This window comes from Glycine soja, chromosome 15 (genome assembly GCF_004193775.1).
Source record: "Glycine soja cultivar W05 chromosome 15, ASM419377v2, whole genome shotgun sequence".
Taxonomy (NCBI): domain Eukaryota; kingdom Viridiplantae; phylum Streptophyta; class Magnoliopsida; order Fabales; family Fabaceae; genus Glycine; species Glycine soja.
Window position 1 is genome coordinate 8,843,410 of NC_041016.1, and position 64,526 is coordinate 8,907,935.

The window sequence follows — 64,526 nt, forward strand, 5'->3', positions numbered from 1 at the left end:
TGAACAAGAAACAAAGTACGACATAAACCATTGGGTATATACGTGGTCATTTATTTTACAATCCTGCTTCCACATGTGGTTTGTGATCATCTCCCTGCAACTATACATAAAATCTGCGTAATCCAAGTTAATTAAAGGCGTTAAATCTATGCCGAGTCCATATATTATTAGTTTGATTTAGACATGAAATGACACCATACATCATGCATATATGATTTCATTCTCATTGGAATTAGTTGGAAAGAGGTTTATGATGATTACCTGATTCAAGATTTTAATATTAGAGCATATTTAGATAAAAATTTCAAGAAACACAACGAAGAAAATGAAAAATAAACTAATTTTAGCTTGTAGCTAGAGTTTTTTTTCTTCTTATTTTCTTTGTCTACAAATACAAATGTTTATGGTAAATTTATCCAAACAAACTCATAATAGATGTTGGAGACATATCTAGTGATATGGTATTTTTTTTGAGAGAGAGCAAAGAAAATCTATATCAACCATATAATTATATAAAAATAGTTAAAATTTAATGTCATATAACTATATAAGAAAATCATGTCTTTTTTAAAAGTCATTTAACTAGATTGTTTTTAATCTCAACTACTGATAATAAAATTTAATAGTCATTAGTTATTTTCTTGTTCTCACATATATAAGACAGACTCTTTCATCAGATACATTCATAAACAAATATGAAATGTAGTTGTTGAGACAAAAATGTTGATATACTGGGACTTCAAACATTAAGTACACTAGCTGTTATTTAAAATCACTATAAATTATATTATAGTAAATTAAACATTATTTGATGGTAGTATAAACCTAGAATGTGAAATATTAAATAATTTTTTCTAATACAATTTTAAAATTCAATATACAAGGATAATAGTAACATGAAAATATAAACGAGAAAGCGAATTAAACTATTAATATTAGAAATATAAATCCATTTTTATACTATTTGAACACTAAATTTTAAATAAATTTTACAAATTATAGATATAGTTGTCAAGCTTGTTACAATTGGCTGGTCATTTTCGATGGCTTGTTTGTATTCACTAGCACTTCACATTTGGAAAGACATTTACCTGTTCAACGAACGATGACTAAAGAATGGAATAAGATCCTGTTAAATCTTTAAAATTTCTCGAGTACCATGATAGTCCAGTTCAACCTAAAACTTGGATGGTAATTGCAATGCTAGCGATGTGAGTTCTAATCAAAATTGATATGAAATGACCCTGCACCTATATATTCTTTCAAACTACTCAGTCCGAGTTACAATAATTAATCAATTATCCTTTCCTCTTTCCACTAATCAAACAAGATCGCTTTATAGGAATGGCATCAGAAAAGAAAGAAAGATTTGTGGGAGTTCAGGCGTGCTTAGCTTCGTGTTATTTTTCAACTTTTCTTTTTAGTACTCTAAATTATCTGCTAACTGTTTAAGCTCTCATGCTTTAACAAAAGACCCCTATGGAGATTCAATTTCCTATTGGTATTTTTGATCTTTTCTTTTATAGGTAAATATCAATTATTAGTTTTTGTTAATAAGAGTAATTCGAACACAAGATCTCTTCCTCACTTCTTCCTTCAAACATCAAATGATTTTATAATTTCTTTTGTATTTTTTTATGTTGTTCCATATTTTATTTTTAATGCTTTATTGGCTGAAAGTTAATTAATTATCCCTCCACAGTAGGAGACACAATCTGCCACTGCCATTATAGAAAGCAACGTTGCATGTGAATCAAGACCGAAAGTTGATAAATCCAATTCCCGTCACTCTGCAGCCCATGCCTTTGCATTGGCTAGTAGACAATATAATATGAGAAGGAAAAATGTAAAATTGAAAAATTTGAGAGAAAGTATATAATATAATGGAAAGAGATAGATGGAAAATAAAATGAATTATTAGGAAATTAATGTCTTAAAAAGATGTTTTAAAAATAAAATAACTCGCAAAAAATGAAAACATATCCCACTATTGTTTATTATATATATTTTCTGTAGTAGAGAGACGGATCATTTTTTTGGTCGAAAAGAAAAGATAGCACATTGTCTAGTAAAGCATGTAGAAAAGCAACACTAATTGTCAGTGACTACTATGCAGTAGCAGGTAAACTCAAGAGGTTCTTTGTTTGCTTGTATGCTCAAGTTGTCATGGAGGACGTTAGAATAGAAGTCCACTCGCTCTAAAAAGCATGAAACGCACGTATGAAAACAGTCACCAATTGTTTCCGTGAAACACTCCCAATGTTTGGTTAAATGGATTATCTTCGTCCTCAAGAAAAAATATACAGGATATATTCCCTTTATTTGGTTAAAAAAAAGGATAAAAAATGTTTATTTTAGATATCAAAATTAAAATTATTATTTTCTTTTCTTTCCTTTAAAACAAGAGACGGTCTAATTTATCCCAAATAGAAATGAGATTAGATAATATCATCTAAGTGGTTCAATAAAATTAAAACAATTGTATTATGAGTTTTTTTTATACACAATTTTTTTATTAGTTATATACTTTTCCTATTATTTTTTACTAATTACATATTTCCTCAATATTTATACCCTTTTAATTTGGCTTCTATGTGGTGTTTGTTTTTCATCACTCTCATCATCGCATAATCTCTCTTTCACCTTCTCAATAACACTTGTATTTACACTCTCTTCAATCGTACGCCAACACCTTAATGTAGTCTTGCACCATCGTGTCTAATTGTTTCCCCCCTAATTTTCTGCTACGCTCGGCATGTTCTACTAGTTTAGAGAAGTTTGAATATAACTGCAAATTGGAACTAAACAATTTCCACGTAAGTTGAAAAAATTACTCTGCATTATTATATCGTCTACCGTACCCCTTAACAGAGTAACCCATCGATTTTCATACACATATGAACCTGTGATATATATTATCCTACACACGTTCATTGCGTTTTTAAAGTGTGATTAAACATATTAAGGTAAGGTATATAAAAATCATAAATCATTTATGCTTGTTAAATTGGTGATGGAAGGTGAGTACTTTTATGGCAGTGCGTAAGCACTAGCCTGTGTTGTCATCATTTTCTTCCATGGATGCAACATTGGATGAAAAAATTAGGTTTCATCATTTTTTTGTATGAGATGGCATAAAAACAATTGCATACAAAAAAACCCTAAATTTAAATGTGGGCAGAATTTAAAATTAGTAAAATATAATGGGAGGAATATATAGTTACTCAAAATTTTATGTATAAAAAAATTTAAACAAGTGGGTTCACTTTTTAATATTATTATTCTAATTTTACTGATATGCAATCTTACCCCAAGAACATTAGATAGAAGACTCTAAGAAGATTGAGCTAGAAATGCAGGAGAAGGTCATAGGGTAGATTTTGAGCTTATGGGCTAAATGTGAGTCCACTTATCTTTATACATATTATATTAAGATTTCGTTATTTTTGAGTCTTGTATTTAGGATTCTATAGTGTAGAGAGGGTACCCTAGTAATATAAGATTTTTTAGCCTTTTTATTTTAGGACATCAAGACTAGTTTTTGTATTAGGGATAATTTTGTAATTTCATATGCATTAAGTGTACTATTTGGTGTGTGTTGTGAGAAAAAATTAATTGAATTGGAAGAAATCCAATCCAATTAAATTTTGGACCAACCTAAGGGGAAGTGAGTATTTGCTTGTTACACCCCATCGTCACATCATATAGTCACACTTTGTGTCTTTCATGATTTACATGCCTCATGACACCTAAGCACGCTTAGTGGAAAATCTTGAATTTGATATTGGATGAATAGGTTGAATCACAGTTGAAATTAACTAATCATAATTAATGAAATTTTGGCTCAAAATTTGGCTCCACAAATTCAAATTCAAATTCAAGTGAAATTTGAATAAAAATTTAATTTTTCCTCCAATTTTGTGTGACACTTGGGCTTTAAATAGAGACCTTGTGTGTGCATTTTTTTCAACTTTGATCATTTAAGAAATTAGATTTCAAAGTTTAGATCTTATTTGATACATAAATTTTGTGTCCTCCTCTCTCCCTTTCCCTCCACTTATCTTCTCCTATCTTCAGGCTCTTATCCATGGTTTGTTATAATGATAAACTTGTTCTTGACTCATATTCTCCTTAAAGAAGTAAATGACTTCATTAATAAAGAAGATCTAAGGCATACAAACTTTACATGGAACTATATCAACTAAGGCACACAACATGAGGTTATTTAACCCTAATTTTAGTTGGAGTTAATTAGACAAATCCTTAAAATAAGAAAAGGATAAAAGCTTTGAAAAAAAAAAAGAGAGAGGAGAAAACAATTATTATAGAATTGAAAAGCAAAGAAGACAAATGAGGATAGTTGAGGGGATATTTGATTTTTGTTAAACTTTTTGGCCGGCTTAGTTATGGTCTAAAAATTTATACGATAAATTATAGAGAGTATTATTTTTATTATTGTGTATGCATGATAACCTCGCGGTTAGGAAATGATCCATTACATATTATTATTCAATAATAGGATTTGACTGTCCTAAAGTGACGATAGTGCACTTTGGAAAATAAAGTGCAATAATAATTATTAATTCAAAACAGTTGTTAATATTATAATTAACTTTAGATTTTTCACATATATATTTTCGTGGTTAGAATATGAAGTGAATAACTCTTATTAGAGAATAAAGTAAGAAATCGTAGTTATTAAAAAGAAAATCAATATTGATGTTACATATGTATACATAACAAGCAATGTGTATTGGTATCAAAACAAATCACGTATATATGCTTTATTATATCAACCATAGCTTAATTTTTTTATTTATGGGCTGACATTACGTATTTTATCTTAATTGAGTCTACCTGTCATCTTATGTTTTCTTATCCTTTTTCTTCTACTATATGGAAACAGTGTTGTTATAGCTGGTTTGGAACTCTGGTAGTCACCTCAAGATTGTAGTAGGAACAATATTTTACAGCATGTGTATAGGGAAGGAATCTTAGAAGGTTTGGTGGATTGTGTGGTTTGCAGTAACATGGATTCTGGAGTATATGATGAATCATAAATAAATGTATACGGTAAGTTTATTAATTTTTATAAATATTATTTAAAAAGAAATACTAGTTTTAATTCGTGATTGTATAATAATATAAAATTGTTTTAAGTGTATCTCTACTAAACTCTCTCTCCTCTCTATATATCAGATGTGCAAACGCACATTCATATTTTTAGTATAAGTGTTTTAATAAATTACATTATATTTTAAGATATTTTTTAATTATAATTTGCTAACGCATACATACTAAAAAAATAAGTTTGGCAGGTTAGTAAATTCCACTAACATTTACTAATTACATCTCCTTAATTTTTAAGTATAAATATGTTAATAAGTTATATATTAATATATTTTAAGATGATTTTGAATTATAGTTTACCAACACATTTAACTAAAAATTAATGATGTCTACATTAACAAATCCATATATATATATATATATATATAAACCATTAATTTCCATTTTTTTTAAATAACAAAGTTGAGATCAATGTTATTATCAACTTCAAAAGTAAAAAATAATATAAGTCGACAATAACATTGTGAATTCCCACAAATTAAAAAAATACATTAATTAATAAGTTGATCGTGAAAAAATGGACCCCATTGACACAATCCAGTTATCAACTTACACAAATTTGAAAAATATTTTTTTAAGTTATAACATTTACTTTAAAATTTATAATACATCTACCGGTACCCCAGCTGGGTAAATTAGAAAGAGCCACACAAGTAATTTAGATCATCATCATTTAAGTGGAAAACATTTTCCGAAATCTCTCAATGCATGTCTTGTACTTCTTCATCACGAGTTGAGACACGTTAATTGATCCCTTTATCAATTATAGTGCCAGTCCTGGCCGGTCATACTTTTTACTTCACACGTTCGGTAACCCCCTTCAATGGCATGCCTTTTGCTTTTTGTTTTTCCGGGAGGTATGATATAATGTTGTTGCCTCTAACATAATTGAGAATAAAACATTACAAAAAAGGTGTTAAAAAGAGGTTAATAGAACATGATGCATCAATTACATATATAATATATTGTGTTATATTCGTTTTGCTAAATTAACTTTTCAAATACTGATAAAAAAATTACTTTTCTAATAGTGCTATTTCGATCTGATCCTTTGGATGGGAAGGTGTCAAGGAGATATAGTGTATAGTGTGGATGGCAGTCATGTTTATTTATACTTTTTTAGAAGGATAGTATCAATATTATTCCACTAAATTTAGGCCTTAGTTAAATAGCTTATATGCATGTTTATTTAAATATAAAATATAGACATCTGATCGATAAACATTTTTTCTCACAAAATTATAACATTTTTCTTTTGCTAACTTATTACTATTTCTTTAATTATAACATTTTTATATGCTTTTTTTATAAGTAAAATTTTATTAAAATAATTTTAGATGCTACAATCTTATAATGTTAATATAGGTATATTGCATTAAAAAATTGGATTAACTCGGTCTTGTCCCATAAATTTCAAATCTTGATCTAGTCGAGATCAAATTTAAATAAATGGTCCGATTAAAATTTCAAGTCAAAGTATGGATTAGAATAAACTCGTCTCTTACTTACCCCTATATTATGTATATTATAAAAAAGAAAAAAAAAAATCAACCAAACAATTTTTAACTAACTTTTCAACTTTAAATTAATTTACTAAACATAGTTGTTTATATCTGTAATGTGTATTGTATGTGTTTGCATGCTAAATTCATATCTTAACATATTAATTTAGGCTATTAGGCTATTTCTACATGTAATATATATATATATATATATATATATATATATATATATATATATATATATATATATATATATATATATATATATAAGTAGACATAAACAGATCATCAAGTCAATTGACGTACGTGCCAGAAAAACGTGTAGATATTAAGTTTTTTATTTTTCTATCGGCACGTGTAGATATTACGTATCAGTGTTGTCGTTAGAAGGACTGGGATAACATAACGTACAAAAGTTCATGTTTCCTATAATAACCGAAGGAAAAAAAGAAGGAAATAATTAATGTGAGTAGGCGTTTTATAATATTGCATTTCCAAAAATATAATTTAGGGCCGCCAAATTCATGCACGCTCGAGGGATGGCTTATGTTGTGTCATTTTTGGACCCTCTTGGTGGCTGCTGCCTAATCTTTATATTAGCGTGTCCATCATAATGAGGTCATTGGTCAATTTTTTCTTTGTATTTTAATTAATTATGATATTTAATTTTGCTTCTTGTTGTATGATCACTTTCAAATTCTATTTATCGCCATAAGTTTCTCTGGTTACCAAATAAGAATAATAAAACGAAAAAGCTAGCTTAAGTTTGCTCCTGTATACATGCATCGATCTAGCTCATGCAATGAACAATATTAAGGATGATGACATTTCCTTTTTCTATTTCGTCTATAAGTGACTTCTGCTTAACTAATTACCAAATACGAATAATAAAAAGAGAAAAAAAACTAGCGTAGGTGTGCTCATTTAATGCGTCAATCTCTTGCAATGAACGGTATTAAGGACGATGACATTTCCTTTTTCTAGCTATTTCATCGGATGATTATCGAACCATTATTCATTACCAAATTCTTGTTTTTTTTATGTGGTATCAACATATATAAATAATATGTTAACAAATTCGTAAACTAAATAGATAAATCCTTTAAGCATATATGTTTAAAATTTAATTCCTAACTGAGCCTATAGAAGAAACTAAAAATAAAAAATATTTTAGTAATTTCTATACTTTAAAAATAGTAGTTTCCGATGACTATTGCCTAAAAAACATCCTTTATATACACGTGCCAAAACATAATATTATAAATAATATCTTAGATAATTCAGATAGAAAAATTTATTAAACACTGTTAGTCAATATAAACTATTTACACCTTAGAAGTTATCATTCTGGATTCGAGGAGGTAGAGTACTCAACAACTAGCAAAATCTATTCAGCACATATCTAATTTGATTTAGATATCTCCATATTTGTTTGTTGACAACTGAGCTATCATAGATGATCGATAATCTTTTGACGAGGTAGAGATTGATGTTAATGCCATTAATGCATATGTAAATACTACTCTTGGCAAAAGAAAATTATCAATACACTGCAATTAGTGGGAAGTTAAGTTATTTGATTAGTATATATGTGATATCAAATAATGTTTTGCGTATGAAAAGCGCACCTATACATGTCTACGTGATTAGATTTGTTTAAATAACATAATTATTACGCGATTCTTCGTCATAATTTTGTCGAGTTAAAGAATAATCAATTGAGACGAGAGGGTAATCAATTATTACGCTTATTAGGTTGGTGTCTTTCCTTGATAGGATGTATACAAAGGAGAGGCTATGTAGATCTTTTCGTCATAGTTACATTAACGTGTCGATGCTTCCTGGTAAGAAAAAAGGCAAGAGGGTTACAATAGGAGAAAAGAAAAAAGAAAAGGCCGAATGAAAACGACAATGATCAGTTGCGCGCGTGTGAGAGGAAAGGTGGTGTAGCCACTTGTGGTTGTGGGGTTGGGTCAAATTAATTCAGATATGAAGCCCAAGGGTCCCATACCCTACCAAAACCGAAGATGACACAAACTCTTAACGAAGAACATGGTCACATTAATTTCAAGTGACAAAAGATGGTAGGGGTCCATCAATATGTGCACACATACATTCTCCACGAGATTTTCTGCTATGCCTTTTAAAACTAATTTGATAATTAAACTTCCCTTCCAATTATTTATCTGCTCTCCTTACATTTCCCGATATTAATGTTTCCCACCCAACCTGGCTTGCTTCTATATTCTTCAAGTGGCACAATTCATATGGTGAAAGCATTCTCCTCTCTCTCTCTCTGAACAAGTCATTCTCCCCTCTTTAGTTCTAAAAGCATTAGCAATTTCTTCAAAATTCAGATAAATTAATTATTTTAGCCCCTAACTTACCATTATATGCACTAAAACTCTTTATTTTTTTTAGAATGAATTTTCTCGTAGAATTGTTGTGTCTGTGACATTAAATAAGCAAGGTCTTAATTATTAATATTTATAAATATGTGTAAAGAGATACAGATAAATATGAAACTTTTACATGACAAAGTTATAAGCACATTTAAAATGGAGAAATTATTAGGTGCACTTGAACTACATGTTTCTCATTAAACTTTACTTGATATATATAATAAGTATTATTAGTTTTTTCTTATAAAATATATTTTTTAAATACATATCATATAGAAATTAAATGAGACCATATGAATAAATAGAGATTTTGAATTGCCTAATAATTTCTTTACAACAGAACAAGATTATATATCCTATTAATTTCAACTCAAAGTAGCATCAATGCTTCATTAACGAGAAAAGAAATTTTGTCTCTTCGGAAGTGAAGATGTGACATGCATCCTACACACTTAAAAAGTTAGTCATTTTAACTCAATATATTGGCTGCACACAGCACACCCCTCTGTTTATTAAATTGATAAAAATTTGTCCACTTAATTATAAAAAAGAAATGGACAGTTCATGTGAGCTAAAGTCCGTGATCAGCTTGTAAAGAAAGTGTAATTTTATCAGTTCATATCATATTCAAATTTTAATACGTGTTTTTTTTATGCAAAATTCATATTGTCATCCAATTACATTTTTTTTAATTTAATGCTTAAAATAGTTCTTATAAAATTTAACAATTTTATCATATATAAAAACATATAATTAAATGATATTGAAACTTTTACAGCGTCATAGTATTCAAATTAAGTTCTTTTATATATTATTGTGAATTTGAGAGTATAAATTCATTTTAATCTTTTAAACATAAAACATTGTTAATTCATTATTGACTGATTAATTTTATTGATTCAATATTCCTCGTATTTTAAATTTGTAATGTTTTAGCCTTTCCATTTAAAATGATGAAGTTGATTGATGTTTGAATCAAATTTAATGGTAGAGAAAAAAAATAGACTATTCTTAAAAAACAAGGGTAAGTGGTGAAATTCATTTATGAAAATGTGATGTAATAATAAATTGATTCTTAAAAGATAAAAAATATAAATTTAATTTTTAAATGTATAAAAATACGATAAATTAATCTTATTATTAAATTTATGAGATTATTTTATTATTAAATTATAATATTCAAAGATTTTGATAATAAATTATAATTTTTGAGAATTAATTTAATATTATTATAAAGTTTAGGATGAATTTATCATTAAATTATTTATATGATCGATTTGTTGTATTTTTTGTATATTAAGAAATTAAATTAAAAATTTTAATCTTTCAATGATCAAATGATCAGCATTTCTTATTTTCAGGAACCAATTTTACTATTTTTTTTTTAAGTAACGGGAGTTTTAGTTTAATAGCATATACTTTATTTATTGTTCAACTATATTCTTAAACTTTTTACGAGAGTTAGAGTTCCTTACTCTTCCTTTAATTTGATTTGATTTAGCTTATAACAAAATATGTAGAAAATATATATAAAAAAAAGTATTGTAGATAATAAGGCAACATGCGTCCGAAGAACTTTTTCTCGTTTCTTAATTAAATAAATTTCTTGCGTTCTTAGCCGCTCCATAAGTTGAGGCCTATAAATACATTATATTATTGCACCTCTGAGAACAACACTCCTCACAGCATATACTGATCATAAATCACATAGCTAGTTGTTTAAAGTGAGAGAAAAAGAAAGAAGAAAATGGCAAACTTTCCAGTTGTTGACATGGGGAAACTTAACACCGAAGAGAGAGCAGCAGCCATGGAGATTATAAAAGATGCCTGTGAGAACTGGGGTTTCTTTGAGGTACTAATTACTATGTCCCCCACCAAAGAGAATTTAATTTCTCTTGCATGTGTGTTTTTGTGAAAAAGGCTTATTAATTTTGTGGGTTTTGTTTTTCAAAGTTGGTGAACCATGGGATATCCATTGAGTTGATGGACACTGTGGAGAGGCTCACAAAAGAGCACTACAAGAAGACTATGGAGCAAAGGTTCAAAGAAATGGTGGCCAGCAAAGGGCTTGAGTCAGTTCAATCAGAAATCAATGACTTGGACTGGGAAAGCACCTTTTTCCTGCGCCATCTTCCAGTCTCCAACGTTTCAGACAACTCAGATCTTGATGAAGAATACAGGTCACATAAGTACATTAAAAACAAACATGTTTGGATAAAAGTTTACAAACTGAATTCATAAAAACAATTCCCCTTTTTTCTTCTTTTATATCAAACTTGATTTCAATGTAAAAATGAGGTAAAACTTAGATTACAATCAGACCTAACTAAAAATATAAAACAAAAGGTTTTTTTAGTCTCTAAACATGTGCCTATTTGGTTTACTAACTAACTACCTTCAATTTACGTTTCTCCAATAAACTCAGTTTGATGATATCTTGGTTTCTCTCAAGAGTATGTTCACATATTTATATTTGGTTTGAAACAAAAAAAGTAATATGATCAATCAAAGTTAGTTTTTCTTCTCAAACACAGTTTGCAAAAAATATGAAATCTTTCAGATTTATGTTTACAAACTTTATCACAACTCATGCACTAATTTGCTAAATCTATCTTTGTGCATATTTAAGTTCAATTTTTTTGTACAGGAAAAAGCCGTGTCTAACGGGGACACATGTACGTCCTATGTGTTTTGTTCTTCTTTCAGGAAGACAATGAAGAAATTTGCACTGGAATTGGAGAAACTTGCAGAGCAGCTTCTGGACTTGCTGTGCGAGAATCTCGGGCTGGAGAAAGGGTACCTGAAGAAGGTGTTCTATGGATCAAAGGGTCCAAATTTTGGGACTAAAGTGAGCAACTACCCTCCTTGTCCCACCCCTGATCTCATCAAGGGCCTAAGAGCTCACACTGATGCTGGTGGCATAATCCTACTGTTCCAAGATGACAAGGTTAGTGGATTGCAGCTTCTCAAGGATGATCAGTGGATCGATGTCCCACCAATGCGTCACTCCATTGTAATCAACCTTGGTGACCAACTTGAGGTACATACTTACTATATCTACATGCCGACATGCCCCACTATCCCTTTTTAATGTTCCTTACTAGTAACTTTTCACCATGCCAAAAAAAATGACAAAGGTTAATCAATGTCTTAGTTGAAAAAATTAAAGTAATTTTTTTTAATTGAAATAGGTAAAATTATGTGTTATACATGCATGATCTTTTTAATATATTTTTATGACTTTCATAATAAATATTTTTTTCTTTTAGTTTCTTAATTAGTGATATCCTAAAATACTGTTATCATCAAGATCCAAAAAAATATATCCCATATCATACATGCACGTTGCAATCAAAGATCATAGTGTGATATATATAGCTTTGGCATTCAGTGCATTATTAACTTTAAATTCTTCTACATAATTTTAATAGTGAGTTTTGTGCTTTTGTGGCCGTGACATTAACAGGTCATAACCAATGGCAAGTACAAGAGTGTCATGCACCGAGTGATTGCCCAAGCCGATGATACCAGAATGTCCATAGCTTCTTTCTACAACCCTGGTGATGATGCTGTCATTTCTCCTGCACCGGCTTTGGTGAAGGAATTAGATGAGACAAGCCAAGTGTACCCGAAATTTGTGTTTGATGATTACATGAAGCTCTATGCTGGTCTCAAGTTTCAGGCTAAAGAGCCAAGGTTTGAAGCTATGAAGGCCAATGCAAGCGTGGTTGATGTGGGGGCCATAGCCACAGTTTGAGTCTCAGGCTCTCAGCATGTGGAAGCAACATGGGAACGGTTATGTGTGTTTTCTGTTAATAATAAACAAAGGCTACTCAGAACATATTAGTGTTTGGTGTCCTTGGATAATTGGCATGGAAGCTTGAGCTTGTGCAGTATATTAAAACCTTAAAGTTTAAAATAAAAGTATTAATTAGGTTGATCTTAATTTGTGCGTATGATCCGTGATATATATGATATGTTGTCGCCTGTGATATGATGATTAAGTTAGTGTGATATGTAGTGATACACTGTTTAAGAAAGTAACTTGTCCATTTTACAAGGATCTGTCTCTCATAATTCTTCTTTGGCTTATGATTATGAACAATATAGAGTGATATATTCTTACTTTTTTTTTTCTTTCTATATATTGCTCCATCGTATCATTTTTTTTCTATATGATTAAAAAGAAAAAAAAATAAACTCACGTTAAAATTTTTCTTTCTTGTTATATATTATAACAAGTGGGGTGTGAGGAATGCTATAAAGAAATAGAATGTGAAAAAGATTTTTTTCTTGATTTATTTTTGCTTGTTATATAAGATCATGCATTGAAATAAAAAAATAAATAAAAATAGAGAGGGATTTCAATTAAAATTAACCCAAAATAAACACACTGGAAAAGTGAAGGCAGTTAAAGTTTGTGAAGTGGCCTAAGGGAATTGACGACTCCTAAGCACTAGTAATCTACTATTTCCCATCTTTTTCTAGCAAGTGGGGACACATCCACAGAAGAAATTGAAATAAATGAAAACGGAAAAAGGATTTTCTCTTGATTTTTTTTCCCCATGAAATGGAACGGCTCACATGTAATCTTAACTCATTTGGACAATTTTGTTTGATGACGTTACAAACAATGCTTATTTGGATTTATTTTGGGCAGTTAATTAGTTAATTGAACTTTAATGCCCACGTAAAATATTTACGCATGTAGCGACAGTAACCCAACCCTGTTGTCAGATCTTGTTCCAATCTCTGGATTGAGTTCCATGTCCCGTGGTTTTGGTTTTGCATAGGTGATGATGTGATGTAAAGGCAAAAGTGCAAACCATTAATCATTTTTTTTTTTTGAAGCAAGCATTAATCGTTATTTAGTAACTACTCCTTTGTTAACTTCAATTACGCCAATTGCAAACGTGCATTTCATATGGCATTGGCCTTATTCATGGTATATGTTAAAAGATTTAATCATTCACTTTACCTCAACTACTCTCTCCCCTTGCGTGCTTGTGCCTTTTTTTTTTTTTTTCCTTATTTGCTTGATAAAAAATAAAGTTCAATTGCATGTTGGGCTATTAAATTAATGTCATTCCAACCTCTCATAGCGGTTGATTACTTTTAAAAGGGGGGAAGGCCAGTCCTTCTGATTGGTAATTAATTAAGTTTCCATTTGAGGAACCGAAAGGTACAATAATGATATGTTATAAACTATTGGACAGCGACCAAACAAGAATTTTAATCATGTTAACAATCTAAAGTTGGTAAGAAAGCAGCTTGGATTTGAAACCCAACGCTGAATGGCTGCCAGTAGCATCTGGAAATTAATTAAAGAATTGGGGGGAAAGTAGGCCTGTGTGTATAATTGATAAGAAAACTAAATGGATTCTTGTTTTATACTGTTTCATTCTGATTTATCAAACCTCTGGGGAATTTCTACAAGTCATGATGCTATATTGGGACCACAAGCACCAATTCTCCAAATCTACCTTCTTCCCGGCCCAAAAAAAAAAACTTCAAATCTACTTGGGTTTGATTATGATTTGAAATGCTAGAACACGCTCTCTGACAAAAAAAAAACTTATATGATTTGCCAACTAATATATATACATATATATGCTTTTAGAGAGAGAAGCTTTGCTAGGAAACAATCTTTAGGGTTGTTACATAAAAATTTGAATATGTGTTATATATATAGAATATTATGAATTTTTTTCATAATTAAGAAATTTGAATATGTGTTACATAAAAATTCCAGGATAATAGACACATAATGATATAAGATTATCTAATAATTTCTCTTCTAACAGACTATGTTCTATTAACAAAAATTTGTTGAAAATTTTTTTTTTAAGAGTTTCACTTCTTATTAAAAAAAATCCACTTATATAATTTTTTATTTTTTAATCAATTTTAACTAACAAGAAAGTTTGTTAGAAGGATTGTGGTAGAAAATGTTTCACTCATAAAATAAGCATGAAAGGAGAATCATCAACGAGTCGTACTAATACTAATTATATAATGGAAAGAATGAAGTAAAGCATGTGAATAGGATGTGCTGCATTGAATTGGTCGCTTAATTAATGTCCATCAACAACATAGATTTTCCCTCTATTACTTTATTGCTTTGCTGCTAAACTGAAACAAGTTTATGTAATATCCCGTCGTATGAGATTAATAATTTAATGGATTCGCATTACATAAGCTCGATAGAAAATTGAGGTTGCGCGGTAAATAAGATAATGCATTCCCGTTGAGATCACCAGCAAATGTTGCTCACTTTTCCAGTCAGAAAAGGCACTCTAGCATGTAACTGACAGTACATAATCTTTGATGAAAATGACAAGGCAGGTTTTTTTTTCTTTAACGATAAAATAAAAAAACATACACACCAGTCATAGGTGACTGGGTAAGGTAATTATATGCTCCTCTAACGTGAGCTTTTAATATAAGGATAAGGATTCTTTCCTTAGACCTTCTACCAAGCAAATAATGTCCAAAGAGGAAACAAACCTACTGGCACTGAATATTAATTTGAAGCTTTATATAGTTTTTTTAGTGTAAGTAAGAGGAAAAATGATACTTGCATAGATTTCATAACTTACCCTTCAGATTCAGAGTCAGCCATTTAAAATGATAGGTCAAACTGGATAAGAATATTGTACAAATAATTTATGTACAATATTACAGAATATTATAAAACACTTATGTGAAATAGTAGTTTTTAAAGAATTAATGGATGGTTAGTTCAACTACTTGAACAGATTAGTTCAATTTGTTTTATTGGTTTTGTTTTAACAAGTTTAGTCTTAAGGTTTTTTTTTTTTTTTGCTGGAAAGTCTTAAGATTAAACTATATGAACAGATTAGTTCAATTTGTTATATGACTCTTTATATGGTCAGTTAATGTTAAAGGACCCGTGTTTAAACTTCTAAGAAAAAGTGATTTAAAAATGCGCATAAAAAAATTCTTTTGAAGATTTTAACAAAATTAAGTTATCTTTTAGTGTTAATTGTAAAAAAAAAAGTTTTTATTTAAATAGATAACTATAAATAGAACTTTTTATAGCTTTTCAAAATAACAAGAAATTTGAATTTTTTTTAGATTCTTGTTATTTTTAAAAGTTTAAAACAAACTAACAAAAAAAGTTAAATATAATTTTCTAAAAAATACTTTTTCATATTGAATTAAAACAAGCCAATTTTTTTTTTCGTATAACTGGAGGCCACAAGGCCAAAAAAATGAATTCTAGATACTATTCAACTTGATCTGTTTCTAACAAACTAAGTTTTATCTTAACAATTTGTTCGATTATGCAAGAAACAGAGGAAAGAATATAAATAAATATATATTTAATGCCTTGAGAATATAAAAAAAATATTTAATATTTACTACTTTCAAACTTAAATATAAGAAGAAAAAAATCATATATGATAGTTCAAAATATAAGCAAATTTTAAATAATTTTATCTTATTTAATGATATCATCTTTAAATATTCTTCATTTAACTGAAGTTTTATTTCAAATTAAGTAGTGCTCATGCATTTGCAAATTTTTTGATGAAAAAATACAAAGAGTGAGAAAAAATAAAAGGAAGAATGAAGTTTACAAAATGACAATTACATAAACATTGTTCTGTCAACATGTGGCAAGTGGCAAGTGGCAACGGCTGGATGACAGTTTTTATACAGTTATAGATGATATCAAATTTTATTGTAAGACTAAAAAAGTTAAATAATATCAATTAACTTTATTAATTCACATTAATTAGACTTTTTTAGTATATTTAAGTAAGAAGATGGTATCAATTTAGAGGTGGATATACAAGTCAGTTGTGCCTGCTTTCATATCCAATTATCCATATCTAAATAAATCATACCACACTGACATGTTGACCGAATGAACTGCCTTTTTGTTTGATTTGCACGTCTAACTCACTTAGCCCGTGAGCTAATGAAACCAGTACGTGAGCTGAATAACAAAAAATATATTTATAAATCGAAAATTTCTATTTTAAAAAAATGATTGGGAAACCTGAAAAATTATAAAACAAATTAATAAAAATTGAAAAATGACTAACATACTATTAACAAAAAAAATGAAAATATTGATGGATTAATGAAATTATAAATCTTTTTTTAAAAAAAATTTGCTTACCTCACTCAAACATCAAATAAAAGCATAAACGACTCATTAGCAGCATCCAGGTTTTTCTTCCAATCACCCATTCCAGGTTTGAGAAGCAAAAGTCAATTGCAGGTGTACCTTTATGATTCACTGAAACTTGAAGATATATTTAATTATCTACTTAAATCCATGTTACAGAACAATCATCAACCATGCACGGCAACAAACTTATCCTAAGCACTATGCCCCAACTAATGAGTTCATCACACTATGGTTTTCACTTTCCCTGATAGAAACAACCCATCAGAACATTGGCGTGCAGCGCAGCGGCGTTCAAGTATTTGTGTTTCCTTTACCTATTTGCTTTTCTACTTTTGCTTTTACTTTTCAGAGCACCATCTTCTGAGATGAGAAACTGATTCAGCACTAACAAGAAGTCCACAGCACATCTTACCTTACTCCCAAAGCATTACAAGCCTTATACAACAGATTTCCGTCAACAAACCATGTCTCCAAAAGTAATAAATTCAACGTATGCCCATATAAAATGAAACCTCATTATGTAAAATGGACAAAGCTAGCAACATTAGGGAGAAGAAACAATCAAACATATCTTTCAATAACAAGTATGCAGACCTCAACAAATTGCAACAGCACACCCAATATAGCATGGGAACAAGAATAACTGCTCTTTGGTATGTGAAATTGATTGGAAACTCATAATCGTGAAACAAAAAAATGAACAGAAATAATCTCTTTCAACTTTCAGATTGCCAAGAATTTGAGCAAAAATTAAGAAAAACAACTGGAGAACTATCTAATTTAGGCACTCGAAATTGTCGGCTTCCAATTAAAAGGAGTCAAGAATTCCCCTTTGAGCTCAGCATTTTGTCCAGAGGCTTCATTGAAGATGCCACTGAGCAGACATGGACAATATTCCAAAGCCACACACCATCCATCTCAAATTGGACTAGCCTCATTGATCTCTATATCACCAGCGTAATTGAATTGTGTCCTCGTGATCCTTCCCTAGCATCTCCATTGGCACAAGCACTATGATTCTTTAGAACCATTGAAATATCAGCCTCAGAAGCTCCTGCAAGCTTAAAACACAGCCTAGCAGCACCCAGATTTTTCTTCTAATCACTCATTCCTAATTTGCATTCAACTAGGGATTGTTGAAAAAGCATATTAGCCCAGAAAAGGTGAATCTGCAATCTCATGATAGCTGCTTCTTCTGCAGATACATCACCCTGACCCCCAAGACTGGAGGACTCATCATCATCAGTGTGCCACTTCCCTGCTGTTTCCTTCTCAATGTTTTTCTTTTTTGCTTGTATTGGGATCCTTTATCTCATTTGCTCTCTGTTAAAAAGTTGTAGTGTCATTTTGAAGCAGCTTTATCAAATAATCAAACTATCCTGAGCCTCCTCACTAGTCAGTTTCCTCAAGTCTCCAAACAAAACTCAATCCCAACACCAGGTTTTTCCTTTGGAGCATCTTTCTTTGCCTTACCAATCCTCACCTTCATGAGCTTCCAAAACACATTCACTTGGGGATTCATCACCATCGATCACTTCTCTTCTTCCAATAAAGGTCAGGACTAACTTCAACAATGTTTAGCCTCAGCATCCCAATTGAATCACTTTTATCCGTTTCATGTCCCTTTAGGAGATGCTATCTCAGCCAATCTAATTAAGGAGGTTATAGTCACCAAATCACCACCATTATCTTATACTAGTACTTGATCAAAACTAACTTAGACGATGGAAATCTTTTGCTCACTCTAAAACTGCCATTCACCAGCATCTGTGCATGCCTATGTCATGATCATAAAGAAGATTGAACCCCAACAGCAACTTTGTGAAACTGTTCCTTCCAGTTTTTTTTTTTTTTTTGAATTAAGAGATTTAATGAGTGAGGTACTGTGGTATGAACTATCTAAAAAGTCTGATCAAAAGCGATGTATGGGGAAAGTCTTGGAGACTAGGACTGGATTTAACCTGGGCTATTTACATGCAGAGCAATGCTGGCAGGTTGCTTATGAGCCCGTTAACAGATACTAAGCTCAGCAGAAAGTGACAATGATATTGCCAGCCAAGAAATTTTTTGCAAGCATCTGACATGCAAGAATAACATGTGTAGGTGAAAGGAACTATAACTTGTCTTATTATTAGAATGTAGTGAAGAGAAACATCAGGAAAGAAAAGATGAAGTGATCTTCATTATCATCAAACAGTACATATATTACAATCAGGAAATGCAAAATTCGTAAAACTAAAACAAATCTGCCTCAGGTAGCAATAGAATTTTCGTGAGTGCATTAGAAAAAAAGAAAAAAGAAAAGGTTTTAGCATACACATTTTCACACCTTATAACCACCTCCAATTAGTGTGAACCTTCCAATCCCACCAACCAGCTGCTGTCGCTGCCATTTCTTGTCCTCAAACATTTTATTATTTTCACATCATATTTCTTTTAGTTTTATTTTTATTTTCGGTTTATTTTTCTTTAGTTGTCACAATCTAAATTTTTCAGTGATAGATGGTTTCTAAAAGTCAACGCATGCAACCCTCTAGCTCTAAAGACAAAGTTCCAAATTACAAAAACAAGGAAAAGAGCAGGAGCAAAATTATAGACAATCTCCAAAATATTATTTTCTTTGATAATCCTCAGAGTGTGGTATGAACATTTAACCTAACAGAAGGTTGTCACTATAAGATATTTCATGATCTTGATCTTAGAAAATTTAAGGGTGAATACACCTTTACTTTCTATAAAGACAATTACACCGGAGAGCAACCTTTTCCAAATTTCAACTATTTACTACCTCCAATCATTATTCCCTGCCTACAATCTTATTAAATGAATGTACTATGTATTGGGCCACTTATCTTACTTCACCTTAGCTGGATTAGAAGCAACAGATTTCTTTATACAGTCTACTATTCCTTCACAATCTGCTTCAAGAGCACAGACTGAGCTGTCATCATCCTCTGCATATGAATGAGGTGACCGGAGGTTCCCATGGGTTTGACAAGCCTTCATTGTCTTACAATGTTCAGCTTCGTCATCTCTGATATTTACAAATACATCGTACAGATTCTCTAGATGGGAAATAAATATGTTGTTAATCATCAATGTGAGAAACTTTACTGCATTAAAAGGTTCAATACAAAGAGGTATTTGGTTTGTTCGGGAGAGATTAACCACACAAATGATATACAATGTTCAAAAAGTGATATATGATTAGCCACTTAAAAACTTTTGTGACTAATTAATTATTTTGAAAATGGACTTGTTTTTCGCAAATCCCCCTCCCCCCCCCCCCCCAAAAAAAAAAACAGACAGAACAAATTCAGTATAGTAAATTAGTAATAAAGTAATGTTGGACCAGGTTTCAAGGCATACCTATCTTAGGTCTTCTTGAATTAGGAACTCTGGAAGTTTGAAATTCATCTGAGGAAAATGATATGGGAAGTGAGAAATTCCAGTTTTTTCCTCCAGTAGAAAACCCGAGGTCTTAAAAATGAAAAGCTTACCAAATAAATACAAGTCATCTCCTGTATAATAATTCACAGCAACCTCAGGAGCTGGCATTTTTTTCAATTCATCTGCAAAATATTTATCAAACTGTCAGAGTTACTGAAGCACCATGTACAAATAGACACAACCAAATAAGCATGTGAAGCAAAGGGAAACAATTTTTGGAACCTTCATCAAATAAAGTAATTAATATATTATGATACGTGTTGTATCACTGGTACCTGCAAGAAAAGGAAAATGACAAAAGAAAAAGAGGAAGAGATGGAAATAACAGAGAGCCAAGCTAGAGAGAAGATTCTATGTGCTCCCAATTTCTATGTTGATTCCTTCCTTATCCCAACATCAGTACAGTATTCCCTAATAACAGAATGCCCACGCCCTCTCTCCTCTAACTAACTGATCAATTCCCCTATTACCCCCAAGCATAGTCGGGCACTAATTGGTCTTGGGCCTGCATTGATACACCTTAAAGGGCTTTCCCATTTAGAGATCCTGTTCCTATCATATTATTTATGAAATAATCAATGCAAGATCATTTATGTGCTTTCTTTTTGTTATTTTTTGGTTTAAACAACAAATTAAGGTAATTTCAAGAACATGTTAATCCAAGTTAGAAGATGAAAAATGTAAGCATCAACATAAAGCTAGAATAACCTAGCCTGCCATTATTCAACCACACTACAGCCTAACAGCTCGTCTTATCTTTAATTAATTTTCACATCAATTAAATCACGACTCACGAGCATGTATAAAACCAATGGTTTTCCAGACCTCAATTACAAAAGCATAAAACCAAGAGTTAAACATAGAATAAAAATCTAAATAACACAAAAAAAAAAAGGGAAAAGAAAACTCCATAATACCTCCTTGAACCTTGATAAATTTGTCATAAGTTTCAAATGCATGACTCTCTACACATTCAGAAAAGTGATCTGCACTAGCAATAAACCATACACATAAAATCAGTAATTGAAGAACCAAGCTTACAGGTACCGAATGGTAGAGAATGTAATTCAGTCAACATGTTGATTAACAGTTGATAATTTAGCAAAAGCAACTATGTCAGTTTCTTCATTCTTGTTTCTTTGTGCTGAACTGCTGATCAGCTGTGTTATTTTAGTTGTTTTAAGTTCAGCAACATAGTTTAATGTCAATTGTTTACCTCATTTTATTTTTATCAATTATGCAAAACCAAAGGAGATATGGGCATCTCAAATCTTTCTCATTTACTCTTCCAGTTTACTAGTGTCACTGGTATAACCAAACAATATGTATACAACTTAGATGTGCAGGCAACTTCTATCTTTTCAATCAAACAAGTGACATTTTTTCATTTGGTGTCCTCAAAACTCCTCATATGTATACAACTTAACTAAATTTTCAGTTTAGTACAACCAAGGAACTATAAGATGTAGCAGGAATTGCAGTTAAACAAAATTCAAGTATTTAATACTTACATGCCATTCTTGGGCTTACTGCATACATTAAAACTGTCATAATATAATAAAATATTGCAATATGTTGAGCGAGAAACCGATCAAACCACCAAGCATTCCCCCCTAGTTCCTGCAATAGAAGTCCAAGCTTATCACATGCAATAAAGTATGTGTATAATAGAGTCACAAATCATGCATGTGATTGCAAACTACAAAACTTGCAAAAATCCCCCCAAAAATATATTTTTGCTCCCCATTTTCATTTATGAAGAATATCTTTCCAGAAAATATTTTCCAGGGTTTAGAGCAGAAAAACATTTTATGTTGGTTGATGCAGAAAAAAGCATTTTCTAGAAAAAAAACAATACTCTATGTTGGTACTGTCATTTCATTCCATGACAATTCAATAGAACAGAAAATATTTAGAAAATGCACCAATTGTATTAAGGAAAATAACTTTCTGGTTTTCATTTTTAAATTTTTTTATTTTCTGGTATTTGCTTATTTGGTTGGCATGAGTGAAAACATTTTCTGTTATTTGATGGCACAAAAAAAATTCAGAAAGCATTTTCCATTGTTTGGTGTAGTAGTAGAAAAGAACACAGCTTCCTGGTCAATTCTTAGAACCATTGAACAAGGGCTTGAACAAAATGTAAATCTTAGAACTCAATATGTTTGTCAGGAAGCTATTCTCTACTGATTTTTTTTTTTTTACTATTTTCTTCTGAAAACATTTTCCACCGTCATGTTATTATCTATAAAAATAGACATGGATATGCACATGATAGGAGTACAATTACGGGACTAATATCATTATTTTCACAGGGAAACATACCATTGGACTAAGTGCGTGTTTGGTTTGGCGTTGGAGAATTGATTTTGAGTCTAGAATTGATTTTGAATGCATTTTCACATGTTTGGTTTCACGTTAGAGAAGAATTCAAAATTGATGTTGAGTCCATAATTGATTCTAGGTGGAAGCTGTGAATATATGAATACATGACTTTGATGATACCAAAGAATAATCAAACAAGGTTGCTTTCAAGATTATTTCAACAAAACATTCAAAGGTTAAGTATTGCTTCAAGATTAATATAAGGTTGCTTTAACAAACAAACATTGTTTTAAGATTAATTCAAGATAAGTTTTTGCCTCAAAACAAGTGTTTCCAAGAGATCAAGGCTCTGGTAATCGATTACCAGACAGTGTAATCAATTACCAGAAAACAATTTTGAAAAACAGCTTTTAAAAAGGGTTTTGAATTTAAATTTTGAATTATGCAATTGATTACCAGATGTTTGTAATCGATTACTAACAACGGCACTTCAGAAAACACTTTGAAAAGTCATGACCCTTCAAAATATAACTCTGTAATCGATTACCAGAAATCTGTAATTGATTACCAGTGAAGAATTTCAGAAAAAGCTTTTTGAAAAGACACATCTCTTTAAACCATTTTGAAAAGACACGAAGGGTCTATATATATGTGTGTCTAACTTCGAAAAGCAAGAAAAAGATATTCTAAGAGAACTTCATTGTCAAATGCTCTCTCAACAACTTTTGGACAAACACTTACAAATCTATTGAGAGTTCATCCAGGAACTTCAAATTGTATTATCATCTCTTAAAGAGAGAAATTTTTCTAGGAACTTCAATTTGTATCATCCACTTTAAAAGAGAAAAATCTTTCTGATCATCTCAAAAAGTCAGCTGTAATCAAGAGACTGGTTGTATCTTGAATTGTGAGTTTCCTGAACACAAGGGAAAGGGATCCCTAGGGTGTTCAGGAGTTATAAAAGAGATTTTTACAAAGTTAGTGAAAATCTCAAGTGGGTTGCTTGAGGACTGGACGTAGGCACGGGAAATGACCGAATAAGTATAAATTGAGTTTGCATTTCTCTCTTCCCTTAACTCATTTATGTTATTGCAATTAATTTTATCTTGCATATTTAAAGAACATCGATTAAATTGATTGTTGTTTCTTCTTCTGCGTTCTAAGTTTATCATTTAGAAGGGGATTAAAAGTTTGTTACTGAGAATTTTGAAACTTAATTCACCCTCTCTCTTAAGTTATTGAGACCACTTGTCCAACAAGTGATATCAGAGCAGAATTTTTGTCTAAAGTTTAAAAACTTCAAGAATAGTTATAACCTTATCTAATTTTTCATTTCCTGAGGAAAATTCTATTAATAGGCCTTTTATGTTCAATGGTGAGGGTTATCACAATTGGAAAATCTGAATGCAGATTTTTATAAAAGTCATAGATTTAAATATATGGGAAGTCATTGAAATTGGTTCATTTATTTCTACAATGGTAGTGAAAAATGAAACTATAGAAAAACCTAGAGAAGAATGAAATGATAATGAAAGATAAAGAGATTCAATAAATTTATGAGAAACAAAGGAAATTAAAGGAGATCAGATATTAATTCAAAGAAGAAAGAAAAAGATTCCTCCTTAGCCCCAAAATGCTATGAATGCGATCAACCTGGACACTTGAGATCGATTGTCCTGTCCTTGAGAGAAGAATGAAAAAATTCGACAAGAGAAATTTCAAAAAAAAGAAAACATATATCACTTGGGAAGATAATAACATAGATTCTTCAAGTGATTCAGAAAATTAAATCATAAATATGGACGAAAGACTATGAAAGCGGAGAAGAGATAATGTCTTCTAACTATAACTTATCTATTTCTTTTGATGAACTTTAAGATGCATTCAATGATTTGCATAAAGAATATGTCGAACTTGTCAAATTAGTTTCATATTCAAAGAAAACTATTTCAAGTTTAGAAAAGAAAATTTTGAAATTAAATATATAGTTAAAAAATCTTAAATCTGAAGTTAAAATTTTAAAATCAGTAGATAAAAATCAATCTTTTACAAAATGCTTAATACAAGAAAACAATTTTGTAATCGATTACCAGCAACGGCACTTCAGAAAACACTTTGAAAAGTCATAACCCTTCAAAATATAACTGTGTAATCGATTACCAGAAACCTGTAATTAATTATCAATAAAGAATTTCAAAAAAAGCTTTTTGAAAAGACACATTTCTTGAAATCATTTTGAAAGGACACGAAGGATCTATATATATGTGTGTCTGACTTCAAAAAGTAAGAGAGAGATAAAGGTCACTTGTTAGTGGGAATTTTAAAACTTAATCCACCCTCTCTTTTAAGTTATTGAGGCCACTTGTCCAATAGAAGCAACTTTGAATAGCTTCTACATTGGATTCAAAATTTTGTACTGAATTTTACTCCTAACTTGATTTTATAATAAAACATCCAAACATAAGCCACATCACTTCAAAATCAATTTTAACCAAAATAAATTTTACCAACACCTAACCAAACACACGCTAATAATGTGTTTAGATACCTCCTAGAATCAATTTTGACCCCCAAAATCATGGCGGAAAATTGAAAATGTATAAGCAATTATTTGTTGCTTTAGCCTTCAACTTGATTTTGAAATTGATTTTAGTAGAATTGAAAGCTAATCCAAACACATACTAATCCTCCAAAATCAAAAGAACTCATAGATGTTGATGGACAACTAACAAGATTTGTGGAATGACATCTTTTGAGAATTAACCAATAAGACATCAATTACATAAAAAAAAATGTCAGAGATCTTACTTCCATGATGAGCAAATGATGCATTTCATTCCAGCTCTCAGCAAAATGCACTTTCAGATAGTCCGCCCGCCTCCACCAACCAAAACTCTCATACATGTGGAGAACTGACATAAAGGCTGACATAAATAAACAGTACACAGAAGTTAATACCGAAAAGTCACAATGAAAAATACCCAGTGACTCCCTACATTTACGAGTAATTTAAGTACACAATTGACCATGAGTCTATGATGCTTAACAATCATATTAATATTCACCACAGTACAGCTAAAGCATTGCAAGTTCGCTACATCATCATGAAATTTATAATAAAACCAAAAACTAACAGGTTCATTTAAAAAAATATATATAATCAAGTGTAGCAGTAAGAATTTCAAGCACTTACCAAAGTAAGGAACCCTCGCAATAGTTTCAAGCACAAAAAACCTTGCATAGTGTCTATCATGGTACAGAGTATCAAGTATCTTTATCACGGAATCCTGAAATTATCAGTGAAGCTGAAAATAAGTAATAAACAACAAATACTCACATCCGTCTTCCTAGGAATAACAATCCCCAAAAGCAGAGCCAACATGTCAAGAAAGTTTCAACTATATGTAAAATCAAGGTTTTAAAAATCAGTTCATGACCACAACGCAAACGCAATTGTGACTGCATCGGCCGCATTTGTCCGCAGTTTCCCTCAATATCATCAAGTAAAGCGATAAAACTGAAAATGCTTGCTAAATGTTGATACACTAAATAACTCAACTAAAATGTTTAGCTAGAAAAATGAACGATAAAATAAGGACGCGTAACAATACAACAGTAACGGTGATTCCGACGGGGAATTTCAATAGAGAGTTAGAAGGAGGGGAATTAAATTACCGTAAGAAAGATATTGACCGATTGTTCGACCTTGATAATCCGTTTCTCGAACGCAGAGGTGTTAATTGAGTTTCCACCAGTTGATTTATCAGCGGTGTGAAGAGGAGAGGTTTTGGAGGGGAAGGAATCATGCACGATCACTTTTTTCTCGTTATCCTGAAGGAGAGAAGATCGAGCCCTAGAGAAGATGAAATCAGAGAATGGAACTGAAAAAGAGGAACGAAACAAGTAAGGCTAGGTTAGGATGACGAACCTGAAAAGTTGTGGAGCGGTATGGATTCGAGAATAGGAGGAAGAAAGTGGTTTGGGAAGAGGCGAGGAAGCGAAGAGTGAAGAAGAGAAAATTGCCGCCATGTTTGGAGAGGAGGGAACTTTGTGTGTGAGTATTGAATTGAAGAGATGAAAGGGGAAAGACAAGAAGGTGAGTGGTCCACGTTGATTCGCAGCTTTTAGTCAATAGGCGGCATTTACGTCTCATACCAGCGCCAGCGTCCGCATCCGGATATTCTCTTCAGGTTTCGTTAACTTCTTTTTTGTTCTTTTCTTTCGCAACCAACACAAGTTCCGTTTTCCCCTTGTCCTTTCACGTTTCTAAAATTTAGTTTAATTCAACCATAAATAAATGATGATTTTGATCCTTAAAAAGACCCAAAATGTAAGTCTTAATATTAGTGTTTTAAAGAGAGAAAAAAATTAATTTAATCAATTAATGCATAAAAATTACGACAATTACATGCAACTTAATAATAAATTATTTTTTAACCTTATAATAATATCAAATTAGTCTAAAAAATATAATTTATCATTAAATTTTTATGTGAACATTATAATTTATCTTTAAACCTAACGATAAAATAAAATTATCCAATATTTTTACACAATTAGAGATTATTATCATTAATTTATACTGTTCAAGACCAAAAATAATTATTTATACTTAATTTAATGAATGAAGCTTTGGGCTAATAGACTTATTATTTTCACATTTTACTTTTTTGTCTTTTTCAAAAGAAAAATTAAATATTTTTGTCTTGTAAAATTATAAGTATAAATTGTTTTTGAATTATCACACGGAAAATTTATATTGTAACCAATAATTAAAAATAATCTTTCGAATCAATATTTTTTGAATATATAAATTACATTTTATGTTTATAATAAAAATTTTATATTATTATTGTGATACAAGATTACTTTTAATTATAAATATAAAATGTAATTTATATATTCAAAAATATTTATTGATTACAAATTTTAATTTATCTACTATAATAATTTGGGTCTTACACAAACTAAAATACTAATTAACCAAAAAATGGAAAAACTAAAATCGCATGCAATTTAAATTAAAGAAGCTGAAAATAGGATTAAATCAATATTTATAAAGATACCTTATAAACTAACCGTGAAACAAAAGGACAGAGAAATTTGGCATTCAGTATTGACAAAGGGTTTCGTAAGCAACTGATCCACCAGTGCTAAAAAAAATAGCAATCTTGTTTGTAAAAATATTACCCAAATGGTTAGGTATGAGTTGTATAGCAAAGAAAGTTGTGAAAAGGATATGTTGTTGCAAATTAGTGTGTGGAGGTCCAAACTCCAATCTACAACCGCCCAAGTTAACAGATGTGAGCTGTTGATAGCTCTGATAAAAAAAGACCGAATCCGGAGATGGCTCCCGTGCTCCACGGACTAGTCATTACATGCCACTTTTCACGCGTTTGGGCCTGTCTTCTATTCTACTAGCCAAGTTCCTTGTACAAAACAACAATTGCTTTGTATTAATTAACCCAATAATTTCTAGAATTCTCTTCATATTCATTATTAAAAAATTAAGTAAAAATTGATTGTTTAGCTTAAAATGAGCAATTAAAATAACTTCAAACCAAACTTAATTATTCAGTCATAACTCATGGTTGTGCACTTTTAACTGAAGTTTCATTTCAGATAGATTTTGTTCCCAGTTTTCAAATTCATCCCTCTCTATCTTTGTTTTTGTTTATTTTAATAATGAACTGATTTAAAGTCAAACATTTATGTTACAAGTAGTTCAATTGTGTGTTAGATACGAAGGTCGGGTAAAATGGGCAAATTTGATTTTGATATAGTAATTACTTATAATGTGTAATCTTAAAGTGTTGACTGTTATGATTCTTAACTACTAAGTAGACCCGATTGATTTCTACATTACACATATTTAAATTCAGATTCTTAATTTACAAAAAAAAAAAAAAAAAAAAAATACTCCCTTCTTATAAATTTTGGTTGGAATCCCTCCCAAACCACCGAATAATTTCTATCAGAAAACATACTAATTGATTTTCTAAAACAAGGCCGAAACTCTTTTGACCTCTCCTAGATTGCCTGAGTTGGCGAATCCATTTGGATTGAATAGCATTTCTTATCCAGGAAGACGACGTGGTCATGGCAAACTGTGATTTGACATAGGAGAATTATTAAAATATAATGGCAACTATGGTGTGATTAAACTAATGGGAATTGTTAAGTTGACGTGAGGCTAAAGCTACAAAAATTTTCTGTAAGAGTCCATCCTAAACCTTTAACTAATATGAAATATTTAAAAGAGGAGGGGCATTACATTATTGCAGTTTATACTTTAAAAGACAAGCAAAGAGTGATGAGAAAGCGACAGCAACATTCATTCACATCTAAATCCCTCACACTTCCAGATTCTAATTGCCAAGACAATCACATTCACACCCTCTTGGATCCTATAGTTTCATGTGTTCCTAGGCCCCTAGAAATTAAAAGTGCATGCCTAGATTGCCATGGAAGATGCAAGAGGGAGTAGTCTCCTACTACCAAAGAACATGGAGGAGCACAACCCAACACATGATCATGGAACAACAGAACTGAGGAACTTCAGATCATACCTGAGATGGGTTTACGTGGATCACTCCAACGTGTGCAAAGCGGGTCTCTCATGGTCCGTGTTCTTCACTTTAGCCTTTGTTGTACCAACACTCTCACACTTCCTACTTGATTGTCCCACCTGCGACCGTGATCATAGTCGACCATACCACATACCCGTGCAGATTTCTCTCTCCGTCTTTGCCGCTCTCTCTTTCATCAGTATTTCTTCGTGGGATCGTAGGTATGGCTTCAGAAAGTTTCTCTTCCTTGATAAATTAGGTGATGAAAGCCTCAAGATTCAACGAGGGTACTCAGAACAGATGCAGGTTTGTGAACTGTTCTCTTTCCTTTTGTTTCTTTTTCCTGTTTTATTTGGTATGAGTTCTATAATCTGCCATTCAATTTTTCTTCTTTCAGTAGGAAAAAGTAACATAGTACTACTTTTTAATACTTTTGGTACAACACAATGCTCTTTTGTTTGCAGTAATTAGTTGCCATATCCACTGAGAAATTGGCATGCAAATAGCAATTTTGAAATTGTACGATCTGCATTTAAAATAGGGAACACGATCATGGTCTTTTGGCAATTACTTTTCTGATGTGTTTGTTTCCATCCTCTTATTCTTCAGAACTGTGGCAATTATGTGGTCAACATTCAATAATCTGTTTGTTAAAACCACTAGTCGGAGAATTAATGGAAAAAATCAAGTTCGACATTAACTAGAGATGAGTTAGGCCAAAATAGAAGAACAAATTTAACTCACATAATCACATTATTATTGATTATTCAAACTGTTTATGCAGGGAACAAAATAACTTAGTCTCTATTATGCAGGGAACCATGAAGCTCATCTTGCGTTGGGGGCTTCCCTGTTTCATAGCAGAATGTGGCTACAAGATATGGTGGTACGTCTCGGGAGCATCACAAATACCACATTATGGTAATATATACGTGAGCAGCATCATTCTGTGCACATTGGACCTATGTTCTTGGCTGTATAGAACCTCCATTTTCTTCCTGGTGTGTGTTCTCTTTCGACTTATCTGCTACTTGCAAATACTTAGACTAGATGAGTTTGCTCGAGTTTTTCAGCGAGAAACTGAGGTGGGGTCAATCTTGTTGGAGTACCTAAGAATGAGAAGGAATCTTCGGATCATAAGCCATCGTTTCCGAGGTTTCATTCTAGCTTCTCTGCTTTTGGTGACAGCAAGCCAACTCATTTTTCTGCTTATGGTTACAAAACCTTATGCTGATGTTGATATCCTCAAGGCTGGAGAGCTTGCGGTAAAGCTTTTCTCCTCCATTTATAACAACTTCAGTGAACAGATTAGTTATGTACTTATTTAACATTATGTCACAAACAGATAATTAATAAGCTCCCTTCCAAAACTTTAAACAAGTTAAAAGCATCGGTCTAAAATAAACTATTTTTTTTTATAAACTCAGAATTTAATAAGAATGCTATGACACTAGAGATTTTTTTTACTTTGTTATCCAATTAAAGATTCTCATGTATAATAACTTTGTTGAATTTTATAATAATTATCTTAAAAGTTATGTAAACAAAGGTTTATGTTTAATTGGTAGTTTATACTGACAATACATAATTTTAATACTCAAAAGATCTTCAATTTTCTTCTTAAGGATTCTTAATAAATTGAGAATTCTACTGCGCATTTGTTCAAAATGTTTAACATGTTTTAAGCATTATGCAAATAGAATGTAATAGGTGGAGTTTAATGTTGCAGTTAGTCTCCATCACCCTGGTGAGTGGACTTTTAATACTCTTGCGAGGCGCAACCAAGATCACACATAAAGCACACTCCATTACAGGCCTTGCTGCTAAGTGGCACATATGTGCTACCATAAACTCGTTTGACAACATTGAAGGAGAGACACCAACAACTGCAAATGCAATTTCAGCCCAAGCTATTGCTGCCAATATTAGTTGGGGATCGGATGATGATGAGGTAGGAGATGAGGAGGATGAGTTGGACAATACCAAACTGTTACTGCCAATTTACACCCAAACTATCTCATTCCATAAGAGGCAGGCTCTAGGTAAATGGGAATTTTTTTAGTGGTATTTTACTTGTCAAATAATTAGTCCATTTTTGTTTCGTCATGAGTTATCTAGCTATTGATGCAGTGACATACTTGGAGAACAATAGAGCAGGAATCACAGTGTTTGGGTTCATGCTTGACAGAACTTGGCTTCACTCCATTTTTGGCATTCAATTGGCTCTTTGCCTTTGGCTACTTAACAAGACAGTTGGTGTATAGAGACAGAAAGGAACTGCTGTGTCCTCCTATCTTGTTTATTATATATTTTGAATATTCACCAGTTGATTTTGGTTTTGTTATGATCTACAAATATCACTTTGTTGGGATCTTTTTGACTAATTAACAGACAAAGGGCTTGGAGTGTGTTGTGTGTGGGATCCCAAGCCCACCACAATTCCAACTAATAGGCCATTTAATTTTTAACTTTGAATGGTGATTAGTCCAAAGCTCATGGAATAAAAAAAAATAAAGAAAAATTAACTTCTCAGTTGATGTGTGATTTGTGGATGTGGATCCTTTCCAACAGTTTTTTTTCCTCAGTTTTTCTCCATCATCTCAATTTCTCTCTAATTATTCTCTTTCTTTCCGTCATGTACTCATGTATTCTTAATATTTTTTATGCTGCAGAAGCAGCACGGTTGGATAGAATCCAATTTGGTGATATATACGATGGAAAATTGTTTAAGATAAATCAAATATTCAGTTATCTACAAATTTGGCTTTTGTAAATATAAAAGATTTGTACAGCTTTCGTTTCCTTTATTAGTTTATTTGTTCAACATTTCCTTTTATAAAGGAGATCTCATAGGGCAACCTCAGTATATATATTTTGCTCTTTTCTGTATATAAAAGTAGAGGAATATTAGTAATACTTTATTTCCAACAATCTCCCGTAATTGACTGACTTTTTTTTTTAATTATCAATTTTGATGAATTTCATATCTAAATCACGAGAAAATCAATAAATAATACTAAGTGCGATCCACTAAAACCAATGATTTTTATCAAATTTCAATCAATCACATGTAGAGTGTTGAAAAAATAGTGTCAAAAAGAGTATCAACAGCATTTCTCTAAAAGTATTCTCTTTGAAGCCTTTTAAGAAAATAGCTGAAAAAATAAAAAACAAAAAAGCTGCTTCTCCAGTGCAGCTGCAAGATACTAAGATAGTGTATGATGAGATTTGAGGGTAAATAGTTGAACAATTTAAATACATAAATATTTAAAATAAAATAAAATAAAAAAGAAATTCCCCGTGGTGTTACTAGGAGAATCTCTTATAGGCGGAAATGAGATTATGACAGGGACAATATTGCAGCGGAGAGCAGAACAAAACTTGAGCCAAGCCAATTATTTTAATCATGTCCTGCCGTTTAAAATGCTAAACAAAAAGAAAGCGACTTACATTTTGGTACGCAACATATTCAAAGAAGCTTTGTAACTATCGATTTATTTTTTGGGGCGGCGTGGCCCCTGATTCATAGGGTCAAACTATTTCATTCCGTGTATTGCTAAGTTATTAATTTTAATAATCATTCCTCGGAGACTAGTTCTACTGTCTTAATTATAAAGGGCTTTGTTTTTGCAGAAATACGCAAACCATATATTTAGCTCTACTGTTAAGCTTACATCCTATCAGAGAGGCACAGAGAGAGGTCAAAGATCCTTGTGCCCCGGATTCTGTACCATAAGAAACTCTTCAAAATGGCTGTAAGCTTTCATACTATATTAACTATTATCTAATAACCATTTCTTGTTTGTGTTGGTGGCTATCAATCATTTCCTAATTATTTTACTATCAATAGGTTAATTTTATTTTCCTACTTGATGGCAAACTAAAGTATCAATTTCATAAATGATCAAAAAGTATCAATTTCATCAAATCACCTACATTTATATCCTCCACCTTAATTTTACTGATTTTCAATTATTAAATAGAATTGTCATATTAACCACTGATAACTCTGAGATTTGAGCTACATTGATCGTTATTTTTGGTTAATAATAATAATAGTTTCTTCACTTTAGTATTATTTTTAATGAAATTACGAAAAAATTAACATCTGTGTAATTTTTTATTATCAGAAGTCAAAAGAAGAAGAATTGAAGTGTTTTAGAGGAAAATTGACAAAATAATGTGGAAGAAAAAGAATTGAAGAAGAGTCGGAAGAATTAGACAATTTGCTCAACGTGCAATCCAGGCTTAGCGTGCAACTCTCGCTTAACGGGCAATTCCAGACTTAGCACGAAGTATCACTCAGCGCATGCTCTTGCTCAACATAGGCCAAGCTTAGCACGAGAAGATCCACGAGGAAAAGCCTAGTGCACGCTTAACGCGCAGAATGCGCACTCAGTGTGAAGTCAGCGTGAAAAGTAAATTACCCTAAGCCTATAAAAGGAGTAGGAAGCAGAAGAAAAAGGCGCACCTAGTCTCAGAGCTCTTCAGTGTAAAAATCCAAAGCTTGAGTCTCTCCCTTAGGGGAAACTCTCTTTCCTTAGTCATTCCCTCTTTTCTTATTACTAGTCATCCAACCCTTTCTTTCATTAGCCTTTGAAGTGTAAAGTCTCTCATGGTTATGAGAGGCTAAACCTCATCTGTTGTGTTGGAGCCTAGTAGTTAGTGCCCTTGTAATGTAACTGTTCTTCTTATCTATTAATGCAATTTCAATTTTTATTGTTCCCCTCTACATTTCATTGTTATTATGTGGTTTGGTCATTCATACATCTTTATGTTTAATGTTGTTTATGATTTCATCTTTGTAAAGGGATTTGGGAGAGAAAATACATAAATTAGACTCTTCATCGTGAGAGATTAGGAAAGAGCATATTAGTAGATGTGGATGGAAATTAGGAAAACATTTAATAGAGAAAACCATTAATATTACATCAAGGATAGTTAGGCATGCTAGGTCCCAACATAATTGCATTGTGATATCATGTTCTACATCATCTTTGTTCTCATCTTGTTTATGTTATTCTTGTCTTGATAAATTTAATTCCTTTCCTTTATTTCTATTGTACTCCCTCTTCTATTGCTTACAAATTTGGTATTTATCAACGTAAGAACAAACAAAGTTTTTGTGGATTTGACACTCGGTTTTCTGTTTTAATCTTTACTATTTGTGATAAAATTGGTACACTTGTCAATTTGTTAACAACCACAATTTTATCTTGTCATATTAATTCTTACGAGTTTACAAATTCACTAACCTTTTACAAGTTGACTAATATGCAAACTCTTTGCATATTAACTGCATGAATTTTTAGATAGTAATATGAAAATAAGTCGTTTTTATATTGCTACCTAAATTTTTTTTGTCAAATATCTACTTGAAAAAAAAATTCAGTTTCATTTTATTACTTGTCATTAGTCGTCTTCCATCAAGTGATGACACCTCATCATCAACATGTTAGTGTCAATGAGGTGTTTGTAACAAGGCGTGATGATATGACATTTCATCTGTCATGTTATCAATTAACGAAAAATGACTAACACCAATAAAATAAAACTGAAAAAAAAAATTGGTGTTTGGTTGAACAAAAATAAATGTTAAATAATAATTTAAAAAAGAGTTATATTTTAAGTATGAAAAATTTAATTAAACATTTACTTTATTATATTATTAAAATATTTAATTTATATATTATTTATAAGTATTTTATTATTATTTTTATATGAAATAAAATCATCCAAAGAAAACATTTATTTTGCGTGAAACTTGCTTTTGGCAAAACCAACAAACAAATAAGCTTTGATCGTGATAATTTATACATATATCTTATAATAAATCTCTTGCCAATGGTTCATGATGGCTTTTTTAACGGATGGGATATATCTTTTTTTCCATTTTCTATTTAAGAATCGACGACTTATCAATTACAAATTATAATATTTATTACGATTTATTATTTTATTTTATTTTTATATTTTTTAACTAAAATTGTAAATTTTTTTATAATTTTTTTTTCAAATTATTAAATAAAATTAGTAACGAGTAAAATTAAAAATATTTATTTAGTAATTAAATAAATAAAATTAATTTTTAAAAAAATTGAAAGAAAAAAAAAAGAAAATACAAATAAATAAAAAATTCTAAAACAAAAAACTTTAAAAGTAAAAAAAATGACTTCTTAAAACATAAAAAAGAAATTAGGACTTCAAAATAGTAAGATAAAAAAAACATATATAACTTTAAAGTTAGTCATAGATAAAAAAAATTAAATTAAAGTTATAAATTTTTTTACCACAGTGAGTAAAAAAAAATAATAAGTCTTTTAACATTCTGATCACGTTCTTTTAACATTCTGATCACGTTCCCAAGTTTGGCAACTGGGACCCCGACAACGTTCCGTACACTGCATATTTTGAGCATGCACGAAGAGAAAAGTCTGGGATCATGATAAATCCTAATGACCCAATGGAAAATCCAGGGGCTTTGAACACGTTCATGCTGATGAAGTGATGATGGCTTTGTCATGGCTATTCCCACAGCGGATATTCTTTGGAAAATGGAAGCCATGTGCGTCCCAGGAGCAGGGGAAGTAATGGTGGCCTCACAGTCACAGCAGAGTTTGGCAGTGAACAGAGTCATTTTGATCACTCTGTGACCCACAGAAGCCCCCAATCAGATCACCAGAGGAACATGTCCAAAGGAGGAAGCAGCACTAAGAGCTTCTCTTCGTCAAGTCATAATACACACAGGAGTACAAACTCTTCCTTTAATGACCACGCAGTAATTTTCCTTTAACATTTGGTTCTGTTTGTTGCATTCATAATCGATTATAGGGAAACTACTGTCAATTATCATCCTTGTTGGTGAGTATTTGGTGTAATTTTGAGTTTAAAATTTATTTTGAATATATTTTTACATATTTATTTTCACATTAAAAAAGAATTTATGATTTATTTTAAATTCTTAATTGATTATAATAACTTTTAGGTTAGATTCAAAATTTTATATTAAATTTTATTCTTAATTTAATTTTATAGTAAATATATCTAAATATAAATCATATCACTTTAAAATTAATTTTATCAATATTCATCCAAACACACACTTAATTAAAAATATATGAGACATATTAAAGTTTAAAAGTATATTTTTTAATTATCAACTTATTTCTTTCATCTCCATTCATTCAACCCAAATTTTATAGTATATTTCTTTTCAATTTCCCTGGTATTGAATCTGTTATTCCTGACATACAATTGACACAGGTGTTACCATTTTCTTACCATTTTTACTCAAAAGGAGAGAGAGAATATATTCAATTTTGTTAAATACTAGGAAGACAGTTTTATTATACAATTTTTTGAAAGGCTTATCACACTTTTTTTAACATACTTATTAGGTCTCATTTATTATTTAATGATTTTCTTTTTAATTTTTATAATTTTTAATAAATTTTAACCTATGATAAAGTTTGCATTACAAAAATAAGTGTTAAAGAGGATTTTGTTATCACTCTTCCATTTTTAGTTTGTTTCCTTCAATTTAAGGGTATTGAGTGAAATTAGTCTTTTTATATCACTTTATTTTATTTATTTCTCTACATTGTTTTCTTCATCTTGGTCTTCCATGGTGATCAAATTTATGGACTGCATGGGGGCAGAACCATCGAGCAACTGCGATACCCAAATTTGGTATTTGGGATGTCACAAACCCAAAGTTAGGAGAGGGTTATACTGCTATTTTAAGCAAAATAAAAGAAGAGAGGGAAATTAAGTCTAGCCACGTCGACAGCATAAGCTCTCCACCACTGAACAATTCAAATATTAAGAATCAATATGGTGAATCTTCCTCCTGGGTTGGCTAAGGTGATGCTATGTGTGTTCTCCACACACACACTTGTTCAGTAAAATAAAATTATAAATTAATTTTGATATATTATAAGTGTAAATTTATGGTGCCACGGCTATGATGATTTAATTTATTTCATCCATCTACTCAAGGTGTTGATTTCCTATTCCACTGCTAATCTGGTGGATATTTTCATAATTTCATGCAGTACTGTTGCTGTTGTTTCCAAGCCAAAGCAAATGAGCGTGGAATCTAATGTGAAATTTGAACAGAAAGTAGATCTTATATGTGTCATTTACTTTGCCCCGCTAATGTTTCAATTTATTTGGGATATTTATAGTATATTCTTCACAACTATTTCAGTTTGATTTATTTGAGGGTTTATCATTTGAATGTATATAATCAAAAGGGTCTAATTAATTTGATTGAGTAAGGTGAATGAATTATTTTAAAAAATTTCAAATAAAAAAATGAGTATTGTTATTTGTTGTAATTTGTTATATAAAATTGTATCTAAAATTCTGGTCAAGCTTAATGTTTGCCAAACTTTAGCACTTTTGTAGGGTTTTAGGGCTTTTCATCAGCTCTGATAAATCTGTCATATACTCAGCAGGTATTAGGCCTCATGAACTTTCTCATATTCAGCAACTTACTGGATTTAGCTTGGGTGACTTCCCTTTCAGATACTTGGGTGTTCCCCTTTTATCATCTAGATTAAATGTATGTCATTATGCTCCCTTGCTTTCCAAGATTACTGGCCTGATTCAGGGATGGAGCAAAAAGTCTTTATCTTATGCAGGTAAGTTAGAGTTGATCAGAGCGGTTATTCAAGGAATTGTGAATTTCTGGATGGGGATTTTTCCTTTGCCGCAATCTGTTCTGGACCGGATAAACGCTTCGTGCCGTAATTTTCTGTGGGGCAAAGCGGATATTGGCAAAAACAAGCCCTTGGTTGCTTGGCCAGTAGTTTGTTCTCGGAAAAAAGAAGGGGGTTTAGGCCTTTTTAATTTCAAGGACTGGAACCTTGCGCTTCTTTCCCATATCCTGTGGGACTTTCATTGTAAGAAAGATTCTCTATGGGTTTGGTGGATTCACCATTACTATTTCAGAGGGAGCGATGTGTGGAATTATAATACTTCTTCATCAGATTCAGTTTTGATAAAGAAAATCATTCAAATAAGGGACTTTATTATCTCTAAAGAGTTAAGTACGGAAGAGGCCAAAAAGAGGATTCAATCTTGGAGCACCAATGAACAATTGCTTGTTGGCAAAGTCTATGAATACATTAGAGGTGTCAATCCTATTGTTAGTTGGTGTTCTGTTATATGGAACCCAGCAATCCCCCCTAAGATGTCTTTCATTTTGTGGCTTGTTAAAAGGAATCGGCTTACTCTTGACAAAGTTGCTTTTTTGAACAAGGGTTCCCTGTGCCCTTTATATTCAAATGAGCATGAGTCAAATGCTCATTTGTTCTTTTCTTGCAGGAAATCTCTCCAAGTTTGAGCTCACATTCGTGATTTGGCTCCTTTTCGCAAACGTTTCACTTCTTTACAGCGCATTACTGACTCTTTAATTAGGGACAGATCTACATCAGGTGTTCAAGGAAAATTACGTTGTCTAGCTATAGCAATTACAGTCTACTGCATTTGGCTGTCTAGGAACAAGCTGATTTTTGAAGATTATCAATTTTCTGTAATAGAGGTTATTAGGAAGATTAAGTTTCTTATGTATAGACAAGCGCATTTGTTTTAACATCTTGATATAGGTCTTCTTGTATTAGGAAGACTTTTGATTTTCTTTAACTACGGGGTATGCTCCGTTTATTATTGTATCGTTTTGGGTTTAATATAATTTACATTTTTTCCCAGAAACTAATATACTAAGGTTGTTTTAGGAAAAAAAATTAAACACGTGAAATTATATCGTGTTTGTATATATACAATATTTATATCAAGCATTTTTTATTGTGGATGATAAAAAAAATAATATTAGGAAATCAACTTCATAAAGTAAAAATAAAGAAAAAAAATAAAATGAAGATGAAAAATTGATTTGAGGAGAATGTATTTTTCTCCCAAATAGTGATTTGTATTATTTGTGTAAATAATTTTAGGATTGTATTATTTGGATAAGTTTTTAATTTTTTTGTATTATTGAGTGACAAATTCTGTTTTTTAACCCCAAAATAAAAAGTAATGCCGCCCTTTCTTTTTGAATTTGAAATGCATACTTTTGCTTATTCTTAATTCTTAATACTCCAAAAGTCCCAATTTTTATCTAATCTGATCTGATTTTTGTTAATATGTATATCATTAATCTTTAATCCATACAATATGATGACAAGAAACGATCGTTGGGGTGACTTGTGAGTGTGTTACATGTGGACGAAAACGGGCACGTAGCAATGGCGCCCAAATTCAAAAATTGGAAACGACAAAAACGGGAAAGGAGATATCCAATGCGGATCGATCCACACAAACATCCGGTGGATAAACGATCTAACGCTCTCACATGAACCACCATCACTTTGAGGGCCCCACAATAAAGCAAAATTAAATCATGACGATTATGATCATTGATCCACGCGTCAAAATCTGGCACGTGTGCCGAAATTATTTGAAAACTGATGAGAGCCCTCTCTGTCTCCGGCATTTGAATTCCAACACCGAGTTGAATCGCGAGAAGTAGTTCCGATTCCGAAGATGAAGACCGAATCGCGTTCGAAAGAAGAAACAAAAACGTATCAGGAATGGTTCGATTTGGCAGATTCAGGTTAGTTTTTAATAGTTTTTGCTCACTTCACAGTTTGAGATTGAAACGATTCGTTTTGACTTGGAATTTGGAATTGAACGGTAGATGGAGATGGACGAATCTCTGGAAACGATGCCACAAATTTCTTCGCTCTCTCCAACTTGTCGCGCTCTCAACTGAAGCAACTCTGGGCTCTAGCCGATGTCAAACGACAAGGGTTTTTGGGCTTCACGGAGTTTGTTACTGCAATGCAGGTTTCACATTTTAATCGTCGTTTTTTCATCTTGTCTCGTATACGATTCCCGCTGGCTTTTGAATTCGATTTTCGGTGTTATAAACAGTTGGTTTCGCTAGCACAAGCAGGGCACGAACTTAACTCAGATATCCTCAAAACGCAAAGTAAGTGTACTTTCATTCTTATCCCTCTTTTTTTAGAAATTGCGAAAATGAATTTTGAATATGGATGCTATATGAATGCGACACACGTGAATTCATCGCTCTATTTTTTATTAATTACAGTTGACAAGGAAAATATTAAACCTCCTGTATTGGACGGACTCGAAGCTTTAGTAGCAGTAAGTTGTGTTTTTCATCTCATCTTATGCTTTATTTATCGTGCAAATAGATTATGTTAATTAATTCTATTGATTCCTTTCCTGATTGTTCTTTTTCCCAGCAAAAGAGTTTAGCAATTAGTGCCCCGCCGGAAGTAAATGGTTAGATATGTAACTAATTATTTTTATTAATTAAACATATTCTTGTATTCTTTTAATTAATATTTGATTGGATTGGATTGGATTGTTTTACTGATAATATATAGGGACTCCTCAGCCTCAAGTATTTCCAACTAACAGGTGGTTTGGTTCAAAATCTTCAAAGAAAGTGAGTCCTGTTATTTATTCTCAGATCTAGAGTCTGTCTTGATTTTCATGAAATTCAAATTTCCATGCTATGAATTTCATTTTGTTCATTTAGTTTTTGCCTTGTTGGTGCTGTATATTCATTATTTTGCAGATGAATTAATCATTTCTTTTTATCTGATCATCTGATTCTTGTGTGTTTGAGAGTTGAGACTTGAGAGATCCTTGAAGCATATCTGCCAATAATGCTCACTTGAATGAGTGATTGAGAGTTTAAGCAAAACAATTGACATAAGGGGTTGTGGGGAGCAAAGGTGCAATTATACTTCAATCTTCACATGATCGATTTTATGGTGCAAAGGGGCTAGGTGAATGTTGTCAATTCTGTCCACATTTTTATTGGGAAATGCAGTATTTTTCCTCATTTGTGTGGATTATCACGAGAGATAGATGTATCATTTATTAAATATTTGTAGTTCCTGTCTTCTCCCATTTTCATTACTTTGAAGAGTCAAATCATATTAGAGACAATTTAGAATGTATTTTTGTTACCGTTTATTCTCAAATTACTGCATGTAGTCTTCCTTAATTTTATTTTGTTGCTAGATATTTTCTAATCATAAATAGTTGCTTTTTCCTAGTTGTCTCTCAATTCAGTTACATCAATCATCGATGGCTTAAAGAGATTGTATATCGAGAGGTTAAAGCCCTTGGAAGTCGCTTATCAATATAATGATTTTGTGTCTCCATTGTTGGTAAGTTGCGTTTTGCACCCAATGTATAAATAAAAGATACTAAATTTTGTTAACTGTGTTTGTGAGAGCATGGTACCGGCTCTACTTAGCAGGTCTTATTCGCATAAATATGATGATATTAACTTCAAGAATATTTTGGTTTCATCCCTTTCAGACCAACACTGATTTTGATGCTAAACCAATGGTCATGCTTCTTGGTCAATATTCAACAGGAAAAACTACATTTATAAAACATTTGTTAAAATGTGATTATCCAGGTAGGTTAAGTTCTTGACTATCTACTCATTTACATTGTAGTAATTTCTTCATTCATAAAATTGATGACCGGATTGATTCATGATGCTAACTCTTTGTGTAGGAGCACACGTCGGACCAGAACCTACCACTGATAGATTTGTTGTTGTCATGGTATAAGAAGTTTCATTCCTGTTCTAGTATTGCTGTATTGCCTCTGGAAGTCAATAAAATCCAAATAGAAAAGTATTTATGTGTGATAAATAGTTGAAATCATGATGTTATTGTTACCATTTTTTTTCTTTCTAAATTCTGTCAATTTGTGTTCTGATCGTGCTCATGGTGCTTGCTGCAAAACTCTTTTTATTTAGTCTGGACCTGATGAGAGAAGTATTCCTGGAAATACTATTGCTGTTGATGCTGACATGCCTTTTGGTGGCCTGACAACATTTGGAGGTTCATTTTTATCAAAGTTCCAATGCTCTCAGATGCCACACCCTGTGAGTTTTATTTATATTTCCAAGTCCAATGATTTTGTCATTATTTGTTCTTGAACTTGAAGCAATTCTTTCTTTCAGTTGTTAGATGAAGTAACATTTGTGGACACTCCTGGTGTCCTATCTGGAGAGAAACAAAGGACTCAAAGAAGCTATGATTTCACTGGTGTTGTATCTTGGTTTGCTGCAAAATGTGATCTCATTCTTCTCCTATTTGATCCTCATAAACTAGACATCAGTGATGAGTTTAAACGTGTAATCGCATGTCTACGTGGTAACGATGACAAGATACGAGTGGTTTTGAACAAGGCAGACCAAGTTAATACTCAACAAGTAAGACAACATCAACATAGGTTACCTGGTTTATCATATTTATTATCTAACTTTTTATCTACTTACATGCCTAATTATAATATTGTAGCTTATGAGAGTTTATGGAGCATTGATGTGGTCACTGGGTAAAGTTCTAAATACTCCTGAAGTTACACGTGTATACATAGGGTAAGTTTTTTGTTATCTTTCAAATATGTCTAACGTTCCACGGCTTTGCTTACAAGTATTGAAAAATTGAACCATTCTTTCAAATTTATATTGTCTTGGAGTAGTTTTGCAGATTTTGTTTAGCCAGAGTTTTAGCAAACATTTGATCTCGCTGTTTTAGTCGAAAATTGCATTAAATGCATAGTATCTTTTGGTGATATTCACATTGTTTCACTTTATATTATTAGATAGCTTCTGCAGTGAATTTGATATTCTTTTGATTATAAGTATATTTTCCTTTGCTTGACTTCACAGCTCATTTAATGATAAGCCTATGGATGAAGGCTTCGTCAGTCCATTAGGACAGGATCTCTTTGAGAAGGAACAGAATAATCTGCTTGCTGATTTGATGGATATTCCCAAGAAGGCATGCGATCGTCGGGTATGGTCAATAATTTCATATTATTTGTGTGGCCTGGTGGTGAAAATTGAATTAGTTTTATGTAGATGGCAGACCACTGAATTAGTTGTATCTCGTGTCAGCTCCTATATTTTAGTTTCCTGTTTCAAACATTAGTCATTGGAAATTTGGAATGGTGCAGATCAATGAATTTGTCAAACGTGCAAGATCTGCTAAAATTCATGCATATATAATTAGTCACCTTAAGAAGGAGATGCCTGCTATAATGGGTAAAGCCAAGGCTCAACAAAGACTTCTTGATAATCTTGAGGAAGAATTTGCAAAGGTCTTTCCTCCTTCCCTTCCTCTTACTTTGGTTGCTTAATTTCCAGGTACTTACCATTTATGATTTTGCAAACAGGTCCAAAGGGAGTTTCATCTACCAGCCGGTGATTTTCCCAACGTTGAACACTTCAGAGAAGTTCTAAGTGGTTATAGCATTGACAAATTTGAGAAACTAAAGCCCAAAATGATTCAAGCAGTAGATGACATGCTTGGGTATGAAATACCAGAGCTATTGAAGAAATTCAGAAATCCTTACGATTAAAATAAAAAATGTTGTCATTTTTTTATGTATGTTTCACCAAGTTTGAGATCTTAATGTTTAAGTTCATTATTAATGGATTGTGGATGGTTTCATTTTCAGTGTCTAATTTCCTATTTTGTTCATATAATGGTAACCATTTGTAGAAAAAGAAAGAAAATACTCCTGCCCTTATTGTTTGCCTTACAATGAGGGGGCAGGCACCATTGGAAAATGCTGTTACAGTGAAGGCACTAAGCACATCAAACATTTCTAATGCTCTCGTGAGTTAGTGGGGATTGTGGGTCAACCGTGTTGGTAGATTGTGAATGTGGTGCTGACGTGTATTGGAATTGAGGTGGGCTCTCCAGAGTCCTAATTCGTGAAATTGTATTTGAAATCTAATTAGCTTTTATAAAAACAGGTGGTATCAAACAAAAGTCATTTATTTTCATTATAATATATATGATATAAAGGATGACCACATCCTTCATATTTTCGAAGGTACCGTATATCAAAACATGTACATTGGAGATCACGGTAAAATATAGAAAAAGGCAAGATTGGATAGTAACCTTGTTGGCTAAAAAAAGGATTTTCCAAATATAGTTTTTTTATCTGTTTGATAAATTATTTATTGATCTGTTCCAAATATAGTACTTGCCTGATAATAGGAATTTCTTTTTATTACTATTAAACGAGATTTTCCAAAATGAGATTATGTTTCCGAATATGAAAAAAAGTTTAGATTGGGGTAATTGCCAGTAATAAACTGAGTATTGCGGGTAGAGTTCCGATTGGCATTTCAGTATGCCTAACTTTTCACTCTTATCTTTATTTAAGTGTTTTTTCTTAACAAAATTCAAAATCATTATGTTTATTCATATTATTTTGGCTTTGAATGTAATTTTGATTATTCTATTTTATTCAATCCGTAATTTTGATCCATTTATTTTACTCAATTCATAATTTTGAATCATCTATTTTAAAATTGAGACATTTTGTCCTCTTTTTTTAAAAAAAAAAATCTGCATTTTGATCCCCTTATTTCAAATACAAACATTTGATTTTATATTTTAGAAAATAAGTAATTTTAGTCTTCATATTTTAAAAAATCAATAATTTTAGTTTAATCTTTAATTTGACCTATGTTTTGTTTCTTTAATTTCTTGCATTCTAATTAATTAAATTATTTCTTGAAGGTACCTTAAATGCATATGTTGGATTTGTGGTTAATTAGACCAAAAGAAAAAAATAAAGCATTAATAAAATTGAGAATTTGACCAAAATTATGAATTTTTTAAAATAAAGGGATTAAAATTATGAATTTTTTAAAATAAAAGGATTAAAATTATGGATTTTTTAAAATAAAAAGACTAAATGTCTCTATTTTGAAATTGAAGAATTAAAATCTCATATTTTTTTAAAATAAAAGAATCAAAATCACAAAATGAACAAAATAGGAGGAACAAAATTACATTTAAGCCTAATTTTTTTGTTCTAAAACTGTATGAAATACTAAAATGATAAATAAATTAATAATATTTTTTTGGTACAAAAATAAATAAAATTTGATTTTTATTTTCATGAATAAAATAATTTATAATTGTTATAGAATAATCTAAATAAAGTGTTTTCAATAACATCTCAAATAAAGGAATATGGTAATTTATTAATATATTATAAAACATTAGAATAATATATTAATGCAAATTTGATAATAAAAAATAAAAATACAAACATATTTAAAAGAAGTCAATTTGTAGTCAAATAAATTCAATTTAAGTAAATAAATTAAAAGGGCAAGAAGAAGAGATAAGATAATTTAATCTTTCTTTATTATTTTCTATATAAAGTTAAAACAAAAAGTTTAGACACTAGTTAATTTTCATCATGAAGTTGTAAGATAACAATTGTAATAGAATTCTATACCTATAAGTTCATAACCGTGCTTTATATATCATTTAGGAAAAACGTTTTTAACATTCATATTTACTTATTTTTTGAGGGAAACATTCATATTTACTTATTTACACTTTTTCATAGTTAATTACAACTTTAATTAAATAGATTTTTTATATTATTTCTAACTTTTTAACAGTTCTATTTGACTATTTACAAATTTATTTTTTATATTTTTATTAATACATATAAAGCCATAATTTATCATATTGTTGTTATGTAAAGTAAGTTTTGCAATATAAGTAATTAAATATAATAGTTATTTATTAGAGATGTTATTAACCTTTTTCCTGAATCAAATTATGTTATCATAATTATAGATATTTTCTATTCATATTTTCAAACTTTAGTTCTACACAGTCGCCGTTGCTTTACATATGATGGAACTGAAGCACCTTCGTCGTTTAGCAAATGGAACAGTAATGTTTACTGTACATTATGGCCTGTTATTGATGACTGATGAAGAACAAAAAATGGTGGAGGAGCCGTGGATTGAATGGACATGACCTGTATCTCAGTTTCCTACAACTATAAAGACATGATAGCATAGTTCCAATTCACAATTCACAACATTAGTCAAGTGTTTCTGTTTCTGTTTTAATGGAGATAACCAAACTTGGCAAGAGATTTCAAGGTAAGGTAGCTATTGTGACAGCTTCCACCCTTGGAATTGGCTTTAGCATAGCAGAGAGGCTTGGCTTGGAGGGTGCATCTGTTGTCATCTCTTCTCGCAAACAGGTTAATTAATTGATGGGTGTCTGCCCTTCAATTTCCCATTTTCCACACCCTTTTCTTTTTCTTGTCAAGCTTAAATCAATTAATCAAGGGCAGAATATTTTTTTCTTTCTTGTTTTAAGTTGATTTTTTTTTGTTCTGTTTGGTAGTTTAATTTAGTTTGGTGTGTTAGATTCATCTCTTGTTGGCACTTGGCTACTCTTGCAACTTTGATTTGTGTCCAACTCAATTCCAAAAGTTATCTGGTTAATGAAATGATTATTGCTCTCATTTATATATACTACTTTAATCATATCACTAGTCCGTGTGGAATCTCCAGTAGCCACCCCTTTGAAAGTCCTGTATAGTTGGATCAGAGGAGTTATTTTATTTAATAGCTCCATATTGTCTTGGAAGAAAGGAGAGGAAAACGGTGATGATTGGTGATAAAAGAGCATTTTGTTAAAAAGAAAGACTTATTTTTATGATTTTAATGTGTTTTGCTTTTGACACTTCTTACAGATATTTGTTCATTACTGGATTATTTTATTTGTCTAATTACTGCAGCAAAATGTTGATGAGGCTGCTGGTAAACTGAGAGCTAAAGGAATCGAAGTATTGGCGGTTGTTTGCCACGTTTCAAATGCCCAACAAAGGAAAAATTTGATAGACAAAACTTTACAGGTGGGGTTTCAGACATTCTTTGGATACACTTGTGAGTTTTTATTGGTTTTGAAACCATCTTATCCAAGCTCAATACAAGTCTCCTGAAGATTTCATCCTGCAAGCCTGAGAAGTTCAATCCTTGTTTTTGTTCATTTATCATTCGGCTACCGAAACTCTTCTGTTACTGCTATCTGACCACTGATGAGTCATTTTTCTATTAGTCTAAAGTCTGTTTCGATAAACTCTAGAGAGAAAAAAAATGTAATAAGTCTCTCTCATAAATTAAAATTAACATATATTTATAAGTTAAAATTAACTTTAGAGAGAAATTAAATGAAAAAACTTAAATAAAAGTTGAAGTACATGAGTTGATTTTAACTTAACAGAAAATTTTAATTTATTTTATCTTATTTTCTTTTGTGTCAGTGTTCGTAAAGTTTATCCAAACATATCCTAAATCTAATTAGCTCCATTTTGATTTGTTATCTTCATCTGGTGGCTAGATAGGGAATTTAGCTGGGTTTTCTTGGGTCCAGGGTATTGGTTGGTGGTGTTCTATTACAAGTCACGTTTTGCAAATTCTTTAATGGTGTTCTAGTGTTCTAAAGATGTGGTTAACATTCTGGTTTGCTGGTGTCACGAGAGATTCTCACTGGACCTTTGTAAAAGTTTGGTATTTCTCACTTTTTTGTAGTAAACATTAAACAAGTGTTGCCTGAGAGAATTTGTAAAGTTCCATATCAAGAAAGACAAACACACAATTTTTTCTCATGACAAGGTCATGCAAAAATCTAACGTAAAATGACCAATTCCCTGGTTTTGCTACAGAAGTATGGAAAGATAGATGTTGTTGTGTCCAATGCTGCCGTACATCCTTCTGTAGATCCCATTTTGCAAACACAAGAATCGATCCTTGACAAGTTGTGGGAGATAAATGTCAAATCCACTATACTTCTTCTCAAGGTAACTAACTTACTAACATGGCCAAAGCCAAAAGAAGAAATGAACAAATGCAATATATGTTTCAGCATATTCTCTTAATGCAACTCCATGTGTTATCCACTTCTTTTGTTATACAGGATGCAGCTCCTCACTTGAAGAAGGGTTCTTCTGTTGTTCTCATTGCCTCACTTGTTGCTTATAATCCACCACCTACTATGGCTATGTATGGAGTGACCAAAACAGCAGTTCTTGGACTTACCAAAGTAAGTATTCGGCTTGCATTTGTTCCTTCAAAAACTCTAAAACTATCTTATAATATGTACTTTTTTATCTGCTTGCTTTTTTAATTCGTTGTGTTGTAGGCTATGGCTAGTGAAATGGGCCCTAATACTCGGGTGAATTGTGTTGTTCCTGGGATTGTGCCAACTCATTTTGTTGCACTTTATACCTCAAATGATGCTACAGTGAGCTTCTATTGTCCCAAATAGAGTTTTTCGTTTAAACTATTAACAATGTTGTGTTGCCTTAAGTCTGCTGGTTGTATCAACTTAACCATCAATATCAATAGTAATTTGAATGGATTTTCTTGGTGTTGTACGGCAGAGAGAGGAACTTGAAAGAAAGGCATTGCTTGGAAGGCTTGGTACAACTGAAGACATGGCTGCTGCGACAGCGTTTTTGGCGTCTGATGATGCTTCTTACATAACAGGAGAAAATCTAGTGGTTTCTGGGGGAATGCCTTCTAGGTTGTAGCTTCCAGTTTCTTCTTCTGGTGGTTGAATGGTGGGCCTACCCCCCAAAACGTTTTGTTTCCTGACTCATCTGATGCCATTCAATATAGAGTGGTGCTTCATGTACCTGGTACTATTGGTAAATAAAATAAAAATGAAGGAAAATAAAATACGAAGAAGATGCACAATCTTGAATTAAATAACAAAATAACAGTAGCAAAATAAATTTAATTGACAACACATAAATAATGCATTATAACATACAATAAGCACAAGAAAAAAAAATAGGGAAAGAAAAATATAGTTTGAGTTGAAGCGCGTAAACGCTATCCTTAGAGAGAAAACGCCCCCACTTCACGGGTAAGAAATTTAATTGCGCTCCTCTCCCAAGATACGACAACTCGTTGGTTTAGTTCTGTTATCTTTTTAGAAAGGAAGGAAGAGAATATATAGACACAGGTCACCTTAAGCAACAAACAAAATATGACCGTTGGAAACACAAATATAGTTGTCAAAACATTTTATTTTATTAAAACAAAAATTAGTTGATTCATTAAAACAAAATCTTAAGAAAATCTAAAATAAATATTTTATTTTATAAAATAAAATTAATATATATTTATAAATTTTAAATTAAAACACAAATATTTACCCACAGGTACCCGGAATGTTCAATTCGTAATGTAATTTTACATTAAACATTCGTTGATGTAATGGGTGTCAGGAGAAACATTTGAAGGTGACTAAGTTTTAGTCTTAAATATATTGCAATTTGCACCCATTGAGAAAAATAAATATGCAGCATCCATGTGGACTTTTTTTTTTATCAACTAAATGTATTTGAGTCCACAAACATTGGAGTTTCACTTTATTGAAAGGAAAATGATAATCAGCACTCAAAAATATACTATATACGAATCCACACAAATTTTAAGCGGCGTGAATTTATTGGAGATAGTTTTCATTCTCTTTCCTAACTGAATGATTATGTAATATTTTGATTGGCTATTTTTAGATTCTAGTGAATTCCTATTGATAATTTTCCTACTAAATATCATCCCTCGTTTATAATGGAGTGATGACTATAGGTATACATGTAGTGACAATTTAAAGTAATTAAGATAAGTAATTAGTGTTTCTCTAAAGAAATCATTCACCACCAGTTAGAAATCCTTGTAAAGGAAAGAGAAGAAGTACCTCAAATCAAATAGGAGTCATGTGAACGGATAATATTCCCAAACAGAAAATGTACAAGACAAAAGAATGTGAGAATGTCTCTTTATGAAATAGCGTTTATTACTCATTTTTTAAATATGTAACTTAAGTTTGTAGCAAGATCTATATATACTGTAACTTTATTTGATGCTGAATATTTTGTGAAGTCAAGTAACTTTTAATTTATATTTCCATTGTTTTCTTCATGGTCTACTTTGTATCTATTCTTATCATCATGCTGCTTGTGATCCATGTTTCTCACAAAAACTTTCAATTTCCTTTACCCCGCACCTCATCCCTCAGTAAGCCGCAATGCTCGTTCAACCTGAACGTTTGATAAATGATAGCACACACAAAAGAAACAACAATGTGGGGCGTTATTTAACTTGATTTTAGCCAACATTTATACAACAGTATCGTGAGTAACATGGATGGTTTTCGATTTTTACAACTAGTAACATAGGCAGGACACAACATATCAACTTAAGAATACAAGTTAACCCAAACTTGACAAATAATATTTAGCTACAAAGCTACATTCCGGCTAGAACTAACTACTTTGAACCCCTTCGGGTCCCTCTAACTATGTACATAATAAAATAAGCAGAAAAAGAACAATGCAACTTCTTGGATGGATTACATTGATATGACTTTCTCAAAGTGCTTGTAGTTGGCCCTTGTGAATCCTTGCGTCATATTAATCCAATCATATTCTGATTATCATGACAATCTTAGTCTTAGTAGTCTGCTTAGCATCTTCTTCCAAGCCATTTTACACAAACCAGCAAGTGGAAAATACTCTTGATTCCATATTGTAGGATTTCCCCATCAGTTTTTTGTCATTTCAGATGCGTGAGACACTGATTTCCAAGCAAAAGAAAACAACACTAAACAGGAATGACATCAGCATTTTGACTATCATCACATGTCAAGATTAGGCCTTCAACATAGGTTGGCAAAAGGCAGCGGATCCACTGGCAGCCTGTTGAGACAGGCTCCGCCGCAGGAACAATCATGAGCACGTTATCGTGTCGTTGGACAACTCCCATCACACTTACGGTGCTACCTTCTTTGATGTACCTATGAATTTCCCAAATTTACTTTCTAAGTACCAAATCATAGTTGAGAAGGAAATTTTTAAAAGAGAAAAAAACAGTTTAGGATGATGAATAGTAAACAGCAGAATAATACAGTCCATACCCTTCCTTGAGGCGCATTATCCTATCATCACTGGAGAGTTTGCGGTCTGCAAGCCAGCCTAAGAAATTTGGAGATAACTCTCTGTTATCCTTTGTTATATCAACTACAGTAGTTGGTTCCACAAAAGGAGCAACCTTGGCACCATAGCCTGCTTTCACTAATGCTCTTAATCCGGACTGGAAGTCTGATACGTAGAAGTCTGCTACGTATTTCTGTCCATAGAAAATAATGAAAACATTGCCATTATGTAGAGTAACTGAGTAAGAGAGACACACTCACAATATTCAGTCATCAAGAAGCCCAACAAAACCAAAAATATAAACTATAATCCTTGCATTAGAGAGGTCACCAGTACTGAAGTCCATACAAAACACTGGATTACAAGATTCAATATCAATAAGTTCACTGATTTTGATGATACATAAAACTATATAGAGCACGGTATTGACTCTAAAACCACTCTAAAACCACTATTACAGTCAACGTGGTTAAGTGAACATAGTAATTCAGTCAGGTGAGTGAACCAAACATGAAAATGTATATGCATTCACTAAATGAACAGCACTAAGATATTTGTGCAAGTAATTTTCTTATGCAGGAACAATAATTGTTTTTTGGGTTTCAGACTGTGATTTGTTTGGGCTTTACACAATTTAGGTGGATTGGTGTGGTTGGCCAGCACAAGCACAGGAGTAAAACTTGATCCATCAGAAGCATGGGATGCGAGGGCTCCTAAGGTTTTTTTTAAATAGGATAGGCTGCTTTCAAGTGAGCATCCACTGCGGTGTTTTTGCTAATTGCTATTCCTATTCAATGGAATGACTATTGCAGTTTCATTTAACTTTGGTATCCTAAATCCATATGACTATATAGAAATATATTCTGTTTAAATCTCGGCACAAGCAAAGTATAACATATGTTAGAGATACCAAGAAAGTGGAGACAGTTGAAGTGACAGAAATAGAAGCATTGTCATTCTATAATATCATACTAACCCTCAAGCATATTTTATTATTGAGCAAATTACTTTGACATGCGGTTATATCGTTAGATCAACAGATTATATATAATATACCTAGGCACAGGGCAATAAGCTAAAGAATAAAAAACAATAAGCAACCTTGCCACTAGTACTCCACACCCAATTCTCAGTGTGCATCAAACACTGTTAGACTCGACCCAAGGATTAAGCAACTAAAACTTAAGCTTTAGGCCAACTAACAAAAAAATATTTGTTATTATTTTTTAAAAGTAAAGAAGGCCACATATGTTGGCAAAAAGACCCAACATATAATTCTCTTATTTAAAGTAAACAAAGTTTCTCTCAAAATTTGTTTTAAGCTTCACTTATTGTTGGGTAAGTCCAAAACACTGTCTTGAGCTCTATAAGGTCTCCTTAATTTTAAGTTGTTTAACAATTCCTTCCCCACAAATCAACTTGTTATTCCACGAGCATCCAGTCATTGTGTATTTGAGGTACCAATCAAGTCAATGTAGATCTGTGTGCATAAATCATTTCTCACTTTATTAAATTACGCTTGATCCTGAATCAGTAGTATACACAAAGCATCAATGAAGAGTTGAACAAACTAACCTCAGAATATCTAGAACCCCAAGTGAAGCAACGGTGTTTAGAATTCGCTGATTTTCCACCCAATCCTTTATATTCATATAATTCGGTGGAGACATATACACATCTAGGTACTCTTTGGTAGGATGACTCCAAAGGAATACTGCCACAGGTTACAACCTACAAGAAGAGATGGGATACATATGAACTTATATTATAGAGGTCATGCCAAATTATTTTCCATCAGCCAAGGCTAGTAAAATCCCTTATATTTTACTTAAATTACTCCAGATTATATTGATAAAAAGCAACTATCTCACGTGATACTGTAAATTGTGAAAGCTAGAAAGCTTAAGTGAAGAAAAAAAATTTAGGAATACTAGTAAGTCTAATTGGGACACAAGCATCAAGTTGTGTATAGAACATTATCATCTCATCCACAGAACAATCCTACTTGAGTGCATTGTGGTGCTATTGTAAAGAAACGAACTAACAATTAGGATTATGCGGCTAACCTGTTCAAGGATCATGATTAAGAAAAAACTAAGAGTATAACAATCTGAAAAGTAACAAGTATGATATATCCATAATATCTAGCAGAAGAAGATTTTTTCCAAACAGGTAGGAAGGGATATAAAGGGAAGTGAAGGCGAAGCAAAAATTACTTACTTAAATGCCACACAATTATGCGGCAAGAAGTTAATATTCAGTTACTTCTGTCAACAAATATAATTACATGACATCCATTTCTGTAAAAAGGCAACTATTCCCGTTCCTTCTTCCTTATTCTAACACAAAAATGCACGTTAAAGTTAAACATCATTATCCCTGACCACCATCTCCGGAAAATTCTCGTGGACATCTACTTTCACTTAAGCTCATGAACTAAGAAAACAATTTCACAACACGCAAGTTAACTCTACTCTTTTGAGCCACGTTTCAGACCTTCCATTTTGTACCGTAAAATCAACAAAGCATATCCATATCAGAACGAAAACTACTAGCTTATAAATACTTATTCGAGACTCTAACGCCCCAGGCAGAAAACCTTTCAACATATAGGACAACTCCAAAAGAAGCAGTCGCAATCACCACGACCAAACTCACTCGTTACATAAGTATCAACCCCGTACCTAACAACAAATTATCGAAACCAAAATAAATAAACAAACAACCCACCTAAGGGGAAGGATATATCATAAATAAATAATGTTAGCTGAACAAAACAAATAATTTCCCATCATAGCATGATCTACAAGACATCATTAAAGAGTGATTATTATTATTTATTATATCATAGTTCAAAAAATTACCCCGGTAACCTTGACGTACTGTCCATCAATGGCGCCTCTAAGTTCAGCATCAGGGTACCTTTTCACAAACCCTAAAAGCCCTCGTCTCCCCCAAACGCAGTTCCACGCGATCAAAACAACGACGGGCACAATAACCGCTCCGAGCGCCACCAAGATCACTGCTTTCTTCACCGCCACCATGAGAAACACCCCAACGAGCAAGCTCATTGCCACCACCACCATGAAAACCCACACCACCGCTCTCGAAACCCTAAACCCCACCCTCACTTCCTCGCTCAAACTCGTCACCGCCGACCCGTACACCATCTTCCCCCCCGCCGTCGCTGCAGGCTGCTCCAGCTGACCCGACCGCCGACTCCCGACCGGGCCCGACGTTATCAGGCCCGTGGGCTGCAGCGCTATCGGACCCGAACCGGACGACTTTCGCGACATGGGCCCTGACCCGCTCAGCCTCCCTCCCGCCGGGCCCGAGTTCGGCCCGGATCTCACCGACCCAGACGACGGACGCGACGGTTTCGGCTCGACGCCGGGGATTTCCAACATTTTCCCGAGCTCGCCGGACTTCTTGGGGTCGCCGCCGGTGTACGGAACAGAGCGTGACGTCATCGTCGGCGGACGCTCTTTTACTTGTTCGGGTCGACCCGACACGTAGAGGCCGCTGCTGAGCTGGTGCGAAGGGATTCGGGTCCCCATTTGAGAAAAGATAGCAACTTTGGCTTCACAGAGCAAAAGGGTCTCTGGGAATGTTTCTTCTTCTTCTTGTTGGTGGTGTTGTGTTAGTGTTAGTGTTTGCTCCAGCACTTTGTGTGTGTGAGTGAGTAGGTGTTGGTGGTGCAAGTGGAAGGAGAACTAAGTTAGAAGTGCGGGAGGTAAAGGTAAAGGTTCAATGGAATTGCAGAAATGGGGTTGAGGTTTGTGATAATGACACCTGTATCCCTCTTGCCTGTGCTCAAATAGCTGTGCTAATAATGTTGGGGCTAGGGGAGGGTATACCACTTTCTTGCTGGTTTATTTGCAGATTTGTGTAATTTGTGTCCCCACAATTGCTGAGAGATTTACCTTATTACCCTTTTTCCTGTTTGTTTTTCTCCTTTTACAAATTTTTTTGCTGATTCCAGCGTAGGCAACCAACGGAGACAAAACTACGGCAGCCCTCAAATGTGGTAGTTTTGTACTGATAGACTGATAGTGTGGTGATGGTGTTCTCCTCCTGAAATCATCATATTCAAGTCATGCCTTGACAGTTGACACCAGACAATCCACTAGTAGCATGTTTCGGGTTGAGAGGCACTTCAACCAAAATTAATTATGTATAATTATTTTGAAAAAATTATGATTTTAAAATATTTCTAAATGATTTTAATTAGGGTAGAGTAGAGGAATGCTAAAAACATTATTCAAAAATTAAAACACTTTTTCTAACGCCTCATTAAAATTTATAAAATTATAACAAAAATTTATTAAACAAAATGTGAAACTGATAGCAAGAAAAAATTCATAATTCCAATAAATTTCATCTGATAGGAGAATATTTGTTTCAAAAAATATATTTTTAACCTTTCTCTTATGCGTTTGTTTGATTTCACATTAAATTATTATAGTATATTGCATAATTTAAACTAAGAAAACTAAAATTAGATGTTTTCTAAATTTTACAATGTACTTTACACTCTTTCTTATGTTTTCTTAGTTTACATTTTGCAAGCTTATGTTAAAATATTGATTTTGAATCTAAAATTAATTTTAAACTTAAATGATTTTATTTAGATTTTATACTATAAATTATTATTAACTTGATTTTATAATAAAATATCTAATTATATATCATTTTATTTTAATTTTAAATTTAATTAAATTAATTTTATTCAATATCAAAAATCTTGAGATCATTAATTCAATCAGATACTGTTAGGTTAGGTGTATCAATGTTCAACTAAGATTTTCTACAGTCCTACGACCCCTATTGTCCTTACAACAACATATCAACCTTTCATAACTAGATATAGAAATATTACGGCCGCAGAGAGGATCCCAATATGTTTATGACCACAATGTTGTAAATATTTTATGATGTTTATAAATAGAGTCCAATGTATATTGTACAATTATTTTATATTATCATCTAATTATAAATTATTATTTAAATTATTATAATTATTTTAAAAGTGAATAATTTTTTTATATGATAGTACATAATTTTTTTTCTCTTAGTATGCTAAGTATATTGCAAACATCTCTCACATACTTTAATTTAGGACTAGTTTATTTTAGGTTTAATAATATTTTTAGTGCTTGAAATTTGAAATGAATCCAATTCGATCCCTCATTTTTTTTAAAGGAAAATCACTGTAGTTCTTCAATTTTAGTTTTTAGAAACTAAAAAATCATTTTAGTCCCTCAAATTTTAAAACTTAAGAGAATAAAATAAATAAAATCAAACTATAGTAACATTTCTATGTTTTTTTCAAATTACATCAAATATCGCTCTCTTTTTTATATTACTTTTATCATCTTTTTATTAACGTTGTTAACTAACGTCAATGGGAGCTTAGGAAATTATTTTGTCATCTTTGTTATACTCGCACTCCTGTGTTTTATCTCAAATTACATTTAATACCCGTCCATTTTTTTACATTACTTTCATCCAGTTTTATTAACGTTGTTAACTAATGTCAATTAAAATATGTGAATAAATAAAATTGTCCTAACATCTTTGTTAAATATTCAATAACAAATTAATAATTGACCATGTGAATGGACATCTCTTAAGGCAATAATAATATTTTTTTAATATTTGACTCTTACATCATTGTTGCTAACACTTGAAGAAGATGCAGCTCTTGATTGAAAGATTATATCAAACACCTAGTCATAAAAATAAATATTTCAAATAAAGAAGTTAAAAACACAAATACAGGAGTAAAATACTAAAATTTGAAGCAAAGAACCATACTCAATCAGTAGGCATTGCTGGAAATACGTCTAACAAAAACATAGCAACCAAATGATCCAACTCACATAGAAAATATTGAACTAAAAAGAAGAAAAAGAATGAAAGATGTTAACATATGCGTACTAACAAAGTGAGTTCACATCCAACAAAAAGTTGGATTCATGTCCAATTAGAGAAAAAAAAAAGGAAGAATATTAAAAAAAATTAGGTTAAAAATGATGTCATGTCTTTTATGAAATTAAGAAGAAGAATATAAGGATATTTTAGACATAAATTTCATTAAAAAATATTATATGTCTACTTTCTGTTAAATTATTAAACAATGTTTAGGAGAAGGGTCTAAACAATTATTAAACAATTTTTAAGAGGGGTGTAATATGAACTAAACAATTAATGATTTTTTTAAGATACAAAAAGAGAAAAATATCGGGTATAATTTGAAAAAAATAAAAAATAAAACAGATGCGAGTGTAATTTACTCTAAAAAAATTTGGAAAAACAAAATTGAATTTACTTCAAATTTAAGAGTATAAAAACATAAATAAGCCTTTATTCTATTAAATAACATTAATTTTTTTATATATAGCAATATAAAATTGATTTCAATATAATTATTTTATACTATTCAATATAATTAAAATCAGTATTTAAATTAATACAACTCATAAATTTATATTAAAATTTGTACTTCTTATTAAGAAAATGTGAGATTTTATTTTTCAAAATATTCTCACAAATTTTTAATTTTTAAAAAAGTATACGTATGCATGGAAGAGATATAAATAAAGGGCAACAACTCGACTGTGGAGGGAGAAAAAGAGGATTTGGGATCGAAAAGCAGGAAGAGCAAGAATGCTTATGGCAGAGAAAATGGAAGAAAAGTAGAAGGAGGAAGTTGGAAAATGGAAAGGCAAAAAGAAGAGCAACGAGAAAAAAAAAATTGCATCAACATGAACAATCTGAATGAAGTCAGGGTGAGAGAAAGCACCGCATTGATGATTTGAACATTAGGAACCAAAACAACAAATGGAGATTTGATTAATCATTGAATCAAAAAGCCAGAAAAGACGGCGAAAAATTTATGATTATTCTTTTTTATTAAATTTATAAAAAATTTATGATGTCTTAATTTTTTTTAATATGACTTTATAAATTAAGAAATCGTAAAATAATTTATAACTTTAAATTGAGAAATCGTGTTATATTTTATGATTTAATTTTTTTAATATTTATTTAAAATTTATTCTAATTTAATAATTAAAAAAATTACCCTAACGGTCATTTCACCCATAAAAGACAAAGAAACAAGAAAATTTATACAATTGAGTTCCAATGTCTCATGCAGGCTGCAGCCAGGGACAGTAAGTAGTAATTAATGTACACATACTGGATACAACACGACACGAGACATAATTCTAGTTATACTAGTACACTTATATAAAAAAAATTTAATTTTATATTGATTAAGAAAGTTAATTAATATTTTTTAAAAATTTTAAGTAAAAAAAAGAAAATTATTTTTAAAATATCTTTTTTTAGAATTTTTTATTATGAATAAAAAATAATCATTAAAAATAAAATTAAAATTAAATAAATAATGTTTTAAAAATACTAATATTAAATAAGATAAAATTAATCAGATTTATTTTATTTAAGTTTAATATATAATATCATGTTTTTCTTATATATGGGTTCAGATTTAAGATAAATAATTTTAAATCTTCTACTAATACATTCTTTTATTAATCTTTTTATTTTATTTGTATGATAGATATTAAATATATTATATATTTTTAAGACATTAAATAGTATATTTTTTATTTAATGTTTTCTTTATAAGGTGGTAAAAAGATTTATAAAAGGATATAGTTGGAGAACGTAGTATTACTCTATTAAGAAATATATCAGAATTTAGTCACACGAAATATCAGAGTTACACATATGCTTCGGGTTTAGAGAGAAATAGAGTGTAAAAAGGTGCTGTATAGATAGATAAAAAATAAAAAAGGAAATTGGTAAAAAAATATTAATATTCTATTTTCTTGCATTGTTCCATATGTATTTATGGATGTAATACAACAAAGGTATCTTTGAATTAACTGAAATATCAGAGTTCCATATGTTTTTCAAGAGTGTATTTTTCATATTAATTTAATAGATTTATAAGAATTATTTATTTATTTCACACACACATCTACACATCTATAAGGAGCACATTTCATAATCACTGTAAGGTCTACATCTTCCCACAAGTTCTGAAATTAGAATGGTTAAATTTTTACCAATTTTATAAGTGTTTGGTAAGTTTTGACGCATGTCCTGAGCGGTCCATCTGATGAATCATAGAATGTAATCCAACAAAAAAGAAATCCCTAGGTTTTTAATATTATTCTTAAGCACAACTCCATTTTTTCTTTTTAAAAATTTCATGTCATTTTCTCTGATAGAAAGTAGTAGGACATATGAAAAATGAGTTCTACCTGGGAGACTGGCCTTATGGGTAAGGTCCTACTAGATGGATTCTCCGTGGGAAGAAGATTTTCTGGCCTTATATCATCGCACACAAATGAAGATGTAACTTCCATTGGCCCATCACCCTCAAAAATAACATATTCATTTGAAGGTGTGGGACCAATCCCACTTACTCTCTGGCAGTACGTACTAGTAGATCTACGATCCCCATCAAGTGGAAGCTCCTTCTTTTGTTATCTACAACAAGGTTCCAATGGAGCATACCCCAACCCTAGTAATGGACCCCTCCTTCTAAATAAAAAGTGGTCCCCCTTGTTCTATTAAAAAAAAAAAACCAGATAGATAATTGGGATCTAATAAATATTTGTTGTAAATCTGAAGTAATCACTCTCCAAAATTTTGGGGAATGGTTTTTTTTTCTTTTACTTTTTAAGATTGTGATTCTCTTATAGTAATATTTTTTAAAATTGTATTACTAAAAATGTGTCTTACTCACGTTTGGTGTTTTAATATGTTTTAATATTTTATCTCTTATCATCACTTCTCACACCACAACCATCCACTACTTTTAAGTATATGTTTAAATTAATGGTGATAAAATTAATTTTAAATTAAATTAATTTAATATAATTAATTATTATAAAATTAATTTTGATAAAAATAAAGTTATTTTTTACTTATTTAAATTTTATTATAATTTATTTCCATGATAATTAATTCTATCATGAATTAAAAATAATTCAAACATATAAAATTTGATCAAAATTAATATTGACTCATGTCATCGTGATTTACCATAATTTTAGAGGTTATCAAAACATAAACTAAATATTATGTTAACAAGAATTGATTAAAACATACTCTCGCCTTTATCCATAATATAATTTGGAAGAAAAAATGCTACAAAAATTATGTTTGCGAATAAATTCTAAGTAAAAAAAATTTAAACCTTAAGAAAACACGAGAATGTAATATATTTATCTTAACATTCTCAAGTATATAAAACTAATCTCCGAAACAAATGTTTTCTCAATATTTATTGTGAGAAGATATATTATTATAAAGCCTCGAATAAAAAAAATTTGTGCCCAGAATAATCCTATGCAACTCAAATTAAATTAGATTGTTTTTCAAAAAAGATAGATGTGGTTTCACCATATAAAAGAGGGATTACTAGAGACATTTAGTAGTTGGATTCCCGCCATGCTAATGTGGATGTGGAGGTCAATATAGTAAATCCGCATCCTCGTGGAAGTCGGTGCAGGGATAGATGCGGGTCCAAGGTTTCGAAAGGACTAAAATATCCTTTTATACTGAAGGATGCTGCTGATTCAGTGATTCCTATGCTATTGCTATACGTGCTGGTAAAAGAAGATAAATTCTATTGTATATGTTCTTCCAATTATCTGTAAAAGAAATAAAAAATAAAATATAAAATAAGACGATTGATAGAAACTACAAAGAGATGCAAAAATAAAAAAATATTGTATAAATAATGTAATTAAAAAATTGTGCCTATTTACATCATAATTTTTTTATGTCAAAATAAGTATTACTTTTTTTTTTTTTGCAAAAATATATACAAAAATGAAACATTATATTTATAAGATTGTAAGAATTATTTTGCATAGGAATAAGTATTCTTCAAACTTAACACATCGTGATAGTATAGGCACATTAAACGTAAATGAGTCTATCATACTATATTTTTTTTAGGAGAGTCATTAAGTATAATATGAGTTTCACTAATTTTTACTACTTTTAGTAAATTTCTACTAATAAAAAAATATATTTAGAAAAGTATATTTTTAGCATTTCTTTTAATAGAATTCCAACTTAAGATCTCGTGAAACTATCCAAATCATCCACATTAAACGTAAATATTACTCTCTCTTCAAATAACCTGTGGTAACTGGTACAAGCTTTTATGTAAGATAACAAAATCAAGCCTACTACCAAGTTAGTAAAAACAAGTTTCCCAATTTAATTCAAATAAAAGATTCGGGTTGAATTATGAATTAAGCATGTGCTTTTATTCATGATAGACACATAAATGATTTTGACTTCAATTCGAATTAATGCATTAGGTTAGCTAACAAGTTAGAACATTTGAATGCATTGACATACATTATTACATTTAATAAAATATATCATGTATCATGCAGAATGATATTAATATATTTTTCTATGTTAAATATATTAAAAATATTACTAATAATTTATTTATTTTTTATACCAAGGAGTGCAAAACCTAACAATAGGACCCATGATTTCAACTAGGTTGACATAACAAAAAAATATTAATAAAGAAAAAAACAAAGGCAGTGACTACAAAAATATGGAGGGACACAAATCATACCCATGAGCAAAATTATGTCAACCTATAATTAAGAAAACTTGTTTTGTTTCTATTGAGTTCTACTAAAGTGGGAATGCCATCCATCAGTAAGACTCAGTAAAAGAAGAAGCGTGAGAGACAAACGTATTTATACAAGAGTTGTCTTCTTTGAAAATGTGACCAACACAAAATACATTCTGTCTACTACCATAGATAATATTTTAGGTTTGGTTTTTAATGGATTCCTTATAAAAAAAATAAAATTATTTTATATAATAATTTATAATTGAATTACAGAATGAAAAATGTTTTGGCGGGCATTCTAACCGAATTATTAATTTTATATGTTCTACAACTCTACTTATTTTATTTAGATATTTTAATACTAATTAATGCTGTATTATTTTAGTTAGCCCCTATTACCCAATTGTTTGATTATACGTACCTAGCAAAAACACAATAATTTACAATATTGAGAAATGCTATCTAATGTGTCCGCCCCATGTGTCATTCGCTATACATGATCAAAAATTTATCTTTTGTTAACTTTACTCGTTGACCGCTTTTTCTAATAAGATTAATTTCTTTACATCTTTTAAATATAAGATTAAGTGCATGATTAACTCGATTATTTCTAAAAATTAAAAATTTATTTTAAAAAACTAACAAAAATAAGTGATACTTTTTAAAATTAAATTAAATTAAACAAACATATTTTTTAATTGGAGCCCATGATTTCCATCATAGTCCTTAAACCTGATTTAACCTAGTTATACTACTACAAAATGTATATTTAACATCATCAAATTAATATCGATTTTTGACAAAACCGATGTTAAGATAAACGCGGTGGCATAATTATAAATAACGTGTATTCGTTAACATCAGTTTTTGAATAATCGATGTTAACGTCTATTAATTAACATTTTTTTATCAAAAAATCGATGTTAACATTAACATCATTTGGGTAACATCGATTTTGTATTGAAAACCGATGTTGGACTTATATTTTAAAATATCAGAACGCAAGCTCTATTTTGCTTGCGCTCTGTTCTTGTCCATCTAAGCTTCTTCTCCTTTGCGATCGTATCTGTTTATATCAGCAACCTTATCTAGAACTAGATGCAGAATTTGAAACGGGATGTGTACATAGGAGCTTACTTGAATGGCTAAGTTAAACTGAACAAATGAATTTAAATAATGTTTAATAGTATAATAATCTATATTGGTCTCCACTATAATGCACATTCGCAAATGGTCGTCATTTTGCCTAAGGAAAATGTTGTCATCTGGTTCTGTTTGTTGCATAATAGGCCAGAAAACTACCTCAAAGGAATAATTAACAAGTCAGTGTTGTTTTTCAATACATTTGCATTAGCATTAGTCGGGAATATCAATATTTTAATTGTACAATAAGCATCCATATTTGTATTCAACAGTGTTTTGAAAGGACTTGACGATACTCCACAAAGTAAATAAAAGACTACTGCTAGGTGGATTATTGTTAAAATAAGTCATTTAAACAATGCTTATAGTTATATTTTAGTACTGTGTAGACTGATTTGTACTTAATATTGAATATCTAAATTTCATAATGTATTTAGTGTAATAGACAAAAAGGAAGTACTGAGTGTGAGTATTACGTCATGCACTGAATGTCAACTATAATCTTAAAAAGTTTTAAGAATAATTGGAAAACGGTAATTGTTTAATTCAAACAAATTTCATTTTGTTATGATTGGTACATAATATATTATTAACTTATATTTTATTATATCATGCAGTATTTCAACGATGCTAAACCATTGGAACCAGAGATATTAAAGGTGTTTTGCATCCAATGGGCAAAGTATTATTTGAAAGTTAAAAATGAAACCTAGGATGTTTAGGCAATTTTATTATTGTAGTTTAGTTATTTTACATTTTTTACAATTCATGTGCTTCCTTAACATTAAATATTCTTTTCATTCATAGTAATTAATAAATTTTTCATGGAATTTCTAGTCAAAACTATTTCAAAACAGAATGAAAATTATATGTTGTGTGGTCTGCTTTTAAAATTTGCAGGATAATTTTGGGGTTATTAAAAAAACAAACATCATATTAAAAAAAATCCTAAAAAGAAACATCGGTTTTTTATGTTATTCTAACATCAGTTTTTTAAAAACCGATGTTAAGTTTCATTAACAACATCGATTTTACTAAAAACTGATGTTGTTGGTAATAAAACAACATCGATTTTTATTAAAAATCGATGTTGTTTTATTACCAACAACATCAATTTTTACCAAAATCGATGTTAATATAAACATACAATATTGGTTTTTACTAAAAACTGATGTTGTCTTTATATATTAGGATCGGTTTTGGTTAAAACCGAAGTTGATATGAACATATACAACTTTTTTTTTCAAATTCTTATTATAGAACATCGGTTATTTAAATAATTGATGTTGTAATACAATATTAACATCGATTTTGGTTAAAACCAATGTTGATGTG

The 64,526-nt window shown here is 31.1% G+C and overlaps 6 protein-coding genes and 1 long non-coding RNA gene across 9 annotated transcripts; 5 read left to right on the plus strand and 2 right to left on the minus strand.

Moving 5' to 3' along the window:
* The first annotated feature begins 10,695 nt into the window (after positions 1-10,695).
* On the plus strand, positions 10,696-13,097 carry LOC114386448 (1-aminocyclopropane-1-carboxylate oxidase-like). Its single transcript, XM_028346453.1, has 4 exons — positions 10,696-10,886; positions 10,988-11,214; positions 11,741-12,074; positions 12,501-13,097. Exons 1-4 carry the CDS (start codon positions 10,782-10,784, stop codon positions 12,789-12,791), a joined length of 957 nt encoding a protein of 318 aa, XP_028202254.1. The 5' UTR covers positions 10,696-10,781; the 3' UTR covers positions 12,792-13,097.
* Positions 13,098-19,784: 6,687 nt separating this feature from the next.
* Positions 19,785-27,248, minus strand: LOC114388597 (ubiquinol oxidase 4, chloroplastic/chromoplastic-like). The gene is made up of 9 exons (XM_028349163.1): positions 26,902-27,248; positions 26,649-26,826; positions 26,167-26,260; positions 25,782-25,897; positions 22,160-22,268; positions 21,566-21,634; positions 20,699-20,770; positions 20,568-20,615; positions 19,785-20,263 (listed from the first exon to the last, which is right to left on the minus strand). Exons 1-9 carry the CDS (start codon positions 27,000-27,002, stop codon positions 20,052-20,054), a joined length of 999 nt encoding a protein of 332 aa, XP_028204964.1. The 5' UTR covers positions 27,003-27,248; the 3' UTR covers positions 19,785-20,051.
* A 2,010-nt stretch (positions 27,249-29,258) lies between these two features.
* Positions 29,259-32,407, plus strand: LOC114386818. 3 transcript variants are annotated; one of them, XM_028346873.1, is made up of 4 exons: positions 29,259-29,848; positions 30,358-30,807; positions 31,272-31,584; positions 32,215-32,407. In XM_028346873.1, the coding sequence occupies exons 1-4, from the start codon at positions 29,438-29,440 to the stop codon at positions 32,313-32,315; spliced, it is 1,275 nt and encodes a 424-aa protein (XP_028202674.1). In that variant the 5' UTR covers positions 29,259-29,437; the 3' UTR covers positions 32,316-32,407. The 3 variants fall into 3 exon arrangements, with proteins under 3 accessions (XP_028202674.1, XP_028202672.1, XP_028202673.1); XM_028346871.1 differs by lacking the exon at positions 32,215-32,407 and adding an exon at positions 31,661-32,079; XM_028346872.1 differs by lacking the exon at positions 32,215-32,407 and adding an exon at positions 31,673-32,126 and having other exon boundaries at positions 29,260-29,848.
* A 778-nt stretch (positions 32,408-33,185) lies between these two features.
* On the plus strand, positions 33,186-34,274 carry LOC114386913. Its single transcript, XR_003661200.1, has 2 exons — positions 33,186-33,297; positions 33,673-34,274. It is a non-coding gene; the product is annotated as an uncharacterized LOC114386913 (long non-coding RNA).
* Positions 34,275-39,996: 5,722 nt separating this feature from the next.
* Positions 39,997-44,070, plus strand: LOC114387035 (EH domain-containing protein 1-like). The gene is made up of 15 exons (XM_028347137.1): positions 39,997-40,160; positions 40,245-40,393; positions 40,481-40,538; positions 40,659-40,714; positions 40,816-40,855; positions 40,960-41,021; positions 41,641-41,754; positions 41,909-42,011; positions 42,113-42,162; positions 42,360-42,488; positions 42,567-42,818; positions 42,907-42,986; positions 43,281-43,407; positions 43,568-43,711; positions 43,787-44,070. Exons 1-15 carry the CDS (start codon positions 40,091-40,093, stop codon positions 43,970-43,972), a joined length of 1,620 nt encoding a protein of 539 aa, XP_028202938.1. The 5' UTR covers positions 39,997-40,090; the 3' UTR covers positions 43,973-44,070.
* A 2,316-nt stretch (positions 44,071-46,386) lies between these two features.
* LOC114387307 (tropinone reductase-like 3) lies at positions 46,387-49,139 on the plus strand. The gene is made up of 6 exons (XM_028347461.1): positions 46,387-46,648; positions 47,192-47,308; positions 48,119-48,253; positions 48,370-48,495; positions 48,595-48,696; positions 48,836-49,139. The coding sequence occupies exons 1-6, from the start codon at positions 46,511-46,513 to the stop codon at positions 48,983-48,985; spliced, it is 768 nt and encodes a 255-aa protein (XP_028203262.1). The 5' UTR covers positions 46,387-46,510; the 3' UTR covers positions 48,986-49,139.
* A 1,397-nt stretch (positions 49,140-50,536) lies between these two features.
* Positions 50,537-55,297, minus strand: LOC114385702 (uncharacterized membrane protein At1g16860-like). Its single transcript, XM_028345740.1, has 4 exons — positions 54,262-55,297; positions 52,973-53,128; positions 51,379-51,590; positions 50,537-51,258 (listed from the first exon to the last, which is right to left on the minus strand). The coding sequence occupies exons 1-4, from the start codon at positions 54,952-54,954 to the stop codon at positions 51,066-51,068; spliced, it is 1,254 nt and encodes a 417-aa protein (XP_028201541.1). The 5' UTR covers positions 54,955-55,297; the 3' UTR covers positions 50,537-51,065.
* Between the last annotated feature and the right edge of the window lie 9,229 nt (positions 55,298-64,526).

Excerpts from the sequence above, each read along its gene's own strand:
- LOC114388597 (XM_028349163.1), bottom strand. The coding sequence starts at position 27,002 with ATGGCGGCAATTTTCTCTTCTTCACTCTTCGCTTCCTCGCCTCTTCCC. Across the intron at positions 25,898-26,166 it reads TGCGAGGGTTCCTTACTTTG|CCTTTATGTCAGTTCTCCAC; the intron begins GTAAGTGCTTGA and ends TATTTATGTCAG. Across the intron at positions 20,616-20,698 it reads AGATGACTTGTATTTATTTG|ATGAATTTCAAACTTCCAGA; the intron begins GTAAGCTTTTCA and ends CATTTTCCTCAG.
- LOC114385702 (XM_028345740.1), bottom strand. The coding sequence starts at position 54,954 with ATGGGGACCCGAATCCCTTCGCACCAGCTCAGCAGCGGCCTCTACGTG. Across the intron at positions 51,591-52,972 it reads GGGGTTCTAGATATTCTGAG|AAATACGTAGCAGACTTCTA; the intron begins GTTAGTTTGTTC and ends TTCTATGGACAG. Across the intron at positions 51,259-51,378 it reads ATAATGCGCCTCAAGGAAGG|GTACATCAAAGAAGGTAGCA; the intron begins GTATGGACTGTA and ends GGAAATTCATAG.
- LOC114386448 (XM_028346453.1), top strand. The coding sequence starts at position 10,782 with ATGGCAAACTTTCCAGTTGTTGACATGGGGAAACTTAACACCGAAGAG. Across the intron at positions 11,215-11,740 it reads GATCTTGATGAAGAATACAG|GAAGACAATGAAGAAATTTG; the intron begins GTCACATAAGTA and ends TTCTTCTTTCAG. Across the intron at positions 12,075-12,500 it reads ACCTTGGTGACCAACTTGAG|GTCATAACCAATGGCAAGTA; the intron begins GTACATACTTAC and ends TGACATTAACAG.
- LOC114387307 (XM_028347461.1), top strand. The coding sequence starts at position 46,511 with ATGGAGATAACCAAACTTGGCAAGAGATTTCAAGGTAAGGTAGCTATT. Across the intron at positions 47,309-48,118 it reads TGATAGACAAAACTTTACAG|AAGTATGGAAAGATAGATGT; the intron begins GTGGGGTTTCAG and ends GTTTTGCTACAG. Across the intron at positions 48,496-48,594 it reads CAGTTCTTGGACTTACCAAA|GCTATGGCTAGTGAAATGGG; the intron begins GTAAGTATTCGG and ends GTTGTGTTGTAG.
- LOC114386818 (XM_028346871.1), top strand. The coding sequence starts at position 29,438 with ATGGAAGATGCAAGAGGGAGTAGTCTCCTACTACCAAAGAACATGGAG. Across the intron at positions 29,849-30,357 it reads GGTACTCAGAACAGATGCAG|GGAACCATGAAGCTCATCTT; the intron begins GTTTGTGAACTG and ends TCTATTATGCAG. Across the intron at positions 31,585-31,660 it reads CCATAAGAGGCAGGCTCTAG|CTATTGATGCAGTGACATAC; the intron begins GTAAATGGGAAT and ends TGAGTTATCTAG.
- LOC114387035 (XM_028347137.1), top strand. The coding sequence starts at position 40,091 with ATGAAGACCGAATCGCGTTCGAAAGAAGAAACAAAAACGTATCAGGAA. Across the intron at positions 42,163-42,359 it reads ATAGATTTGTTGTTGTCATG|TCTGGACCTGATGAGAGAAG; the intron begins GTATAAGAAGTT and ends CTTTTTATTTAG. Across the intron at positions 43,408-43,567 it reads AGAAGGCATGCGATCGTCGG|ATCAATGAATTTGTCAAACG; the intron begins GTATGGTCAATA and ends GGAATGGTGCAG.